The sequence below is a fragment of the Schistocerca gregaria genome, chromosome 2, assembly GCF_023897955.1.
Source record: "Schistocerca gregaria isolate iqSchGreg1 chromosome 2, iqSchGreg1.2, whole genome shotgun sequence".
NCBI lineage: Eukaryota > Metazoa > Arthropoda > Insecta > Orthoptera > Acrididae > Schistocerca > Schistocerca gregaria.
The window spans coordinates 294,505,513-294,577,601 of NC_064921.1; the positions used below are offsets into that span (position 1 = coordinate 294,505,513).

The window sequence follows — 72,089 nt, forward strand, 5'->3', positions numbered from 1 at the left end:
GAAGTAAGCTGAAATATTTTTATATATCAGGTTGTGAAAATCATGTACATGAATTTTATCATGAAAGATCAAACGGAGAAAAAAATCTCTCTTTAACGTAAAAAGTTTTCGTTTATCTTAGTGCACAAAACTAGTAACGAGTAGAAAACGAGGTCCCAGCAGGAAAGCAAGGAAACCTGTAACAGACATCTGAAGATGGATTTGTAGTAAATACGAAACCGGTAACAGTTCGCTTTAAATTACTTTTGTGGCTGATTTTACTCTTGACAAAATATCAGTTATGGTATACACGTAACGTATGGCGAGCGTGATGGGTATTTTTTTCGGAGGGGAAGTAGGTGTCTAATTCTTCAGACGTGTCCCTAAAGTTTACCTTCTTCATTGCATGAAAGATCACGAGGTTATTTTCGGCACTGTGCACCGTATGATTCTCTTGTAGAATATGAACTGCGAAGATCGATTTACTACCTGTATCTTTTCGTTTTAACTCCCGTGTGTTGTTGGGTATGTATTTCTTCCACTCTCCTATTAGTTTACCTCTTCCTTCCCCTCTGTCTCTGTCAATCTCCTCTTTGACCATGCCCCCTATGCCCTTCTCTCTGTCCAAATTCTCCGTCCACCACTCTCTGCCCATCTCCTTGTCCATCTGCTCCTTGCCCCTCTGCCCATTTCCTCCTACGCTATCAGATTCCTTTTTTCCCTTCCTCTCTCGTCGTCCATCTCTCCCCCTTCTTTCCATCTCCTCCTTCCGCACCTCTCTGCCTGACCGTTTCTCCCCCTTCTGTGTCCATATCCTCCTCTCCCCTGTCTGTGACCATGAACTGGCAAGATCTCCCTCTCTTTTACTCTTGCGTACTGCCTGAAATACAAATCAGATCAACTTTTTATTAATAAACACACTAAGTACACTTTACACACTTTATTTTAGATTTAAATTCAGTCGCTGTATCACTTCGACTACTCACATTCCACTGTTTGTTTTTACTCACTCGCTGCAACATTTCTTCGGTTCATCCCTTCGTCACTGATAAGAAACTGACTTTCGAACCCACGATGGGTCTGGCTTTATATAGCCCTACCAACGGGTAGCCCCGCCAGAAGCGAATTCCAGAACACAACAAAAAAGGCTTCAAATGATATACAATGTTCCAGAACATTCCACAAAATTCCAGGGCGTTCTGGAATGTTCCACAATGATCTTGGCCGTTCCAGGATGTTCCCGAACATTCTGAAACCTTCCTGAATGTTTCAGGCTATTCCCGAACTTTCCAGAACACCTACGAACATTGTGGGACATTCCAGAATGTTGTGAAATGCTCTGGAATAGCGTCGAATGTTCTGGAATGTTCTCGAGCACTTTACAATGTTCTAGAATGTGCCAGAGATTTCTAATATACACTTACTTTTATAACATACGTTATTTAATCCATAATACAGTTCACATCTCACTGCATATAAACATGAAAGTATTAAATGACTTCGTATATAATTATTCAGCAAATAATAATTATCATACAATATAAGTTACAAAAAAGGAAGGACCAAACTTACTAGCGTCCCTTCCATTAATTAACTCACGCATGACTCCTGGGCGGTGCTAAATAGTAACGAAGAAGGAAAATGTCTCATCGCAAAGACATGGAGTGCCTTCTTAGGACAATAAATGTAAACAATGTGAATTCAACAATAAACAAAAGTACCTGGATACTTTTGAAATGTGATTGAGGGGAGAAATGCTTAAAGTGAGATGAAGTGATAGAGTGAGCAACGTAAAAAAGAAAAGCATGGTAGGAAGGAAAGTTAGTGGAAATGATACGAAGGATTAAAACACCTTGACTAAGTCATGTACTGAGAGACAGATTCCTACTACGCGTAGTTATTAAAGAACAATAAAAGAAGGGAAAGAAAAGGAGTTTGGCATCAGTCGCGTAACTGAAGTTTAGGGGTCCCCCTGCAAATAAATTTTTGGAGTCTTGTTTACTAACAAACCTTCAAAGAGCATACATCAAAACATAAGACATTTACACACCATAGTTTAGATTAGAAGTTAAATAAACTCATCTATTCCTGCACTCCTTGCAGAAAAAACATCGTCTTCCGTTTTGTGAAAAGAGGCTGCCCATGCTAAAGCAAACACGTCTTTCCAGTTCTTAAGCTCGGCACTCAGAAGTTTTCGACGACGTCGCCCAAGTAAAGATGGTGACGTGTTTCATGTTCAGTGCTTAGAAATGGTAAAGCACTTAATCTGGACTCGAACAATGCGTTTCTAAGAACCGTTCCCATTAGTTTCGATTTGAAAAATGATATTTATGCCGTAGTAGAAGCAACTGGCAGAGTCAAGTACAGCTGAAAAGCTGTGCATACATCAGGGAGACTTACTTACTTGCAAGAAAAGTATTTTCGACAAACAAAAGTTTTGCAAAATACTTCATTAACAACACATTACCTTTCTTTCCAAATTCTTTCGTCATAAGTGTTTTGAGGCTAAAAAGTTCAAGTGAAAGACTTATAGTATAATCTGATATGTACTTTCTAACCAGCTTTGCTACTCTTTTTTTATTTGAAATAGCTTCATTTTCTGAAACAAAAATATGAACATGATCTAAGAAAGTAAAATAATCGTTAATATTCTGTAGACTGGTAATGTTTAATTATTGAACTAAAATAACAACAAAAGCAATAAAAACTGTGACTTGAAAAAACTTTAGTTCATCCACAATTTTATGATCTGCAGAAAGCTCATCGAAATTTTTTTTTCACGTTATTGGTACATTTGGATGTCAACTTTGGATCAATGTTCCGAAGTTTCACTAGTACTTTCCCTTCTTCTAATACAATTTCAGATTTGTTTTTTAAGTTGTTTCTTACAGTTTGAAGAAGCTGAGAGGCATTCCCTTCATCTGCATTAGGGGACTGCGGTAGTTTGGCAGCTAGTTTACTATTTTCTAAAAACTTGCTTTGAAACAAGAGACGTGGTCCAAAATCAAAAGTTTCCGTAGTTTTTATCAAATTAGAAGCTTCTTTCTGCTCTGTTGTCTTCTTACTCCTTCAAGTGATACTGGATAGGCACCGCAAAATTTGTACGAAACTCAGTTTTACTGATAACAAGAATCAAATCTCGAAGCCCATCTAGTTGGGAATAATTTCTTCATCTTTGTGACACGTCTGTCAGCTGCTTCATCGAACCACAGAAGCGCCAAACAACATAAATGCGTTGCAGTTTTTCTATTAAAAGTCTTGCAGTTTGTTTATATTCATAACCGGAATTATTCAGTATCAGATTTAAACTATGTTTTGAACAATGTATAAACACAGCATTTGGGGCCTTAGCTTTAATTCTTGACTGCAAACCTGAGTATTTCTCACTAATAAGTCCAGCACCATCGTATCCTTGACCTCTGCAGCTATCCAGTCGTATGTTAATCTTCTCTGCACAAGTTGTTATTTCTTTTTAAAAACTCTCAACTGCATGTACCTTTTGTCACAGAATCCTAGGAACGATTCCTTATTTCAAACTGCTTTCTGCCTGAATCTAAATGAAAATTTCTTACAACACTAATTTGGTCCTTTCTTAATGCATTGGCGATTGTGTCTACAGTAAGTAAATAGAATGGCTGCTGTTTAACTTCACCGACCCACTCTAAAACACAATCTTTTAGCAGGTTTATCATCTCATTTTTGACTTGTGGATTCAAATACTCTTAGTTTTTTCGTTTGAAAGATGCGCCCTCAGAAGAAGATCGTGTCTGGAGAGGAGGTCTGTTATAACTAAAAAAACTATCGTTTGTTCCCCTATTTCAGATTCACGATGGCCGCAGAAAGCAATCTGACATGGAACTAATGTCCTTGTAATATCCACGATAGTAGAAATTATAGCTTGCACATATCACACACTTCATCGAAAAGTGTGTCAATGGTTTTACGGTGTTACCACATGCCACTAATGACGCACCCATTTAAATGTGTAGCTCAAGTTTCGTTTACTCTCATTTTCCTGTTTAGACCACGCTAATTATTAATTTGTCAGTCACGCCATGCATTTTCTCGATCTCCGAATAACCAGCGCGCTACCCAATGTACAACATTTGCAGTAGGGGAACAGCATAGACAAAATCTTTCCGTTTTCTTACCTGTTTTAATATGTGTATAATAATAATCACTAATGAACGATCTTTTGCATTTAGTGTCTTTAGGGCAAGGACCTTGAGGCATGCACGGCATGCTACCCATAATTTTTAGTTTATGTTCTTCATTCGATTTACCTTGGAGTAATCCTCTACCGGTACCAAAAGGTGTAGTTTTTCGAGTCAGAATCTTTCGCCCTTTCGTTTTTGCTACTGTCCTGACTTCCACTTTCAAGTTTTAAATTGTCACACTGATTTGCGATATCACTTCCGTTACTAATTTTAGTACATGTATGTTCTGCGCTTGTAGGTGACCGTTGGAAGAATTTATCTAATTTCGTTGGTTTCTTTACTTCTTCGACTCGGCAGGCTTTTAATTTTCTCCTTCAAACTCCACTTAAATATCACATGTTTCTAGACATTGTGGTTTTAACTTAATGCAAATTGTTAAGGGCAGCCCATATGAGAAAAAAACGTGTAATACACGCAAGCACATCTTAAATGAAGAGGAAATAAATTGCATTCTGAGGATTCCTGATGCACTGTATTATAATCAAGTCAATTTCTATTAACAGATTACTTGCAGTGTAATGCTGCGTACGTCACAAACATACAAAAAAATTACGGGATTGTTTGTAGGAGAGCCTGTTGGTGTCAACACCAATTGAAGGAAATACACAAAGATGAAGGGAGCGCATTCCAGAGCGCTAGCTGGTGTACTAGGCACTGCTAATGTAGAAAAACTGCACAAGTGGAATCGCGCGCTGGTCTCTGTAGCATTCTTGTTCAGAGTAATAACAAACGGTACGAAATGCTTACTGGTCCACTTGTGTTCGTTTCTCCTTAATGAATTTCCGTGAGTCAATTGAATGTAAGATTAAATAATTAAGGTCAGTTTTGGGCCCTCGAAAGTACGGGAATCCCCTCATTACGGGCTTCCCCCGCACAAAGAGGTCTGCAGACCCGTTGTTTGCGCAGTTGTCTGGATGACATTACGCCGATGTTTAAGAAAACACTACAGTACGGGGTAAAGCAGATAAGAGTCCATTTGATAGCTTTCTTAGGAAACATCTACTAGAGGGCAAGAAACTTTCAAACTTTGTTGGTGAATGGTGTGATTGGTCATTTAATAAGGTCAAGGATGATTGCGGACCCCATTGTGTGTTGTTACACGGGCCCTGATGATGTGTTCGTCGACTAAACAGTAGACTTCAACCTTCACTTATGAAAGGAGAGATTAAGAGATTGGTGTCCGAAAACCTTATTATATAGACGCCTTAGAGCATTGAAAACTGGGGACCAAGGCCTATGTACACCACATCCTCTACATTTTTTCTGTGGAGTTCCCTTTCCGGCTGGTGAAGGAGCAGTAGTGACGGGCTCTCTCGCTGAGTGCCTTTTCTTCACTTTATTTCCAACCAGTCAGTCAATCATCAGCTTGCAAGTCTATAAGGTCTGAGTTCATGCTTCTGCAAGCGATGTTTCACTAATATATCACTGCACATATTGTCTTGCTATAAATGAAGAAATGCCACGAGTACTTCCCAGTTTTCCTTCTTTATCCCTCCTGCAGATAGGTTAAAATAAAAAGTATTGTGTGTATTATTCTAGTCAGTCGCTGTCGATGGCGTTGTCTGTAATCGTCATGGGGCTAGGTACTCTGAATATGCCGCCAAAGGCCTCGGCTTTGATCTCTGCATACGTAGACAAGTGCACTTATATATACACTAGTGTTTCATATTTTTGGTTAGTACGTATTGTATTAGAAGTGAAAACTGTTTCCATCTCTCGATTCTGACAAAGATTTCCCGGAGATATTCCTTGGTTGTAAGACAAAAGCGCAAAATACCGCGTCAAAGATTGTAAATTGTATCTCCTACGTGCCTCTACCAGTTCGCGAAGTATGTGATTTAAAATATCCTACCCCTGCAGTTTTCCAGAACTGTGGAACACATATTGGTCTTCTCAGAGTTTCAGTTTTACCATACTGTGTCTTTTTCGGTAGTATGGGGACGAATCTCCTCTGGAAATACGATGAACATCTGCTATTTAATAGATCCTGGGCTCAGGTCAAATAAGTTGGTTCACATACCTCTCACTGACTTATGTTACATTCTTAAGACTCCAGGGACTTGCTTGTGATCAAAAGATTCCTTTTTTCGTACTACTGAATGCCAGTGAGATATTATAATTAGAGCAGTTCGCTCCCATTCTAAAACGCAAATGTCTAACAACACCCAACAAAGATATAATTCAAGTAGCGGAAAGATGATTACCAGGGATGTTATTTTTTAACAGAGGGGAAGGTTGGATAACAATAGACAAAAATGGAATCATTTTCTTTTTATTTCTGTCATTACATTACTCTTTGGCACTAAATAACATCAAACAATTATTGAGCAAAAACTTCATCCACAGTACGTAAAACAAAATAAAAGGTGAACTGTCCTTAAAATCGACCATTACAGTGGAAAATGAGTATAAATATTTCGTATTACATCAGTCTTTATCCTTACAACACATGAAACATACAAACACACAATCAGGTTCCAGACACACACTCTCTTTCAAAACAATGATGCGTCTCTTGATACGTCTCACACAACATTATGACATGAGAATAATGATAATGATTGAACAGAGGAGAGATAACGATATTTAAAATTTTCGTTTCACTGAGCATAAGCTAGTTACGCACTAAACTGAGTGGCCAAAAGTCAAGTCCAAATGCAGCAGCTAGATGCAGCTTATGGCCTGAGTGTAGACACGATAACTAAGAAGTCTGTTACACACAGATTTGTGGTGAATATGACAGCGCGTCGCTAGTTAACCGACTTCGAACGTGGTACGACACCCGGTGCAAGACGTACGCTTCATGCTATGTCTGATAGTAATCAAGAATACGGCTTTCCGAGGTTTACAATGTCTAGGATAGAACTTCAACATGCAAGAGACGCCGGCCGCTGTGGCCGAGTGGTTCTAGGCGCTTCAGTCCGGAACCGCGCTGCTGCTACGGTCGCAGGTTTGAATCCTGCCTCGGGCACGGATGTGTGTGATGTCCTCAGGTAAGTTAGGTTTAAGTAGTTTTAAGTCTAGGGGACTGATGACCTCAGTGTCAAGCCCCATAGTGTTTAGAGCCATTTGAACCATGGAAGAGACAGTGTTCTTACATGAGTAAACTACTGCACCCGGCGACAGCAAGCGTTTGATGAACATACATCACTGTCGATCTACTGTGCGTCACATGGTCACCTATTTGAATGTGGGGAGTCAGGAAGCCATTATTACCAGCACTGTACGGAGAGACTGGTGCAGAAGATGAGCTTCAGCTATCGACATCACATCCAGTACCTTCCCGTGACTTTTGGCCCTCAGTACACACATTATTTCATAAATATGTTCTCATGTTAATACGTTTATCGAAAGTAATTTTCAGATTTATTATACTTCGAAGGTAGTAATGTTACCTTCACTGTATTCTCATTTACACTGTGCGACAACAAAGACAGCAACCTATACTGTCACAGGTAAATACACATATCAAAAGGTGCGCCGATGCAGTGTATCAGGTACGAAAAAAAAATCTCTGCGGGTTTGAGAGGCTGCGCACCCAGCCAAGGAACTTGCGTTAGCCGCGTCCCCGACACGGTTCTTGCCGGCCGATGCCCCCTGCGGAGGTCCAGGTAGGGCACGGTGACTCACTCGGCGTACGTCCGGAAGAGGCGCTTCTTCTTCAGCGTGAAGTCGTTGCTCAGCAGGAGGGCGCCGCTGCTCGTCAGGTTCCTGCGGAAACCACACCACAGACTGTTAGCTACGCTTTCCCTCGCAGTGACTCACTCGCTGGCGGCTTTCGTCTTCGCAAGTTTTCCAGACGCTGCACGCAGCCGAGGGACTTAATGACTTCTCCTCGCAATCACTGGCAGCAACAGCAACGCCAGGCAGCGGATGGAGGAGAAATTTTCCAGTGCTTTGCCGGGGAAAGTCATTCGTAAGCGACCTCAATTGCGACATGTAGATAGTGCTATGAGACATGTTTAGCTAAAAACCGTTCTATAACTACGAGGGTGAGTCAAATGAAAACCTTAAATTTGTAATAACAAATCGAAATTTCGTGCCGTTATCCTGTAAGTTGGTAAGCGTGCTAGAAACAGCGTGCAGAATGTGTAAGTAGGCTATTTACGTTCTTATATTGGTAACGCCACCGCCACGTAGCGCTCTGTATGAAAATCACTGGCTGTGCTGTGTGCAGTCTGTGGCTGGTTTGCATTGTTGTTTGCTATTGTAGTGTTGGGCAGTTGGCTGTCAACAGCGCGTAGCGTTGCGCAGTTGGAGGTGAACCGCCTGCAGTGGTGGATGTGGGGAGAGAGATGGCGGAGTTTTGAGAGCGGATGATCTGGACGTGTATCCATCAGATACAGTAAATTTGTAAGACTGGATGTCAGCTGGCAGTAGTGGCGCTCGCTGTATTGCAGTAGTTCGAGTAACAAAGTTTTTGTGCGGTAAGTGATTCATGAAAGGTATAGGTTATTGTTAGTCAGGGCCATTCTTCTGTAGGGATTATTAAAAGTCAGATTGCGTTGCGCTAAAAATATTGTGTGTCACTTTAGTGTTAATCAGAATAGGTAAAGAGCGAAATGTCTGAGTACGTTCAGTTCTGCTCAGCTGTTTGAAAATCAAATAATGTAAGAGGTTTATCAGCACAGTAATTCATTAAGTTTTCTAAGGGGACGTTTCAAATGGCCTGTAGGTGGCAGCATAGTGCAGATGCACACATACCGTCTCAGTATCAGTATAAAGATGGCCGCACCTCTTGCGACTTGACCAGGGAAGAACAGCGTTCTGTTAATCGGTTTTTGCTTAGTGATGGTGTGAAACCTATTGAAATTCATCGACGAATGAAGGTTCAGTACGGTGATGCATGTTTGTCACAGCAGCAAGTCTACGAGTGGAGTAGGAAGTTCGCAAATGGTGTGACTTCAGTGGAAGATGCTCCTCGCCCAGGTCAGGCACAACGAGTTGTGACTCCACAGACCACTGCAGGAGTTGAAGCCGTAGTGAAGGAAAACCGCCGAGTTACACTGAATGACATTGCAGAATGTTTACAGATTTGTCGTGGATCAGCATACCACACTGTGCATGATGTGCTCCAGTTTCACAAAGTGTCTGCAAGATGGGTGCCACGACAGCTGACTCCTGAAATGAGAGAAGGACGTGTTGATGCTTGTGAAGAACTTCTTCGGCGCTTTGAACGAGAAGGTGATGGCTTCCTTGCAAGACCGTTACTGGAGACGAAACCTGGTTTCACTTCCAACAACTGGAAACGAAGAGAGCGAGCAAGAATTGGCGCCATTCCTCATCACCAAAACCAAAAACTTACGAACAGAACCGTTAGCAGGGAAGGTTATGCTGACTCTCTTTTGGGAAGAAAAAGGCGTCATTTTGGAGCATTACATGCCTAAAGGGGCCACTGTCACCAATGCATCATACACAGATCTCCTAAAAAATCATCCGAGGGCTGCAATCAAATCAAAGCGACGTGGAGTGCTGTCAGCATGTGTCCTTTTGCATCATGTCAATGTAAGGCCCCCACACTGCCCGTACAGCAGTTGCAAAAATCCCAGACCTGCATTCTGTGTGTCTTTCGCATCCACCATACTCACCAGACCTTGCTCCAAGTGATTTCCATATGTTTGGACCACTCAAGGACGCAATGGGAAAAAGAAGTTCCATTCTGATAAAGTCATACGCCACGGCGTGCATGAGTGGTCGCGTGGACTACAAAAAGAATTTTTTTCTAAAGGAATTTATGCACTTTGTAAGCGCTTGATGACTTGCATTGAGCGTGGGGGAGATTATGTTGAAAAGTGATACAGCTTTGTACCACTTCTGCACAATAAATAATATTTAAAAACATATTTAAGGTTTTCATTTGACTCTCCCTCGTATTCCGTAGTAAAACTGACTCAGCCTGTTTCGACAGCATTCTGTCGTCATCAGGTATCATTTACTTGCAATTTTCTGTATCAGTGTACCGACAGCCTGGAACACCATTCAGGTTAATTTGAGGACAGACTTATAATAGGTCTATGAACTTTTAGGTCACGTATGGTCCGTAAATGACGCTGATACTTATAGGAAGTGATACTGTCTTTATACTGTACAGATACTCCTATAGGAACTCATAGCGTCATATATGCACGATGTAAGCGCCGGAGTGTGGTGAAAACTGTTGCTGCAATGTAATGGGTTAATGAATGACGAAAATAAAGAATCTAACAGTTCTGTGTATTACCGAAATGTAGCTTGTTAACTAGTCAATGGGCATCGGAACAGAAAACTAATTTTTCGCAAGTTGTTAGTCACAGGGAAGGATTTCTCCGGAGTGAGAAGAATTACGATCAAGCTTCCTATTGCAGGAAATCGCACACTGTTCCAAACGCGGAAAGGTACCGATAACATTAGTTCACGATTATCCTTTTTACAAAAGTTGGTATGACACTGGAACATTTCAAAGTTCTTTCTTCTTTTTTTTTTAAATGCACTTTTATTTCTACGTTTGGGTCGAGTTTATGGAAATTATACAGACACACATAAACATGTGCCATCAGACAAAGACAACCACTTGCAGACAGTTATAGTCCAAAGAGAAAAAGTGTTCTATGAAGTGTAATACACTGTGAAAGGTCAACAGTAGGACTAAAAAGTTCTTTCAGAAATCTACTAGAGTGAAACGCTCAGCTAGGACTATAGTAATAGATCCTGGAGCTTTGCGCTTTGAGCAGCAGCTACAGCAAAGATAGGAATTGTAATTAACGTTGATAACAAAGTAATAAATACAGAGTTTACACAGAGGAAGTGAGACAATAAGTGTACTGAATGTCTTATTTTAGCGAAAGTACATGTGCTTCGCTTTTCATCATTGGTAAACCGAAAAACAAACAGTCATATTTGCATATCAGGTTAACGAGTAGAACAGGTAGTTTTCTGTCACAAGCTAGTTGTTTCTATATTATTATTTTTATTATTATTAATTTCATGGAGGTGTGATACATCTACGCAACTAAACAGAAGAATGTTTTATGCCACGCACGTTTCGTTGCCTTTTATTTACAGAGCATCATCGGTGGCCTGTGATATACTCAGAGGAACATTTTAATCCATAATCGCGAATAGCTTGGGATGGAGATGACATACACCAAAATGTTTTAGATACAAGTTGTAGGTGGGTCGCACATTGCTACTAATGATCGTGAACTTGAACGTGATTTTCAAGATGATTTGGAGTTTAAAAATATTTTTTAAAATGAGAACCTTAATATTTGATTCAAGATTTGAAAATTTACATGTAATACATTATGAAAGGCATTACTTTCATAAATTTGCTTAAAAGACGACGAAGTACGCTTCTTTTTAAACATGTTCTAGTACGATAAAGCAAGAGTGGTCTCGTCAGAAAGCACACACAAAATCAGCTTGGCATCGTCGAACGTAATTAAAATACGGTGCGAACTACGCAATGGCGGCTGCTGAATCGTCATGTGAACGGCGCTGGTATTCGTTACAAATTGGGATACAGCTGCTATAAAAATAGTGTTGTGGTTTTAGTTCGTTAGATGTCTCTAACATAAACGTATTTGACCAGTACAAAATGTTTGTTTGCATGGCCATCTGCAGGAGCTGTTAAAATCAGTTATTAATGGTTTCTCCGTCTTAAGCTTGCTACAATTTAATTAAACAGAACTTTATACTAAAAGTGTTTCGCTTTTATTTACAAAGCATCTTCTGTCGTTATCCTGTAAATTGGATATGTAACGTTTGTATATCTTTGGTTGTTTTAGCCAAAATGCTGTTTTTAATCTAAAGCAACCAAAAATGTACATACATATGTATCCAATTTGCAGAATACCACGGAAGATGCTTTGTAAATAAAAGTGAAATTAATTAAACTGCATTAAGAGTAAGACAGAGAAAGCAATAATAACTAATATACAGAATATAATTACGTGAAAACGTACAACTGGGTATGTGTTCTGGGATTGTAATGAGATTACTCACTTCAGTCATATGTTTTGCACGTTTGATTTATTTTCACTAGTTATTGCGTAATTTTGTTAGCTCGTTAAGCTTGTTCTTGAACGTGTTATTACTGGTTATCTAAATTACCGCAATAGTGTTTCAGAATAACATATTGTCACTTATACACTTCTATTTAACAATTTTAATATTTATTTTTTTTCGTTTTACTGTGTTTCGTTTTATTACACGTTACAATCGCTGAATAGTTTTCACTCAATTGTACGTCTTGAGCTCATTGTACTCTGTATAGTTCTAAATCGGCCAAATATAGACAGAAACATGTTTGGACATTGTACTTCAGTTTCTTAGGAACAGTAGCGCCGTTCACGATGTCAAGCTGTTTTTTTTTCGTCATCTTTTTTCGTCATATTTGGTTTCCGCCTTTTTCTGCAGATCTGAAGATGCTCACCATTGATCGAATCAGTAGTCTGAAAAAAAAAATGATGTCACAGTCTGGAATAAAGGCAATATGTCTGTAATGCAAACTGCATACGCGGTGTTGGTGCTACCAATTCCAGAGAAATGTTCCAGCGTTTGGAATCGTTGTCAAGTAGGCATAAAAGCAAAACGTCTGCTGCTACGATTGTAACAGATCCCCAAAGACATACGAAACTGGAAGACAAATGGAGAATTTAATTGGGAACCTTTGGAAAGAAGGCGACGTTGTTCCCTCAGAGATCAGAAGACTTTGTGCCGACTACGAATATTTTTCGCGTGGATGTCATGAGATTAAGAAAAGAAAGGTTAAAACGCTGGTAGAGAGTCCTATAGCTATTTATCACTCCCTCAGTACCTGAGTGGAATAATATAGAAAATTGCTAATGAAGTATTCTCCAATATGCTCTGTACGTTGGGTTCTGGAATACATGTGTAGATATATAAAAATAAGTAGGGAACGTTAGATTCATAATTACTAGTGTATGGACGATTAAGGTTTTGATAATTGGTTTTACCGTAATATACTGGTCCTTTTATGTGTTATCACTTACCGAAAGCCTTATGTCGACACCTTGTATCGACATTTTTAATGGCTATATAATTTTTACATGTGTAGGATGACATAAAAGTCAGTCAAAAAAAGAAGAGAGAGAGAGAGATGTACTTACTTGAGGAACTGCGGTAAGGCAGCCTTCCAGGAGGTTTCCTGGCGCAGAGTAAGGAAGAGTTCGAAGGTGGTGAGCGTGTCCGGCGCACATTTCACGGTCGCGAGTCGTATCCTCTCTGCCGGCTGCTTACCCGTCTCCAGGTCCACGTACAGCGTGCAACCCCTGTGAACAGGTGGAAGACTCACATTAGCAACTTGTTTCCTAATGGACGCGAAAAATCTTCTAGACCACAGCTGGGCTCGCGTCCTGGCAAGTGAGCTGGTAAGCAGACACGCTAATAATCCTATTGCTGGTGGAGATATAAAGGGCTTCCGCACAAATTTCTCAACGTTCGACCAGTCAAAGCCAATAAATCTGTTACATTTTCCACATATATAGAATTCCAACCAAAAATATTGCAGTAAACAGAACCAATTACCATATCTTCTAGTCCACTACAGGTACACTTCAACTCTTTGAATCTACAATTTTGTTTATACTGTAAGTTTATAATTCAGTATACCAAAGCCACATTCATAGCCCTATAACCCGCCATTGAGACATTAAAAAGGTTCCTTCCATCTTCACCTAATCCATTTAATCTTCTTGTGCCAGCAGTGCCGGTCCAAAATCAAGTCTTTGGACACACGAGTAACAATTATTGGTCGAACGTCTCGTGCTCACATTGGGAGACTAACTTAACTCGGGATGATCTTCCATGATTCATTGACATTCTGCCTGTGGACATGCATATCGTTTAGTATGTATATTATGACTGAAAATTTTTCTGTAAGTTCATTATTCGATGATATAGCATTACAGTTTTGACTAGTTTGAAGGACCTCTCCACGCTGGACAGTTCTGTTGCAGTCTTCATCTCTGCTGCAACCTACATCCATTCGAACATGTTTGCTGTAGTCAAAACTAGATCTTTGACTACAGTGTTTACCTCCCACACATCTATTAGCAAACTAACAATTTGTTGTTGCTTCAGGACGTGGCCCATCAACCCGTCCCTTTCTTTGGTCAACACGTGCGTTGAAATTCATTTGTTTTCTACCCGATTCGAATCGATACCTCTTCATTAGTTTCCATATCTAGATGTTAGATTATGAGTTCAATATTTGCAGTTGATAAAAAAAATGGTTCAAATTGCTTTGAGTACTATGGGACTTAATATCTGAAGCCATAAGTCCCCTAGAACATAGAACTATTTAAACCTAACTAACCTAAGGACATCACACACATCCATGCCCGAGGCAGGATTCGAACCTGCGACCGTAGCGGTCGCGCGGTTGCAGACCTAAGCGCCTAGAACCCCTGGGCAACAATGGCCGGCTGCAGTTGATAATTTGCACCGTAAATGTATCATTTCCCCAAATTTATTACAAGAAATCAAATAAAAAGAGTGTATTCTGGACATAGCTTTACAGCTGCAGCCATATCTACACTTTTAAGCCAACGTGCGGCGCATGGCGGAGGGTATAATGTACCACCACTAGTCATTTCCTTTCCTGTTCTACTTGCAAACAGAGTGAAGGGGAAAGGACTGTCTATAAGCCTCCGTAGGAGCCCTAATTTCTCTCACCCTATCTCAGAGGTCCTTAACGAGAAATGTACTTTGGCAGCAGTAGAATCGATCTGTAGTTGGCCTAAAATTGCAGTTCTTTGCATTTCCAGTAGTGCTTAACGAAAAGAGCTTCGTTTTCCCTCCAGAGATCCCATTTCAGTTCACGAAGCGTTTCCGTATCACCCGCTTCCTGATCGAACGTACCCATAACAAATCCAGCAGCACGCCTTCGACGTTTACGTTTAAATCGATATGGTGGAGTCCAAAACACTCAAGCAGTACTCAAGAATGGGTCGCACTAGCGTTCTATATGCCGTCTGCTTTATAGATGAGCTAGATTTTTGAAAAACTCTCCCCACAAGACGGAGTACAGTAGTCATCTTCCCGACTATCAACCTATTGTGCTTATTCCATATCACATCACTTCGCAGCGCTACGTCTAGATATTTAACTGATACTACTGTGTCAAGTAGCCCATTACTAATGCTGTATTCGAACGTTACAGGACTGTTTCCCCTGTTCATCCGCGTTAAAGCACTCCCTCTTCAGGCCACGAGTGGCCTACCGGGACCATCCGACCGCCGTGTCATCCTCAGGGGAGGATGCTGATAGGAGGGGCGTGGGGTCACCACACCACTCTCCCGGCCGTTATGATGGTCTTCTTGACCGAAGCCGCTACTATTCGGTCGAGTAGTTCCTCAATTGGCATCCAATTGCCGGCCACGTCCAACAGCGCTTAACTTCGGTGATCTCACGGGAACTGGTGTATCCACCGCGACAAGGCCGTTGCCTTCATCCGCATTGACTTGCCTTTTATTTCCGTAGCGTGTGGGTTATCATAAGAAAATGAGTAAATGAAGCACGCTAGCTTTGGAATGAGTAATGAAAAACGGTGTCAAAAGATCCGCGTCAAGAACTAGCTTTGTAACATCGAGAGAAACAAAACAAGCGTTCGAGCACTGAGAACATTTCAGGCAGTTAAGACTGTTCCTGGCAACAAACAGCAGAGATCAGCGCCAGAAGAAATGTTTCAAATGGCTCTAAGCACTATGGGACTTAACATATGAGGTCATCAGTCCCCTAGATTTAGAACTACTTAAACCTAGCTAACCTAAGGACATCACACACATCCATGCCCGAGGCAGGATTCGTACCTGTGATCGTAGCAGCAGCGCGGTTCCGGACTGAAGCGCCTAGAACCGCCCGGCCACAGCGACCGGCGCTCCGGAACATTCTCTCATTGTCTAACAGTGGTATAGATAGCCCACAAAGGGGCGGCGCCAGGAAGGACATCCGTCCACCCCTTAAACTAATCACCCCTTATACTAACAGTGGAAACACCTTCACTAATCATGCTGACCCTTCGCCGATGTAGTACAAGAAAAAGAAGAAGAAGAAAACAAGAGTCCATGACTATCGTACCCCTCATAGACAGGTCCGCAGAGGACGACAGTAGACCTACCTAAGACCGTAGGGCTCTGTGGTGGCCATCTGCAGGACGTGTTCGGCGGCGGTGAGCAGCAGCGCCGGGGGCAGCGCGATGCCGCCCCCAGTGCCGCCCCCGCGCGCCGCCCGCAGCTCCGCCTCCAGACGCCGCGACAATGCGTCCCTCGCCTCCGCGCTCTCCGCCTCATCAGGCCCCACCGCCTGCCCACAACCTGAGCACAAGACCACAGTCACTTGTCGTCTCCAGGTCTAATGGTACGACACGAAAATCTGTTGCAACAATTTGTGGATGAACTAAAAGAAAGATGATGTTGTTGTTGTGGTCTTCAGTCCTGAGACTGGTTTGATGCAGCTCTCCATGCTAATCTATCCTGTGCAAGATCCTTTATCTCCCAGTACCTGCTGCAACCTACATCCTTCTGAATCAGCTTAGTGTATTCATCTCTTGGTCTCCCTCTATGATTTTTATCTTCCATGCTGCCCTCCAATGCTAAATTTGTGATCCCTTGATGCCTCAGGACATGTCCTACCAACCGATCCTTTCTTCTAGTCAAGTTGTGCCACAAACTTCTCTTCTCCCCAATCCTACTCAATACCTCCTCATTAGTTACGTGATGTACCCACCTAATCTTCAACATTCTTCTGTAGCACCGCATTTCTAAAACTTCTCTTCTTGTCCAAACTATTTATTGTCCATGTTTCACTTCCATACATGGCTACACTCCATACAAATACTTTCAGAAATGACTTCATGACACTTAAATCTATACTCTATGTTAACAAATTTTTCTTCTTGAGAAACGCTTTCCTTGCCATTGCCAGTCTACATTTTCTATCCTCTCTACTTCGACCATCATCAGTTATTTTGCTCCCCAAATTGCAAAACTCCTTTACTACTTTAAGTGTCTCATTTCCTAATCTAATTCCCTCAGCATCACCCGACTTAATTCGACTAATTCCATTATCATCGTTTTGCTTTTGTTCATGTTCATGGAAAAATGATACCGGAGTTAATTCTGTTCATGACATCGAAGTCCTTAGGGCCCATATCAAAGTCTGGGGAGATGAATGTGGTTAAACAAGTGTTTTATAAAATTGTAGAATAAAGGAATAAACATTTTGCTAAAACATGTCTTACGAAACACACATTCACAAACACATAAACAATGACACAATAAAGTTCTCAAGTGTCACTTCTTAAAAGATGAGCGAAAGAAAAGGGGAGAGTACAAGGAAACGTTATTAAAATACTGTATCGGTACATGTGGCTCGCTCATCACTAAACAAGCAAGGAGGAAATGTAGAAACTTTCTAGAACAGTGAAACTGTGTGCCGCAAGGGAACTCGAATGGAAATTTTGCGACACGTTTCATGGTACCTTATTATTTCTAGTCAACTCCTGTACAGAAGTCAACAAACATTCACAAAACCAAGACCATAGTGAAACCCAGGTCGCCCTGTTCGTGAACGAGACCCAGGAGGCAACAGAAACCGACGTCCAGTTGATGGCATATTCTTTCACTTCCGGAATGCTTTCTATACATTTCCGCACTGCCACCTAAGGAGCAAAATATGAGCGTATGGACTATCGTACCAGCTTCACGAATGGATTGCGGGATTCCAGTAAATAGTGCACAGCATCTTCTGTAGATGAGATGTCGGCGTATCTGAATGCCATGGAGGGATCTGGATTTAATTCCTAGAGCTACCAAAGATTTTTTCTTGGTGGGAGGACAGGAATAGGTTTCTCTCAACCTCATGATGTCAGTGCTAGAGCTACACCAAGGCCTCGAATGCCGTCAATGGCAGAGAGCGTTATCCTTACCATGTCCCACCATACGGCAGCCGAATGATACGGCTGCCAGTCTACATCGCTCTGTTCCCTGGGCCTGATAGCCGATTTAGTTTAGTACGTTTAGAAGACAGCGTGCCATTGTTAACGTAGTGATACAGAAGTCCGTCAAAAATTTGGAAACATGGCGAGAAAGGCATGCTTTGAAATATAAATGCAGATGCTGGTCCCTGCCTGCAAGGTACGCTGTTGTATTTCAAGAAGAAGAGGACCTGGGAAAGGTCCTCAATACTTTACAAGGGTCTGTTGAGGTCAGAATAGTTTTATGTGTAGTTTGAAGTGCGTTGTGTTGGAGGTAATTGAATTCGAACGGGGACATGTTGTTGGCGCTCGTATGCTGAGTGTTTCCGTAACGAAGGCACCGTATCGAAGATTTATACCACTGACAGGGAGAGATAAATCACAACTCGGACGAAAGTCTGTTTTCAGTCATCGTGGTCGACGAATATTGAAGAGGATTTTGACTAAAGAGGACGACAGCTGCAAAAGTCACTGCAGAACTGAATGTAGCAAAACGGTACCAAGGGAGATGCAGAAGCAGGGAATTCGCAGGGCGAGCTGGAATCACAAAACCATATATCAATGATGAAAATGCCCGTAGCAGGAAAATGTGGTGCCGAAGCCACAAAATCTAGACCATGAAGCTAAGGAAGAATGTCATGTGGTCTGATGAGCCTTGTTTCACATTGTTTTCAGCTTATGGCCGAGATTACGTCCCGGAAGAGAAACAAGGCGGGGGCAATCATATCGTGGTATCCCATCCGCTCCTTAATTACTCTAAGGCCGCATTACTGCCAAGGATTATGTGACCGATTGTGGTTGATCAGGGTCGTCCTGGGCTAAAATGTTTGTTCCATGATAACAGAGATGATATTGTCCCTGTTGACGTAACTCACGTCATTCATGCCTGGTTTTGTGAGCACGAGAACGAATCGTCGTAGTCACCATAGTCACCATAGTCACCAGATATCACTGTTATTGGGCCTTTGTAGACTACTTTGGAGAGAGGGGTGCGTGATCGCTGTCGACCTCTATTATCTTTTCCGGAACTTGCCACTATTTTTCAGGAACAGGTGTATAGATTACCTTGAAAACCATACAGAACCTGCATTTATCCATTCCGAGACGGCTGGAAACTGTTTCGAATGTCAACTGTTTTCCTACTCCTCTTTAGGAATGGTAATGAGTTGTTTTTGAGGTATTTGTGGTTGTCCATCCTCTGTGTCTTAGATGCAAAAGCTACCAGCCGCTGTGGCCCACGGTTCTAGGCGCTTCAGTCTGGAACCGCGCGACCGCTACTGTCGCTGGTTGGAATCAGGCCTCGGTCATGGATGTGTGTAATGTCCTTAGGTCAGTTAGGTTTAAGTAGTTCTGAGTTCTAGGGGACTGATGTCCTCAGATGTTAAGTCCCATAGTGCTCAGAGCCATTTGAAACATTAACTTCGGGCGTGCACCGTGGGAATGTTATAGGACCATTACTATTCATAATACATATGTAAGCTGGCGCTTAGCGTCAGAAGATCCATGAGGCTATTCGCGAATGATGATGTTGAAATAGTCGCAACGCTAGAAAACTATGACGATGTGCACTAAGATCTCCAGCTGATCGATGCTTGTTGCAAGAGTTCGCAGTTGACCTTCAGTATAAAAAAAAAATATAACGGTTGCGTTATTATATGACCTACGCGACTGAAGAACTCTCTCTGGAAGGAGTCACATCTCTTAAATATCCGAGAGTATGCGCACGGAACGTCCACGAGAACTAATCGTCGGAATGGCAGAGATACGGTGAGGGATTGCTAACGTACTGTAGTGAAACCACGGAGGAGGTAACTTACACAATTCACATTCAACGGAAACTGAATTTTGCTCTTCAGGGTGCGACAATTACTAAATAGCGCCGATAAAGGAAACAGAGGCGATCCAAAGAAGAGCGCCGCGTTTCGCCACAGGTTACTTTAGTAAGTGTAAAAGCGTCAAGAATACACGCATCCAACATGGGGCAAACAATACAGGAGGGGTTTCATGCGTGACACTGTGGCTGTTAAAATGCTGAGAGTGAACGTTACTGGAAGATACAATCAATGTATTGCTTCATTCTGCTTTTATCTCGTGAAAAGATGATAAAGGTAAAAATCTAAGCGTTTCTAGCTCACATGGATGCCTACCTAGAATTCTGCTTCCGTCTCGCGACTGGAACAAGAATGGGGGAGGGCGACAGTGCTACACAAAATATCCTCCTCCACTCGTAATAAGAGGTACATATGGATCAGCTGTAGAATTCAGTTGACAAGCATGTTGCTAGCGAAAGCAAATGGTACGAGTTCGATGGGCGATCCATCACACAGTTTTTAATTAGCCAGAAAAATCCACCACTGTGAAAGAAGGGGAAAGGCACACATTTTCATATCGGGTCGACAGCAGAGTTGATAAGCCTAAGATAGGAGAAGAAATTGGCCTTGGTCGTGGAGGAACTGTCCCGGCAAGATGTATGAAAACCACGAGTGCATATCAGTAGATTTTGTTCCTTTGGAAATTTGCACTCTGCTTCTCCAGGATATCGACACCGTTTTTTTTTTTTTTTTTTTTTTTTTTTTTTTTTTTTTTTTTTTTTTTTTTTGGTAGATGCAACTCAGCTGTACAGAATTAAGGGGATTTTGTATTTCATGTAACCCTATTCGTCACACCCCTAGAAGAGCGCATTGTGAAATTAATGAGCTCTTGGATGTATACGAAATACGGTGACTGTAGATTATTATCGGGGAAAAAAGTAAAGAATAGTAAAAATACACTACTTTTCTCCCAAATGACGTTGCTACATAATCGTCTGGTTATATAAATGATTCCTTAATGCAAAAATACAACAATACCTAGGCTTGGCCAGGCGGTAAAGTCACAGATTTTGAATACAATCAATTAGAATTCGATCCCTGACCGGTTTCATGAGTTTTATCTGTCACGTGACACTTCTTTCACCTTAGGCAATGCCGCATTGCAGCGTGATTCAGAGAGCACAGTAAACTGCAGTCCGAAACTTCCTGGCAGATTAAAACTGTGTGCCCGACCGAGACTCGAACTCGGGACCTTTGCCTTTCGCGGGCAAGTGCTCTACCAACTGAGCTACCGAAGCACGACTCCCGCCCGGTACTCACAGCTTTACTTCTGCCAGTATCCGTCTCCTACCTTCCAAACTTTACAGAAGCTCTTCTGCGAACCTTGCAGAACTAGCACTCCTGAAAGAAAGGATACTGCGGAGACATGGCTTAGCCACAGCCTGGGGGATGTTTCCAGAATGAGATTTTCACTCTGCAGCGGAGTGTGCGCTGATATGAAACTTCCTGTCGGTAGCTCAGTTGGTAGAGCACTTGCCCGCGAAAGGCAAAGGTCCCGAGTTCGAGTCTCGGTCGGGCACACAGTTTTAATCTGCCAGGAAGTTTCATATCAGCGCACACTCCGCTGCAGAGTGAAAATCTCATTCTGGAAACATCCCCCAGGCTGTGGCTAAGCCATGTCTCCGCAGTATCCTTTCTTTCAGGAGTGCTAGTTCTGCAAGGTTCGCAGAAGAGCTTCTGTAAAGTTTGGAAGGTAGGAGACGGATACTGGCAGAAGTAAAGCTGTGAGTACCGGACGTGAGTCGTGCTTCGGTAGCTCAGATGGTACAGCACTATCCCGCGAAAGGCAAAGGTCCCGAGTTCGAGTCTCGGTCGGGCACACAGTTTTAATCTGCCAGGAAGTTTCATATCAGCGCACACTCCGCTGCAGAGTGAAAATCTCATTCTGGAAACATCCCCCAGGCTGTGGCTAAGCCATGTCTCCGCAGTATCCTTTCTTTCAGGAGTGCTAGTTCTGCAAGGTTCGCAGAAGAGCTTCTGTAAAGTTTGGAAGGTAGGAGACGGATACTGGCAGAAGTAAAGCTGTGAGTACCGGACGTGAGTCGTGCTTCGGTAGCTCAGATGGTACAGCACTATCCCGCGAAAGGCAAAGGTCCCGAGTTCGAGTCTCGGTCGGGCACACAGTTTTAATCTGCCAGGAAGTTTCATATCAGCGCACACTCCGCTGCAGAGTGAAAATCTCATTCTGAAAACTGCAGTCCGTTCCTTCCCCCCTCCCGCTGCCCCCTCCCTGTACTGGCTAAGTCAGCTTAAATGTCTATGGAAGACAACGGCATCACTGCAAATGACGTTCAGAGGAGTTGATAATATCACTTTTAAGGCTGTCGCTGTTGCCATGCGTTCCATGATGTGATACAGTAGCTCTCCATGCAAACTGACACACATTTGTATTAAAAACTGTATGATGATTCTGTGAACTGTTACACCTTATGATGTGAAGATAGTAGTGGTAATAGTTCCAAATTGGTGTTTCAGCTTGTTTAGTCTCTTGCCCAATGTGACTCGCTGATCACAATACACACAAAAACACACACACACACACACACACACACACACACACACACACACACACACACACACACGAGAAGAAAACATGATTTAAAACATTTTCTCATGCTGACTCGTACGAAAAAGTTGGGTTCTCTCTAACGCATTCCCTGTGTAGGTGATTGGGAATTATATCCTCCTCATTTAGTTGCGTGGCTTTCACCCTATGACCTTTCCATTACGTTCTATGCCATCACTTTATCTTTGTGGATGTGGTCATATGCACTGTGTTGTTTGTGCGGAGGTCCACGTACTCACTTCACTGGTATCAAGAAGTTTAGCAACGTTCTGTGCTGCTGTAGCTCAACCACCTTGATTCAGAAGCTGAATGTTGTTCTCTCTGTGTACTGTGTCGCAGTACTGAGACGCGATAGCAGACTTAACTAATCAGATACCATCACGAACTCTTTCTGTCGTAGCCAGAATAGTGCTGGAGAACTTTCGTGATGCCCAAGACTCTGCAGTAAACACTAACGTGATCTGAAGGAAAGGAATACGAGCGTTGCGCTTTTGGATTGTAGCAATGCTGGTCACATTCGTATCTGACACATGTCGATTGCTTGGATATGTATGTATTGAGAATCAAGACTCGTGTGGTTGCGCTGAGTTTCAAATTTTGATCCAGTCTCGTTTAGAAAGCAAACAAAGGTCTGAATTTATCTCTTCAAACTAAGAATCATTGGAGCCATAGTTCGACTGGACAAGGACCCGCAATCAGCTGTGGCCGTGATGTGTCCATGCAAACATTCGACTGTAGTTATCTAGGAACATGTGTAGGCGCTTATTGCTCCCCCTCCTCGCTCGGAGTTTCTGTTAGATATTCCTTGACTCTGATGAAATCTCGGACCAGGCAGTTTTTCAGCCCGTTCTTCGAAGTCGACGATGAAATAGGGATGAAATAAAAAAAAACTTAATGGTGAATTTTTGCAGATATTGCAGTCATTTACATTGAAGAAATATCTGGGAAAACCTTCACAAATATTCAGTCAGATTTTGAAGTGTTACGCAGACATTGGCAAGTTTCTTTAAAGGTACCGAAATATAAAATTTTGTACTCGACAAAAGACAGAAAAGTGATACCCTATCACTACAACAGCAATCAGTCACAGTTGAAATCAGCTAGTCATGCAAATACCTGAGTGTAACATAATGAATGGACCTGAAATGGAGTTCCACACAGCCAAAATTTTAGGTAAAGAAAGGTATGTTTCGGTTCTTGCAGACCTGCTGTCTGGAGACGGGTAATGTTTTCTTTTTTTACAAAAAAATTATTCTTCGGCACAACCATACTAGGCCGAAAATGAAACTCCAATGACAATGTGGTTTCCTCGGCGTGTTCTGCAGAGGTGAGAGGGATCCACGATATCTGTTTTAAGACCTGAGGATGATAATTGATGACCGAAACAGGTAGTTTCATTGGATAGTTTGTCTCATTAGTAGGTACCGAGCGAGACGGTGGAGTGGTTAGCGCACTAGACTGGCATTCGGGAGGATAACGGTTCAAATCCGCTTGTGGCCATCCAGATTTAGGTTTCCGCAATTTTCTGACATCGCTCCAGGCAAATGTCGGTAAAAGGCATGGCCGATTTCATTTCCCGATTCTTGAAACATTTCGAGCTTCATTCCTTTCACTGGCACGTTATCGGGAAAATGCTGTCAGTCAGTGAGACTGCATAAGGAACACTCCATCGAATCATCCTAGAATATTACTCAAGTGTGTGGAAGCGATAACGAATAGGATGAACAGGGATTGTTTAACATATCGAAAGAAGGGATTTGTTTTCTTTTGGGAGAGCGTCGTGGAAGTGCTGAAAAACCTGATCTAGCAGGCGATTGAAGATATACGCCAGTTATCTCGCGAAAACCTACTTACAATGTGTGAAGAACCAGTATTAAGTGAAACATCCAGAAATCAACCCTCTACGTGTCGCTCGCTTTCTTAGAGACAGCGCACACAGATTACGGAGCACACGGATGCATTTAAGCAGTGACTCTTCCCTCACTTCACACATGTTTGGAACGGGAAGAATGATAATATTTTGTAAATATTAATCCCACACATCTTAGAATGGTTCGTGGAATATATATATGGATGTAGAAAGAAGACGTTCTGCAGATACTGTGACGTACTCAAGTTGAATGCACATTAGGAACCATTGGATACCGGTGGATATCGAACATTTCATTTGTGAAACAGTAACCTCATATAAAACAATTTATTTCTGCCGTGATTTATGCATTGTTGCTTACATACTACGTGAAAAGTAACATAACTATGTTAATTTTATAAAATTATTTGCAGTATTCCACTAAATTTTGTTAGTTTTATGTGAAGTATATATAAAAAAGTCCATATAAATACGTTCGTTGCCAGCAATGTGAATGATTAGATTCCTTGGCTACATATGTACAAGGCATGTTTTTTAAGTAAGGTCCGTTTTGTTATAGACACTAGTAATTCGCAAGCATGCCACAACGAGCGCGTGCATAGTGTACCGGCATGACTCGGGAAAACTGTGCTCAGTTTCAACTCTGTAGCTAACTTGTGCGGTTGTGTTCTGTGCTTTCAAAACGTTTAACAGCATCAACTCGCCCGCCGCGTGTGAGGTTTGCTCAGTGATACGGTTTTTGTCCGCTAGGAATCTGTCTGCTGCAGAAGTTCATCGACAGATTTTCGAAATGTACGGTGATACTGTCATGAGTGAAGGCCAAGTGCGTAAGTGGGTACGAGAATTCAAAGATGGCCGTGATAACGTCCCTGATGAGGACCGCTCCGGTCGCCCTGCTTGGATTACAGATGATTCGGTGGCTTTGGTGGCTTCAGTTGAAGCGAGGATTCGTGAGAACAGGTGCTTCACAATAACAGGTCTCTCAAACGAATTTTCTGACGTGTCGATATCAGTTCTTTACAACATTGTTTCTGGACACCTAAAGTTTAGGAAACTGTACTCCTGTTGGGTCCGAAAACTCCTAACAGAGGATCACAAAAACCAATGATTTGAGTGTGCGATGAAGTTCTTGACTCGTTATCACAAAGAAGGTGACAGCTTCTAGAGTCAGATCATAACTGAAGACGAAACATAGGTTTCGCATATCTCGCCCAAATCGAAGCAACAGGGCATGGAATGGAGACACACACACAGTTGCCTGCAAACAGACTCTGTTCCAGTGCAAAATCATTACGTCGATGTTTTGGGATGGGCAAGGTGTTTTGTTGGTCGGTTTCATGCAACGAGGAACCTCTACCAGTGCAGAAGCATACTGCCAAAACCTGAGAAAGTTACGCAGAGTGATTCAAAACAAAAGACGCAGCATGTTGACAAACGGAATTGTCCTTCTCCATGACAATGCAAGACCTCACACTGCAGATCAGGCCCGCGATTTATTGGACCGTGGTAGAGGATATTTCTTGTACCAGTAACTGAGCCTCTCTCCCCCCTCCCACTCTATTCTGTTCCACCCGCGAAAGGTGCGTGGGAAGAATGATTATCGATAAGCTCTAATACCTCAAATTTCCTCGTCGCGGTCATTACGTAACATGTATGAGGGAAGAAGTAATATGCTGTCCTAATCTTCCCGCAAAGTGATCCCTCGACATTTCAGGAGTAAACCTCTCCTTGATGCACAGCCCCTCTCTTGGAAGGTCTGCCAATGAAGTTTTTTGAGCATATCGGTAATGCTCTCTAGCCGGCTGAACGATCCGTGACGAAACGCGCCGCTCGTTGGATCTTCTGTATATCTCCTATTAGTCCTACCTGGTAAGGATCCCATATTGATCAATAACTCAGGTATCGGTCAGACAAGCGCCCTAAGAGCCACTACGTTCGTGGATGAGTTGCATTAAGATTTTTCCTATGAATCTCTGCCTGGCAGTTGCTTTTTCTACTATCTGTTTTATGTGCTAATTCCATTTAAGGTCGCTCTGGATAGTTCCTCCTAGATGTCTTACGATAGATACTGTTTCCAGCAGTTTTTTTTTTCAATAATGTAGTTCTATAGTAGTGACTTTCTTTCCATGTGTATACGCAGTACGCTCAGGGTAAAGTGCCAGGGATTGTAGCATTCATCAACCCTCTGCAGGTCATTCTGCCAATCGATGCTATCTTCTGGCGTTGCTACTTTTAGTATAGACAATCGCCAAGAGTCTTGAAGAGCATCCTACGCTTTGTATTATGATAGAAATTTCATTGTGAATCACCTATTGGGTGTGCAATAACGCAGAAGCTAAACTGGATGAACTTTAATTATTTCACAGTTAAAGTCGCAACCGAACTATTAAAATCCTGGGAAGTTCCAGATTTTTCCATACAGGAAAAACTTGAGACAAGACAAATACTCCGAAGAAGAAGCGAACATAAAAACAGCTAAGTACCAGAATTAAAAATTTATTAATATGGAAATACCTACTTGTAAAATTATGACAATTCAGTGATATCAGTGCTTTGATGTGTCGGTAGAGGTTTGACATTATTGGAAGTGGCATGATACAACACACCGCTCAGCCCAAACCGCTGAGGATAGAAACTTGAAATTTGGAGAGTTTGTTGGTCTTATACTGTAAGTGTCGCTTAAGACGAGATTGTTCAAAATTCCACTCCTAAGGGGGCGAAACAAAGAATGAATCTCTTTTCTGAAAATATGTCACTATTAAGACAATTTTTAAGCTAGAACTACGAAAACTGCTGTTTGATTTTTCTATCAAAAATAAAAAAAATCGTGTGTAACATTTATCGAAATTCAGCCACTAGCGGAGTAAAGTAGCGAATCAAACTCTTTTTGAAATTAAGTCATTGTTAAAGAACTGCTAAAGTATTTTTTAAGTTACATCTATCAAAACTGTTATTTGACTTTTCGCTTGGAAATAAAAAAAAATATTTATTTAAGTGCTTTCGGAAATTCAGACTTCTAAGGGAGTGAAATAGGGGCGCGGGGAGGGGGATTTTAATGAAATTATTTCATTATGGAAGCATTTTCAAAGTTGAACCTGTGAACATTTTTATTTGGCTTCTCTGTTAGAAAAAAATACTTGTTTTACTATTTTTGGAAATTCAACCCATAATGGTGTGAAATAGGGGACGAAAATTTTCAAGAAAATATTTTGTTATATTAAAAACAAATTTGGAGTTAAATGTATGGAAATTGGTATTTCATTGGTACATTAGATATAAGGAAATACGTGTTAGGGGATGAAAGTTCCTATGGAAATATCATCACAAGAACGCAAAAGGAACAATTAACAAAAGCCTTGGACTCCAGGTACCAGAATCGTTTTTTGAACAACAGTACATTCGTAAAATACCTCCTAATTACGGTGTTGCAATTTGTGAAGAATATGAAAATTCGATTAATGAAAACAAAAAGAAAGTCAGTGCAAATCATACAATGTACGCGAGCGAAGCAGCGGAAGATAAACCTAGTATGCGATAAAAGGAAAGAGCGTCAGAAAGTAAGGCTTACCTCCAAGACTGGAGAAATCCACGTAAACGGGACACGGTAGAACTTCCATGGCGTGCAGCACACTCTGCCGGCTCCAGCAACCACTCGGTCCGCGTCGGCTATAGCCAAGCGTCGAGCCGCCAAGCGGTCTGACAGCATCCGCCGCCTCGCCGGCTATATCAAGCTCGGCGCCTCTTCCCACCACCGCCAGGCGCCGCTCGGTTCAACTCGGACGCCTTCGTCCTCACGCCGCTAATAGTGAGCCGACGACGTGCCGCGCCCAACGTTAACGTCCGACGCGTTATCTGCTTACGTCGGCGTCAGGGGTCCTTGCCAAATGAGCAGTTCATGACATCCGGTGTTATTTAATTTATCGTTCGAAACAAGCTGCACTATTATTTCCTTTCTGGGAACTGCACGTTGAGAACGACGTGATGTGGTGCTCGTGCGATTAGCCAAAAAGCTAAGGTGCGTATAATGTAGTTCTCCTACCGGAATCTGTCTTATAAGTCCAGTGTATCAAGTAGTTTATCATTGTAGGACTATACGATAACAAACTCAACCAAATGAAATACACTTGTTACAGTAAAGGCTGCCCAAACAAAGGCGTGTCTGGAGGCCGTGGTTGTTATGTAAAAGAACATATCACCAGCAGATTATACAGATTAATCTTGGCCTCACGAATCGTCTGTCATTGTTCAAGTTCCCTCGACTCGATTTCCTCAAGCATTCCCGTCGAACCTAAAGCTTCCTAAAAGTGGGCAACAGAAACTTATCGCCTCTCTCGCTCACCAACCCCGTGCCAGTACGGTGCTTGCACCCGGGAGAGTCGGGGACAGATCCCACATTTGCACCGACGTGCAAAAGCGATACGCACATATACAGATGGCGGTAGGATAGTATAAAAGAACAGTGCATTGGCGGGGCTGTCACTTGTAATCAGGTGATTCGTGTGAAAAGGCTTCCGACTTGATTTGGCCACGCGACGGGAATTAAGCTGACTTTGAACACAGAATGGTTCAAATGTCTCTTAGCACTATGGGACTTAACTTCTGAGGTCATCAGTCCCCTAGAACTTAGAACTACTTAAATCTAACTAACCTAAGGACATCACACACATCTGAGCCCAAGGCAGGATTCGAACCTGCGACCGTAGCAGTCACGCAGTACCAGACTGAAGCGCCTAGTAACCGCACCGCCACACCGGACGGCGAACACAGAATGGTAGTGAGATGTATACTCATAGGACATCCATTTCGGTAATCGTACGGAATTCAATTTTTTCGATATCCACAGTGTCCAAAGTATGCCGAGAATACAAAATTTCTGGTATTACCTCTCACGACGGACAACATAGTGGCCGACTGCCTTCACTTGACGACCGAGAGCAGCGGCATCTTCATAGAGTTGTCAGTGCTAAGAGACAAGCAACAATACGTGAAATAACAGCAGAAATCAATGCAGAGCGTACGACGAAAGTGTCCGTTAGAACAGTGCGGCGATATTTGTCGATAATCGGCTATGGCAGCAGACGATTGATGCGAGTGCCTTTGCTAACAGCACGACATCTCCTGCAGCGCTCTCCTGACCTCGCGACTATATCGGTTGGAGCCAAGACTACTGGAAAACCTTGGAATGGTCAAATGTCTTCAGACTTCAATTGGTAAGACCTGATGACAGAGGTCGAGTATGCCGCAGGCCCTGCGAAGCCATGGACCCAAGATCTCAAAATGGCTTTGTGAGCTGGTGGTGGGTGCATAATGGTGTGTTCTGTGATTACATGCAATGGACTGGGTACTTTGGTGCAAATGAACCGATCATTGCCTGGAAATGCTTACGTTCCGGTACTTGGAGACAATTTTTGACCATTGTATCTACTTTATGTTATCAAACAACGGTGGAATTGTTATGGATGAGAATGCGCCATGTCACCAGGCTACAACTGTTCACGATTGTTTTGAACTATATTCTGGACAGTTGGAGCGAACGATTTGGCCAACCACATTGCACGACATGAATCCAATCGAACATTTACGGGACGTAATCGGGAGGTCAGTTCGTGCACGAAATCCAGCACCGGTAACGCTTTCGGAATTATGGACGGCCTTAAAAAAGAGGCAGCATGGCTCAACATTTTGCAGGGAACTTCCTTCGACTTGTAGAGTCCACCCCACCTCGAGTTGCTGCACTACGCCGAGCAAAAGTAGGTCGGAGTGATGTTAGAAGCCATTCCATGACTTTTGTCCTTCAGTAGTTTCCCTACGTCGAGCGAAGCGAGTGTCACGATGGTTTCATTGGCAACGGTACTGCTGAATTTCTTCAACATCTCTGTCCTAGGCGAGTTTGTGTTGTAAAGGCGCAGTTCCGCCTAGATAACATAAGGGCAACATGTGCTATGCGACTAGGAACCATACCACACGGAACAGCCCGTCCATGATGACACAAATCAAAACGGCGCATGCACGATGTAGCTAGCACAGTTTTGCTATCCATATGCTGTTGCTAAAAACCGGTGTTTACATTTTGTCGCTAGCTATATGTGAGTCAGTGGATCCTTGTGGCTTGTTGCAAGTGACGTGGAAAGGACTTCATTTGTTGAAAATTATCATAAGTCATATGAAATGTGACACTTTTAAAGTGGGGGCTACAATGATAACAGACTAAGAAACGATACTCATGGGGTGCTCTCCAGTCAAAAAAGGTCGTAGTGTTCTGGAACCACAGGACTTAGGGACAGAATTCCTTCGTCAACTAAAAGAACTCCTAAGAAATTGGGAGAATGTCATCAGTAACTATATCGAACCCATTCTAACGACACAACTTTCCTATTTCCCTGTACAAAATCATAGAGAAGACGTATTGAAGTTCTGCATAACTGTAGCAGAAATACTTGGTTCGGAATTCCGGAACACAAACGTCAATGAAGGATAGCTGCCAACTGTAGCCATATACCTCGAAGTCTCTAACAGTCCGACAACAGCCGGTTTTGCATCACGATGGTTGGAATCTGTTTTTATTGTAACCGGCATGGTCTTATGAATCAAGTATCAAAAATTTTATAAATTCACATTCATTATCAACTTCCAGTTTCCTAAAGTGTCATTGAGAGATTCCACCAAATAATTATCTTCTCCACCATCTTGGTTTTCTCCTTTTTCTTTTCGTTCCTTAACTCAAAGTTATGACCAACACCGGAACGGCTGCTACCGTATTACAAAGACATGACGTACTTTTTTTCAGTGCAACTAACTGAGACGTATGCTACAAATACATTTTTCTGGGTAACAGAATTTTTGTATCATAATCTCATGTCACGCACCCCAGCTTGGCGACACTAGACAACATGTAGCATTGGACTTCAGGCAACATGTCTCCTAGTTTCGTTTCAGTGGAATTCTGCCCTAATTACCTCATCTTCAAATAGAACTTACAGCCAAGGTTTTTTTGGTTTGGTCCCTTTTTTTCCGTAGCCACTACTGCGCCTTTAATAAAATATATTCCCCTCTTCCTTCTCACTCTCCCAATCTTTGCCTATACATACTTCAAATCACTTCTAGAGGTAACAGCAACGTTCTGTCTCTCCGTTATCATCTAAATATAACCCTACCACCCTTCCACCCTTACCGCCTGTGCTTCTTTCACACCCCATCTCTTGTACGAATGAATGCTCCATAACCTCTTAAACTCCATCCTATAGGCACATCAGTCATTCGTAAAACTCATATACCACTATTCATGTACTTCTACGACACCAGTCTTCATCCTCCTGCACCGCGCTGCTTCTATACCCATCTCTGAGTTGCTTCCCCACATTCACTCAGCTCCACGGTGTTGCGCAAGAACAATCTATAAAGCGAGTCATCTAAATTACGGCTCCACAATCATTGTCAATAACTACATCAACAGTATCTTCAAAATTAGCATGACCAAATCACTTACGTTTTGTTACAAACAATTCATTGCATCATCAAATTTTCTTTGATGAATTCGAAGAATACATGTACCCGTACTTTGCTGAATCTGCGCAAGTAGCGTGAGATGCTTCATGCTAGCTTGTGAGCAAAAATGATTAACATATACGTCAAATATACCAGTCGGATTAACGAATATTGGCGAGGAACGCCAGCTAGTCTGATTTCTACTCCTTACGCTTAAGCGAGGCCGGCCGGTGTGGCCGAGCCGTTCTAGGAGCTTCAGTCTGGAACCATGCGACCGCTACGGTCGCAGATTCGAATCCTGCCTGGGGCATGAATGTATGTGATGTCCTTAGGTTAGTTAGGTTTAAGTAGTTCTAAGTTGTGGGGGACTGATGACCTCCGATGTTAAGTCCCATAGCACTCAGAGCCATTTACGCTTAAGCGAATGCCTCATCTGTATCAAATATCTGACTCAGAAGTACAACTATGCTGTTATTAAAGCACACGGATTATATTTTACAGACAGATGGTGTAAACAACATTGGCACACTTTAGCTTAAGATGGCGTTTGGTGTCAGAAAGGACAGTCGGTCACAAAAACCGGTCCCAGACCGAACGACTCAACACGTATGACACGACCAAGAAACTTCGCAAAGTGTTTTGCTTCTTTTTTACCATTTTTAATTATTCTAAACTACAAACAAGAACTGTAAGGCTGAAGAGAAAAAATCTGGAATAAAATGGATCCTTTTTTCCCCTGAACGCAAGGAAAAAAGCAGACAATTGCGTTAGAGCCTTAAAATCTCACAGCATTACAAGGAGTAAGCATAAGGTAACAACCGACGTAGTACTGAGGAGTAGCAGTACTGAGACTCGCGATAAAAGTGAGGACGAAATTGGAGATAATGTAACAGACTAAATGAAGGGATTGTGCTGCCTTGGAAGTAAAATAGTTGCTTACTGTCTCAGCTCGTTCCATGAACTAAAGCTTAAGTGCTTAATTTAGAATTTCGTCAAATATTGAGAAACATAGGCCAAGCCTGTAAAATAATGAATTTTAAAATTTGCAATAGTAATAATAATCTTTGGCGGATCCAATTTATATTTTAGAAAGTAGATAACGTAGAGAGGGTAAACCCAATGTCTATCTTTGATCTATTCAAAAAAATAAGTTGTTTAATTCTTCTGAAACAAATCAAAACTCAGGCAATCTAAATAAATTTTAACTCACGCACATTAATGGTAAATGTTATCGGTAGATAGTTTTTGAAATAGTAAAGTAGTCTTATTTATAGCAATGCTCACCTTTATTATAATTTTCCTACATTATGTACTATGTTTTGTCTCCTACAAGATATATCTTTATATCTAAAAAACTCAGTACAAAAGAACAAATTATAAAAGCCATCACCTACAATCTCATCAAGAGCCAGCGAGTAAAGGTGCGAAGGATTCAGCAATTTAATTTGATATTTACGTCTCTGCCCCAATAAACGTACGCGACCTTGTCAGAGGTGTACACTTTCTCTATATAGGAGTCGTACACTGCCGGAAAAAGAATGAAACACCCTCAAGAACAATGTCATTTTATTGACCAGTGAGGTGACAGGTAATTCATTGTAGAAAAATACGATAGCAAAATCAGACCAAATGAAACGCACATGTCATAGCAAACGCTGCCGAAATAGTGGCATCAATACACAGTGTACCGTAGCCTCCTCCGGATGCAATGTAGGCGCCAAGTCTTGCATGTAAACAATCACAAAGGTGCCGACCGTCATCCTGCGATTCACCGTCCAAGCATCTTGCGCCTTTCTTTGCAACTCGACAATAGTTCTTGGAAGCGCTGGAGAATGAGTAGGTTCCTTCTTCACCATGTCCCATACCTATTCAGCTGGCGAGATATCTGGTGATATGGCTGGCGAGGGCAGTTGTGCACCGCGATGAGCATGTTGCGCCACAACAGCTGCATGGGAACGTGCATTGTCCTGCTGAAAAAGCACTCACATTCCTGTCGAATAAACGGCAGTGACACGGGGATAACAGATAACAGCCTTTGCAATGTAGCACGTACCGGTTACCGTAACCTGGAGAAACACGAAACGTGATCGCTAGTTGTAACTGAAGGCCCCACTCACCACGAAGTCTGCGATGGCACCTGTGTATCGTGGGCATATGCACTCAGTATTAGGCAGCTCATCGGGTCTACACCATACATGAGAACGTCCATCGCTCGCATAGAGACAGAAATTACTCTTATCACAAAAGAAAGACAACAGCGCGCCATTCCACTCTCCAGTCAACATTTTTACGACACTAAAGTATCTATGCTTGGTGGTGTCAGGTGCCAGTGGTAGTCTGGAGACGGTTCCCAATGGTCCCTGATAACACAGCAGGTGCGACATGTGCGCGGATTTCGTCCCTGGATGATGTTCGACTAGCCACCATTGCTCGCACAATGCCTTGATCCTGACGGGCCTCTGCACTAAGCGGTGATCCAGAATCTGATCTACGGATGTGGGAATAATCCACAGGCCACTGCTGAAAGCAACGACAAAGCAGCGATAGATTGTGACCAACATGTACAGCAATCCATCGAAACGTACTTCCAGGTTCCCACAGACCCGCAGAACGACATCGTTCAAAGAGCTTAAGTTGTTCAACAGCTGCTCAACAAGCTGTTCACAGTGCCTGAAGGGGGGCTATGATTATAACCCAGAACGAATGCTGCAAACAAACTGTTATCATGCTCGAAGGGGGGTTAAGGTTATAACCTAGGATGAGTGTTGCAAACAAGCTGTTCACCGTGCTCGAGGGGGTGTTATGGTTATAACCTAGAATGAATGTTGCAAACAGGTCTCAGAACTGAACTCAAGCACAGTTTGCCTGCAGAGTCAAAACAGAAGGTGTACCCGAGCGCTATCTGATTGCCGGCGACCGTGACAAACGAAACACTAACACTATAGCAGCTCAGAGGGCACGTAGGCCTATTATACACTGACACACTGGTGACACCGAACACAGTCGTTGAGGATGTTGCACATTTTTTCCCGCAGTGTGTACTAACATTTTTCTTACATTTTTCAGAAGTACGAAACACTATGAAAGCGTTATCAATAGAAAAATGCAGTATAATTAACTAATGTAGTACATAATCTTCGTCACTTCTTCAGGTTCTATCCTCTTTTGTGGGGTACACTCTACAGAAACTTGCTATTCTTCTGTGAAAGGTTAGGGTCAGTATTTAACATCCATGATTTATTAAACTTATTATTTGGTAATATTCGCGCCTGTGGGCATATACCTTTTGTCGGAATTTGAATTATTACATTCTTCTTGAAGTCTGACGATACTTTACCTCGTATATAGTGTGTATCCTAAAAGTAGTCAGGTGCATTTTCTTTGGTGTTCCGGGAGATATTTGCAATTTCGTTTTTACATTGTGCAGATGGAATCGTCCCAAGCAAATATTGCTTATCGTATTTTTCATGTGGCACCCAGAGTCAACGGTAAGCGTTAGTTTGTTTCCCATTACAAACAAAACGATGTCTGAAGTGGAATTTTGTGTACCCAGTCGACAGAGCGGTCCCAGATTGGTCTAGTGCGATATCGGTTTAGCGTTATTTATTAACAGCGGCAGTCTCCAGCAGCGACTGAGTAGCGCTGCCGTACTTATGTAGCAGCCAGCGCGGGGCCGGGTGGCACACGATACAGGATACTTGGGAAAGGGCTACTGCTAGTATACGGTTTATTCTTCGTGTTTTACAGTCCCTTTTACGAAAAACGGTAAAATGTATATTTCACTAGACTAATTTAGGACCGCTTTAAAAAGCGGTGTAGCGTAGGATTCGAGTTGAGTGGGATTCAGACTGTGGGTTGTACAGAGTATGGGTTGCACTGACGGTTGTACAGACGTGGACTCAGTTTTAAACAGAATTTATTCAACATAAAATATCTTTGACAATTGACAATGAGTAGTACAACTGAACTAAACGTGAAGTCCAGTTCCAGTTGTTGAAGGCAAGACCTGAAATGAGAGAGTAACAACGTAAAATACCTTTAAATTTAAATTAGACTTCGGCCCAGTAAGAAAAACTGGCCAACAACAACTGTAGTTCACAATTTATGGCCAAGGGACACGGGCACTAAAATGGCAAACGACAACAGCTTCCACAAACAAAAACTTAGAACAAGAAAAAAATAAGAAAACAACTCTTTGGCTTAATTAAAGCTTACTTACATTATGACTCAATTAGATCTAGGTCTACGAGCCCTGTCATCACAAACTCCTCACCAAAACGACACTAGAATTAACTCACTGCAATACTACCTATGCAAATTTTGCACTTACAATTTTCTTTGCACATGCAACTACAAAATCAATAACGCTCACATCGCAACAATAATAAAATAATTTTTCGTATAGCACATAATGCTTCTTTCGCAAAGCATTATGGGTCGCCGCGAAAGTGCATCAGAGCCTCAGTATGGTGAAAGTTACGGTGATTCACGTGTACGACTGTGATGGTGTTATCCTAACGCATTACGTTCCTCCATGACAGACCGTCAATGCACAGTATTACTGTTCGTTTATGGAGCAACACCTGCGATCAACTTTGCGAAAGAAGCGGCGACACTTTCTGCGCAACCCACCCATCATTTTGCACGACAATGCGCGAGCGCATACAGCGCAAGCTGTGTCTACCTTGTTCGGTCTATGGGACTATGAAGTACTGTACCATCCACCATACTCCCCGGACTTAAGTCATTGTAACTTTGATTTGATTCCGAAGATGAAGGAACCTCTTCGTGGCATTCACTTTAGAACTGTTCCAGAGACTCGACAGGCAGTAGACCGCTCCATTCGCACCATCAACAGAACAGACTCCACTAACGGTATACTAAGCCTTCCACACCGCTGGCAACGGGTTCTATACAACGCTGGTGACTACTTTGAAGGACAGTAAAAGGTGCAAACACGTAACTCATTTGTACCGGTTGTGCATAAATAGTTGGCCCTATTTAAGTTCCAACCCTCGTATCTTATTAGCTCCAGCAAACATAACGCAGAACTCATAGGCAATGTTTATTATCTCGTGTTCGCTTCCGTTGCCTCTAGCGTGAACTCTTGTTCACAGCTACAAGCGAATGGTAGTGAACACAGGCGAACTGTGTCCGTACACGCACTCGCTTGTGTTCGCTTCCATTCGCTGTCGGGTAAAAGGTGCCTTTGGGTTTCTACCCGTTTAATTCGAGTATGGATAGCGAGAAGAACGACTGCTGAAATGCCTGTGTGAAGGTTGCAATTACTCTAACTTTTGGAATACTGCAAGTAGTCTTTCGCGAAATGGCTAGCGTCTTTCTTCAGCTGCCTGACAATTCAGATAGATCGGCATTTCCCTCATGCCCTTCACTGAGTCAGGTTAACGTTTTGGGAAAGACTGGAATAAATCTAACAAATAACTGAATTAGTGTGCTATTATAAGACGAAAAGATTGTCACAGCAAATAAAACGAAATCATTGCGGCTTGTATCAAACCAGTCTTCTGGTTAACCACAAAAAGAGGTTTCTCTCTATCTCCCTCCTCCTCGTATCTCTCTCTCTCTCTCTCTCTCTCTCTCTCTCTCTCTCTCCCTCTCCCTCCCTCCTTTTAAACCTGTTTACTATATTCGTCTCATGGTTTCCCTCTACAGTTTTACCCCCATAGTTTCCTCCAGTGTTACACTGGTGATCCCTCGATGTCTATGAATGTTTTTATGCTTTCAACATTGCAGCACAGTCAGCAATCGTGATAATCTAATATCCTTGGAGACGAGGCACACGCCAGAGCTTAAGTCTTGGTGTTGACTTAGTACTTATGTACCGAATTTTTAAAATGTGACTACGTCTATTCAGGCTGTTTTAGTTTTATTTCTACACTCAATTAATTGGGTTGAAGCCTAGGTAAAGGTAGGTTTCATTACCGCAATCGAGGCTGATAGTTTCTTATATATTCTTATATATGTCTGTGAATTTGTCCTATCAACTGATCCCTTCCACTACTCAAGCTATACCACAAATTTATTTTCTTCGTAATAATATTCAGTACCTCCTCATTGGTTACGCTATCTACCCAATCTAGTCTTCAGCATTCCTCTGTTGTAGCACAATTGAAAAGTTTCTGCTCTCTTTTTCACTGAAATGTTTATCGTCCACGTTTCACTTCCGTACAAAGCTAAACCCATGACCTTAAGACTTGTTAAAATTTAAATCTATATTCGATGTTAACAAATTTCTCTTCTTCAGAAAAGCTTCTTTTTGCCATTGCAGCGTGCATTTTATATTCTTTCTATTGCGGCCATCAACAGTTATTCTACTGCCCAAATAGCAAAACTCTTCTGCTACTCCCAGTGTCTCGTTTCCTAATCTAATTCCCTCGGCATCGCCTGGGTTTAATTCGATTACATTCTATTACACTTGCTTACAATTTGTACAGAAACCAGATGGCAGTCATAAGAGTCGAGGAGCATGAAAGGGAAGCAGTGGTTGGGAAAGGAGTGAGACAGGGTTGTAGCCTCTCCCCGATGTTATTCAATCTGTATATTGAGCAAGCAGTAAAGGAAACAAAAGAAAAATTTGGAGTAGGTATTAAAATTCATGGAGAAGAAGTAAAAACTTTGAGGTTCGCCGATGACATTGTAATTCTGTCAGAGACGGCAAAGGACTTGGAAGAGCAGTTGAGCGGAATGGACAGTGTCTTGAAAGGAGGATGTAAGATGAACATCAACAAAAGCAAAACGAGAATGTAGTCAAATTAAATCGGGTGATGCTGAGGGAATTAGATTAGGAAATGAGACACTTAATGTAGTAAAGGAGTTTTGCTATTTAGGGAGTAAAATAACTGATGATGGTCGAAGTAGAGAGGATATAAAATGTAGACTGGCAATGGCAAGGAAAGCGTTTCTGAAGAAGAGAAATTTGTTAACATCGCATATAGATTTAAGTGTGAGGAAGTCTTTTCTGAAAGTATTTGTATGGAGTGTAGCCATGTATGGAAGTGAAACATGGACGATAACTAGTTTGGACAAGAAGAGAATAGAAGCTTTCGAAATGTGGTGCTACAGAAGAATGCTGAAGATAAGGTGGATAGATCACGTAACTAATGAGGAGGTATTGAATAGGATTGGGGAGAAGAGAAGTTTGTGGCACAACTTGACTAGAAGAAGGGATCGGTTGGTAGGACATGTTTTGAGGCATCAAGGGATCACAAATTTAGCATTGGAGGGCAGTGTGGAAGGTAAAAATCGTAGAGGGAGACCAAGAGATGAATACACTAAGCAGATTCAGAAGGATGTAGGTTGCAGTAGGTACTGGGAGATGAAGAAGCTTGCACAGGCTAGAGTAGCATGGAGAGCTGCATCAAACCAGTCTCAGGACTGAAGACAACAACAACAACAACAGCTTCTGTTTACGGTAAATCCTTCTTTAACACAGTGTTTATTCAGTTTAACTGCCTTGCAAGTCTTTATTGTCTCTGACACAATTACAATGTCGTCGGCAAATCTCAAAGTTTTATTTCTTCTCCTTGAACTTTAATAACTTCTCCAATTTTTTCTTTGAATTTTCTTGTTACTTGTTCAATGTTCGGAGTGAACAACGTCGTGGTAGGCTACAACGCTATTTCACTCAGTTCTCAACCACTACTTCACTTCTACTCCCTGAAACCTTACAGCATCCTCTTCCACGTATACAACCTTCTTTCATGACTTTAAACAAGACATAGGCGATGATTCAATTACGCCGTCTGCAAACTCCTACTAGGTACCATTCTCTCTCATTGTTTCCTCTCGTTCATGTTCTCATACTCTTTTTTTCTCTTCCATTCCCTGATACTGAATTCCAGTTCCCCATGAAAATTAAATTTCTTCTACCTTTAACTATATGAATAATTTCTTTTATCACATCAAATAGTTATCATCTGCGAAGCTAGTTGGCGTACTATTCTTGTGAGTTTCGGTTTCGCGTCTATCTTGCCTACGATAATGCGTAATAGCTTGCCCGAATTCCTATTTTCTTATTCATTGTTAGACCTAACCCCCCCCCCCCTTGATTTTGTAATTATAACCCATTACTCATCTGACCAGAAGTCCTGTTCAGCCTGCCACCCAACGTTACTAATTGCCACTACATCCTACTTAAACCTGTCTTTTCCCCGTTAAAAATTTTCTGAACTATCTGCGCGATTAAGGGATCTAACACTCCATGCTCCGACACCTAGACTGACAGTTTTGTTTTTCTTGATGGAACGTACTCCTGAGTAGCCCCGTCCGGAGAGCCCATTGAGGTCTCACCTCAAGAATATTTTACCGTATGCCACCATCATTTAACCACACAGCACGCCCTCGGGGAAAATAACGACTGTAGTTTCCCTTGCTTTCAGCCGTTCATAGACCCAGCACAGCAAGGTCACGTTGGTTGAATTTACACGGCCAGATCATTCAATCAAGCAGACTGTTGCCCCTGTAACTACTGAAAAGGCTGCTGCTCTCTGTCTCTCCTCTCAATAGGTATGGCTATCAGTATCTTTAGGGAAGGGGCTTGGTTCGAAATTGAAAAACGAGATCATTTCATCCGCGAAGCTAAAATGGTTTTATAAAAACGTCTTGTAGATTGTAGTGTTTAAAAAGGGACAAAGACAAGAGATTATTTTCTTCAAGAAACAGTATAAACATGTCATTACGAGGTTATAGGGAATTTACAGTTTCAAAAATACCGAGCCTTATACTACATAAACATGTTACAGTCTACGTATTCACCAGTTGTTATTCATCCAGCAATTTTTCCCATCATAAATTTGCCAATGGTAAAAAATACCTCTGAGCTATTTCTGTTATGGATGACATAAGGGCCAACGGCCGAGCCGCAGTGGTAACACCGGTTCACATCAGAGCTGTCGGGCTGGGCTCGCACTTGGATGGGTGGCCACCCGGTCTGCCGAGAGCTGTTGGCAAGCGAGGTGCAATCAGCCTCTGCGAGGCAAACTGAGGAGCTACTTGATCGAGAAGTAGCGGCTCCGGTCTCGGAAACTGACATACGGCCGGGAGAGCGGTGTGCTGAACACATGCTCCTCCATATCCGTATCCAGTAACGCCTATGGGTTGAGGATGACACGGCGGCCGGTCGGTGCCGTTGGGCCTCCATGACCTGTTCGGGAGGAGTATAGTATAGTATAGTATCGACGCCTTAAGAACCCTACAGTTCAATTGTTATCTCCCACTCTCTATTTCCGTTTCCTTTATTTGAATTCGAGGGAACGAATTATAGCAAGATGGACTTCCATTATATGTATGCAATTGGAGCGAAAGCTTCAGGAAAGTCAATTTAGCAACCTAGTAACGTTAATGGCCATTTAAAGCTCCTTGTTGCCTCGAATCTTCTTATCCTTGCCCTCTTCTGCATTCATTTACTTCGTGAGTACATCGTTCGATAATTATAATATAGACATTCGGCGACATAAATAGTACGCTTCCGAGTACAAATTACGGGTGAGAAAACATGTTGACTAACAGCTGTCAAAGTGCCGGTTTTTCCCGCGCCTCGTCTGCTGATGAGCGGTGTAATGCCAGGATAAGCCGTAGAACACGGATGTCAAACATGAGTTACGCATCTGACGACAGCTTCGTCGCAGAGGGTCAGTTAAACTGATACCGATGTTCTGCGAAATTCAGAACAGGATCAACCGGTAACCTTGTTAACTCAAATTTCACTCTCTGTCACGATGGAAGTGTCTCCTACTTGGCAACGTTGGACGATAAACATATACGTCTATTAACAAAGTCGAGCAGTCAAGAAAAACACAGACACGACCTTGGGAAAAAAGAGAGTTTCAAAAATATTTAACCTAGTGGAACCATTTCCCTCCATCTTGTATGAAACTAAGAAAATCATAGTCTGTAAAACTTAAGAGATCACAATCTTCTCAGAACTCCCAATTACTCAGTAGTTGTTTTCATGTACCACTGCATGCGTGCGAATTTAAAATGAATACAGAATTGCAGCCTTCTTTCAACATCACATCCAAATTACCAGAATCAAATAATTAATTTACAAATACTTGGAAACTATAAAGAATAATAGTGCGGCAGATTTTGTCACTGTGTACACTTCTGGGGGGGGGGGGGGGCTTTCGTACATTTGAGGGACCTTGTGCACAGTCTCTGACCTCGACATCGATGACACATGAATGCAAATTCTTCTCATTTTGTGTTATTGAGCCTCTGCTGCGCTTTTTTTTCTAATACGCACAGTGGGCAAAAATTCAGTCGACTTCAACAAACGTTAAGCTGATACCGTGTAAACGTCCTGTAGCCTTGATAATAGTCTTGTTTTGGCAGGAAGAGAGTCCACAAGTATCTTCACGAATGCCGTACCAAGCTGAGGTCGCTCAAATATGATTGGATCACTACCAAACTGCGAGAATGTTGATTGCTGTGTTTCAAGTGCTACTGCAATTAGTGTCAGACATTTTTTTCTTTGCATCACAATTGGAAATGACTTAAATTGAAAGAATAAGTACCAGTGGTAGCTGAGGAGTTTATACCAAAATAATTAATGATGGTACTGATCCCCAGATGTCAGAACACTGTTGCAGTAACAACGAAAGAAGCATGCCGAATTTAAAGGAATACAAAATCTCCATCATTGGTGATGTTTTACTGAAGCTTGAAATTCAGCGCGGACTTCAGTGCGAGATGCATTTAATAGTTTACCCAACAAAACTCCGCCTCGAAATCTGGCAGAAAATCCAAAGAGATTCAGGTCATATATAAAGTACACCAACAAGAAAACACAATCACTACCTTCACAGCCCGATACCAATTGCAATATTACCGTTGACAGTGCGACTAACGCGGAGCTATTAAACACAGTATTCCGTAATTCCTTCACCAAAGAGGATGAAGTAAATATTCAATAATTGGAATCACGAACAACTGCCAGTCTGAGTAATTTAGAATCAGGCATTTTCCGTATAGCGAAGCAGTTTATATCACTTAATAAAGACAAGTCTTCTGCACCAGATTGTATAGCAATCAGGTTTCATTCAGAGTATGCTAACACAATATCTCCATACTTTATGATCTTATACAACCGCTCGGCCGACGAAAGATTCGAACCTAAAGACTTGGAAATTGCATTGGTCACTCTAATACTCAAGAAAGGAAATAGGGGAAATCCGGTGAATCACAGAGCCATACTATTGACTACAATTTGCACTAGGTTTTTGGAAACATGTTGTGTCCGAACATTAGTAATTACATCAAGGAAAAGGGTCTGTTGACACACAGCACAGGTTCAGAAAACATTGTTTTTGTGAAACACAACTTTATTCGCACAAAGTAATGAGTGATTCCAATTACTAGATTATCAGAAGGCTTTTTACACGGTTCCTCATACGAGACGTCTAATCAAATTGCGTACCAATGGAGTATCGTCACAGTTATGTTAGTTGATTCGTGATTTCCTGTAAGAGAGGTGACAGTTCATAGTAACTGATGGAAAGTCGTCAAGTAAAACAGAAGTGACAGCTGGCGTTCCCCAAAAAAGGGATGCAGGCCATTGCTGTTTCTAGACTATAAAACAACTTAGGAGACAATCTGAGGAACCCTCTTACATTGTCTGCAGATGATGCTGTCATTTATCGTCTAGTAAAGTCACCAGAAGATCAAAACCAATTGCAAAATGACTTAGACGCGATATTTGTATGGTTCAAAAAAGGTCAGTTGACTCCAAATAAGAAAAATTCGAGGCCGTTCATATGATTACTAAAAAAAATTCCATCACGCCGGGTGATACTACAGTATGGCAATGACGAATACACGCTTCCAATGTGCGTTCACCGCGATGTCGCCAAACACGGATGCAACCATCATGATGCTATAAACAGAACCTGGATTCATCGAAAATATGACGTTTTGCCATTCGTGCACCCAGGTTAGTCGTTGAGTACACCATCGCAGGAGCTGCTGACTGATGCAGCGTCAGGGTAACGGCAGCTGATAGGCCATGCTGCTGCAAACGTCGTCGAACTGTTCGTGCAGATGGTTGTTGTCTTGCATCTGTTGACCCGGCGATCGAGACGTCGCTGTACGATCCGTTACAGCCATGCGGATAAGATGCCTGTCATCTCGACTGCTAGTGATACGAGGCCGTTGGGATCCAGCACAGCGTTCCGTATTACCTTCCTGAACCCACCGATTCCATATTCTGCCAACAGTCATTGGATCTCGACCAACGCGAGCAACAATATCGCGATACGATAAATCGCAATCGCGATAGGCTACAATCCGACCGTTATCAATGTCGGAAACGTGATGGTACGCATTTATTCTCCTTACACGAGACATCACAACAACGTTTCACCAGGCAACGCCGGTCAATTGCTGTTTGCGTATGAGAAATCGATTGGAAACTTTCCTCATGTCAGCACGTAGTAGGTGTCGCCACCAGCGCCAACCTTGTTTGAATGCTCTGAAAAGCTTATCATTGGCATATCACAGCTTCTTCTTCCTGTCGGTTAAATTTCGCGTCTGTAGCATGTCATCTTCGTGGTGTAACAATTTTAATGACCAGTAGTGTAGCTACGAGACCAGGAGAGGTGCTGCAGTCGATGCCTTGCTGTTAGCAAAGAAACTCACGTCTGTCGTCTGCTGCCAAAGCCCATTAACGCCATATTTCGCATCTCTGTCCTAACGCGTATGTTCGTCGTAAATCCCATTTTGATTTCTGCGGTTATTGCACACAGTGTTTCTTGTTTATTAGCTCTGATAACCCCAGGCAAACGCCGCCGTTCTCGGTCATTAGGTGACGACCGACGACCACTGAGCTCTACGTGGCGAGACGTAACCACTGAAATTTGGCATCCTCCGCACACTCTTGACACGAAGGGACTCGGAATACTGAAATCCCCAGCGATTCCCGAAATCGAGTGTCTCATGCGTCTATGTCCATCTACCATTCCGCGTTCAAAGTCTATTAATTCCCATCGTGCTGCAATAACCATATCGAACACCTTTTCACATGAGTCACGTAAGCACAACTGACTGCTCCGCCAGTGCACTGTCCTATTATAGCTTGTGTACGCGATACTACCACCATGTACTTATGTGCATTTCGTTATCCCATGACTTTAGTCACCTCAGCGTATGTCCCACTGTGAGCTAGGGGCTTTTCAGAGGTACCCGATGCCTAACGTTCATTTCTAAGCAGTTCCCTGTGCAACGTTCGATCTGAAACTGGTTGACATGGACGTGCGTTCTCTGCCAACAGCAGCTGTCGGATTTGAAAGCCGTTGTCATTGACAAGGCGTGACACCATTCTCCAGTCCTTGCTGGTTAATAGCTTTTTACGATAACTGTTCTTATGTTATGAATGCACTATACCTCGTAGATAGTTGAACAGACCGTGTTAAGCAGGCCGTATACAGTACAAATCAAGTATTCGTGCGGCTTGTGGTTCGTCATCCGTATTTTCTAAGTACTAGCGAACCCTGCAATGCTTCGCAATTTCTTAATATGTATGGGAATTAGGTATACTTCCTTGTCTCCTTCTTCCTCCATCCCTTCCCTCATTCCACCTCTCTGTCGTCCTCCTCCCCCCCCCCCCCCCGCCCCCCCCCCCCCCGTATCTCCGTCCATCATCTCCTCCTCACCCTCCTCCCTATCTCTCTGTATCCGTTTTAGTAAAAATGAGTGGGTCACCCGGTTGGAATCATCAGCACACAGGGGTCTTTGACGTACAATGATCGATAGTTATATGTTATTCTTGACAAGGTTTATCTCTGCTATCACGAGAAATCCAGACCACGCCCACTTTCCACGGTGTTTAGGCTGTTCTTCGACGTCCGACTCGTCAGTTGGCAAGACTCAGCATAAACAGGAGCACCTCCGAAGATGTCCAACGTAGCTTTGGACGAAACGTCAGTGATAGAAGAGTTCCGTGGACCACGACCATACAGCCCGGAAGAATAATCGGCAGCTGAAACATCCGGTCGTGAAAGCCTTCATTGCCAAATTACATTGTGCGTAAGCTGCAACTGAACCAGTAGAACTCGACTGTACCCGTTGTCCCGGAAACATAATGGATCCCTCTTGTGAAATTCTTGTCGATTTGCACGCAAACGCTGTCAGTTAGCCTCATTGTCTCAATGGTCATGTAGCTGGCCTGCGCTGCGCATACGCTAGCCGATTTTTCGACGCGTCACTGGTGGCATATTTTCCACAGAAATAAACCAGGAACTGAAATCAATTGAATGTAGGCAACACAATAATTTACCGCGAACTGATATCAATTCAATCTTTGCAACACACGAAAGATATGAACACTATCGGTAATACACTGAAATACCACTTTCAACTATATTCTTTTTCGCGAAATGTCAATATTAAACGCAGAATTTGTCGTTGTTATGAAAACATGCGATTGCAGCACTGTCAGAACGGATGTCACTTTCTTATGGAAACATGTGACTACAGAACTGTGAAACCGACCGTCACATTTCTGTCATTGACATTTTCACACAATAATGCATCCAAATTTCCTACTTTCCTGGTATATTTTCCAAAAATTCTCTTTCATGCAAATCTTGTCCTGACAGTTACGAACACAGACACACACACACACACACACACACGGACAAATAGAAAACATCTCATCTGATGATCTTTTATACATGCAGCAATTATTTTATTTATATTGATCCGTTTAGTACCTAACCACCGAATCCAAGAATGTCAACTAATGTTAACAACTGCTTAAGAGTACTGTTCCTGCTCAGTAACAAACAAAAATACAGAGACCATAATATTTTAAGACATGCTTAATTTTAACTGACACTGCTGAATTTAACGGTGAGCGGAGTAAATCTGTTCTCTTACGTCAGGGGCAGAGCGTCCACTACGAGGTTAGAGGATGTGAGGGGTGGGAATATTTTAGTGTTTGCCTTCCAGTACTGACAAATTACGGGCGTGGATGAATCGTACCTATGCTGCTACGGTATAAGTTTTGGCACAGAAGAAACATAGATTTGTGATTGCGCATTATATAGGCGGTCACCTCAAATGCGGTAAATATTTTAAACGAGCAATATGAAATTAAATTAAGGGTGTTGTAAAACAACGCAATTAGCAGAAGAAAAATTACATTCACAATATCTATTGGGTACTAGAATCCTGTTTCTTGGACGAAAATACATGTTTATTTGAATAGAATGGCCTAAAATAATTGGACATAAATATATGTTTATTGAACAGAATGGCATAAAATAATTTACTGAAAGTAGTGTCGTCAGCAGCAGCAAAATTTTCGGACTTCTCTGGTAACATATGGATTCAGGGATGAAAGAAATTCAAGTCCATTTGAGGTGATCCAATCATGGAGCCGTTTTACAGGTCGTTAAAAGATGTGAAGTGTTGCTCGGAAAGCCCATGCAACATGGATCGGAAGAGTTGGCAATCGGATGGAACGATGGCGGGTGGGGTAAAAAAAAACATCGAAGTCCCTTCAAGGTTTCCATCACTCTGCCATGAAGCAGAATGACTTTGTCCTGTATTTGAACATGTTCCGGGCGTTTGTTTATAAGTGCGCGATTGTGACTGAGTAATAATTGTGCATCGTACCGCCCGGCCGGGCTGCAGCAGCTCCAGCCACGCCATATCGGCCAGGACGCATTGTCACCGACCTTGTAACGGACCTCTACTTTCGGATAACTCAAATAACTGATGACACGTTTTCCTAATATCCCTGTTGTCTGGGAAAACGCATCGGTTCCGAAGAAGAAATTAAATAAAAAAAAGAATGTAGAATCAATTTTAACCGAAACGTTATTGCGCGACTACTTATAGGCAATAACGCTCGAAAGAATTTTGGTAAATGATAAAAAACTACAAAGTATTTAGTGAATTTTCAGATAATTTAAATACTTTTTTAATTTAGGTTGTAATGGCTATAAAAATTACAGCTAGTTCACGGATAGCTCTTAATCAATTTGGAAAAGTTCTTACAAAATAGTTAACGCAAGACATTCAGGTAGGAATGGACCCACCAACGCTGTCTCGAGCTCAGATTCAAAGAAACAGATAGCAACATTAAATAAATCTAATCGTGAAATCAGTAAAGCAAACAGCGCTAAGCATATGCACCTGACTGCTAATTGTTTGACACTCAGTTTGCGTAATAAATAGCTTCGCGCAGCCTGTCATATTAATTACTGTTAATATGGTATTTTTACTGTTGTAATTGTTCTTAAATAAATATTTTCTGTTAAGCGAAATATGTCTTATTAGCGCGTCACTTTCATTAAATAACCAGTGATTGACTTTTGCATAACACTGTTACGTATTTTGGAAATGAGAGGAGAAACATTGATCACAGAAAGAAATTAAACATTCTTATCTACAACAAACTCTAAATAAATCACTGAAATTACTTTTTCATAATAACTGAATGTTAATACTGGTTTTTTAGGTGAAGATTTTGCTGAGCAACTAAGTGCATTGTGAAATTAATGCCCCCTAGCTGCATACAGGCGTTGATAATGTGTGCCCCGACCAGGACTCGAACCCGGGATCTCCTACTTACATGGCAGACGCTCTATCTATTTATTTATTTATCTTTATTTTATTTTATTTTACTTTTTTCATTTTGTTCGTTGTGTTTGGTCGTTGCACGTGACATCCGTTCAAGTTCGGGGTGTTGATCCTTCCACTTAGCTTTTTATTACAGAGGCCAACCAGCTCTCTGACCGAACACGCTGAGCTACCGTGCCTGCGTCCGAGCCGCCGAGGACACAGAGGATAGTGCGACTGCACGGGGTTATCTCTGACACGTCTCCCGTGAGACCAACATTCGCAACTCATTGTCCCGCACTATATTCATAATGCCCCTGCCCATTATACTCATTACTCGCGGCTTTACTGCCAACTCCCGTTAGAGTCCGGGCACTGTTGTGCATCCGCACAGAAGAAGATTGTCAAATGGCCGGTGATTGGTTCAAATGGCTCTGAACACTTTGGGACTTAAAATCTGAGGTCATTAGTCCCCTAGAACTTATAACTACTTAAACCTAACTAACCTAAGGCCATCACATACATCCATGCCCGAGGCAGGATTTGAACCTGCGGTCGTGCGGTTCCAGACTGAAACGCCTAGAACCGCTCGGTCACACAGGCCGGCAAATGGGCGGTGAGTCTTAACTATATATGTACGATGCTGGCATCTGTTCTTTCGGACATATGCGAAAGAACAGATACCATCTTCATACATATAAAGTGCATTATCTTTAAGTATCACTCTCAATTATTTTTAAGTTTCGATAACTTTCAATTTTTTAAACAAAGTATCAAAATTAAATTAGCCCAGAAATTTTAGCCTTTTTATCATCAGCAGTGATGCTCGGTTTTAATTAATAATGACAGACAGAACCCCACTGGTAATTGTACAGTTTTAAACAGTAGTAAACAGCATTAACGCTAAGTTGGTACTTATTCACAAAATGAAACCGGCTAACGTTGAAACACTTCAAAATATTAAACTTGGTGTGATCATACTTCAGTGAGTGGCTGCTGGTGCTGCTTAAGGTAATAGTGGCCGACAGCGCGTGGCAACAGGGTTTTATGAGTGTCGCTGTACAATAAACGATTATGGACCCCAGTGCTCTTCTTTTATATTAATTCGTCTTGATGCTTTTATCACTGCACCCAACTAACACTGCATTTATGTATGGCCATGACACACAATTCTTCTAGTTTGATGCCTTACATTCTGCCGCACTAAATACCGCTAGCAAACACTACGCCTAAGCGCTTCTATCAGACTCTACTGCACAAGAGCTCGCGCCAGACTCAAATGCTTTGTGCGTGTCCGCACTCAGCTCTGTGTTCCCTGCTTGAAATATACCTTTTCACTTTTGACAACAGCAGATCACCCTTATTAAGCCAGCGTGTTTACCGCACGGCATTACGTAAGTCTTTTTTAGATATTGTATTTAAATTACATAATCATGTTCATTCAAAAGAAAATATTTGCAAAACAGATAACAGGAAACATTAGTCCACTGCTGGAAATTACAACATTAATACTGAGAAAATTTCTTATGTTAGACACTGTGCTGTTGCGTTGCAACGTCAAAATCGTTATCTTTGAATCATCCAAGCGATCCGTGCACGTTGTTTCCGAAAGAGTCTGTTCTCCATACGCTTCTAACTGGTAAACGATAACTTTCCATAGCAGATTTATTGAGACGAAATCAGAAGAATAACACTTCTATCAGATGCTATTAATAGATACAAACTCCGACATCTTCAAGCCACTAAATACGTACGTCCTTCTCAATCTACTCGAAAGTCACAAACAGATGTAAGAGCCTAATACTTGTACAGCTAAACAGATCTCGTGTCGATGTCCGCTATACTACACTAGTACAACCACAGCCCTCGTCAGTAGCGAGAAGTAATTCACGCTCCCAATAGTAAATATATGTGACAACGTCTCATATAGTATGATGCATTTAAATATAAGTACAGTTATCGTTATTAATCAATTATTCATCAGCTCATGTACACAAAACACATCGTCAGCAATTACAGTACCTCAACTCTGGGCTTCCTGAGGGTGGCACAAATTTGCAACACAGAGGAATCGCAGCGTAGTGTTCTGAATGGTACCGGCTGTTAACGATCACCATTAACGGACCGGCCGCCAACTTATCGCACCCGTACTTTGTCTAGTCTATTGGGAGCTCATAACACGATAATTTACGTAGGTTACCAATCAATAATGAGATCGGTACGTATACTTCCCGAGATGCCGCCTTACAATGTCAATATTCGCTCTTGAGCAAAGCAAGTTGACGACCACTGCAGTAGCTCCTTTTTGCTATTCTGTGACGTCTCTAAGTTGATCCGTACAACCTACAAGCACATACACATCTCTTCACTAGCATGACTTAAGTCCGCTGACGACCACCTATTTCTAGTTCTGCACCATCTGCTGCACTCCAAAGCGGCCAGTGTGCTTATTAATGGGCTGACTAAAATTTATTTCTTAGAGTTCATTATAGCCCGTACGAAACTCATACAGTCAACACCTTGTTGCCCAAACTGAGGCACCGAAAGTACTCTGTCAGTAACATCCGTAACATTATACAGAGGAACAGTAGTAGCAGCGGCAACAGTGTACACAGTACACGCATGTAATCGTCAGTAAACAATCCTTAAATACGTTTCAAGCAGGCTTCAGTCACTGGTACTAGTAGATCAGAATGAGATTTTCACTCTGCAGCGGAGTGTGCGCTAACATGAATCTTCCAGGCAGATTAAAACTGTGTGCCTGACAGAGACTCGAACTCGGGACCTTTGCCTTTCACGGGTAAGTGCTCTACCAACTGAGTTTTCGAAGCACGACTCACGATCCGTCCTCACAGCTTCCATTCTGCCAGTACCTTGTTTCCCACCTTCCAAACTTCACAGAAGCTCTTCTGCGAACCTTGCAGAACTAGCACTCCTGAAAGAAGGTTCGCAGAAGAGCTTCTGTGAAGTTTGGAAGGTAGGGGTCGAGGTAATGGCAGAAATGGAGCTGTGAGGACGGGTCTACATCTACATCTACACCTACACTCCGCAAGCCACCCAACGGTGCGTGGCGGAGGGCACTTTACGTGCCACTGTCATTACCTCCCTTTCCTGTTCCAGTCGCGTATGGTTCGCGGGAAGAACGACTGTCTGAAAGCCTCCGTGCGCCCTCTAATCTCTCTAATTTTACACTCGTGATCTCCTCGGGAGGTATACGTAGGGGGAAGCAATATATTCTATACCTCATCCAGAAACGCACCCTCTCGAAACCTGGCGAGCAAGCTACACCGTGATGCAGAGCGCCTCTCTTGCAGAGTCTGCCACTTGAGTTTGTTAAACATCTCCGTAACGCTATCACGGTTACCAATTAACCCAGTGACGAAACCCGCCGCTCTTCTTTGAATCTTCTCTATCTCCTCCGTCAACCCGATCTGGTACGGATCCCACACTGATGAGCAATACTCAAGTATAGGTCGAACGAGTGTTTTGTAAGTCGTGCTTGGGTAGCTCAGTTGGTAGAGCACTTGCCCGCGAAAGGTAAAGGTCCCGAGTTCGAGTCTCGGTCCTGCACACAGTTTTAATCTGCCAGGAAGTATGGTAGACTTTCTCGTAGAACACTCCACTCTGCGCAAAACCTCTACAGATTGGGTAACGAATCAACTAATTAAATTTCATCATTCTGCGCAATCTCGTTCTCTTGCCACAGCGATACAGGAAATGTGCACATGTGCACACGGGCGCAAGGTAAGTGTATTTCGTTCTTCTACAGTATACTCCAAAAGCCCCTTTCGGTGTGTGGCGGAGAGTATTTTCTATACTCTCGCCCCCTTCCTGCCCCGTTTCTGTTCCAGTCGACATTGTTGGGAGCAGGAATGTCTATTTTTATGCCTCCATATGTGCTTTAATGACCTTTTAATCTCGTGAGATGTGCGTAGGACGAAGCAATAAGTTAACTGGTATAGGAGGGTAAGCTCTCCAAAAGTTAACAGTAGATCACATCGCGACGAACAACGCCTCTTCTGTAGCGCCTGCTACTGGAATTGGATGAGCATCTCCGCAACGCTTTCGCTGTTGCTTTTGGTCTTCTATATCAGTATTGCCTATTAATGCCCGCAGATAGATAAGCAAGATTCGAGTATCGATCGAACAACGCTTTTGTAATCCACTTGTTTCTTTGGTGGACTACGTATTCCTCCAATAAGTCCGTCTGGCGTTAACGTTTCTATGTATTTAAATCGCCTTGCATGCACATTTACAAGTATTTAATGGATGCAAGTTCCCTCAGTAATCAAAACATTATGGGTCCTTACGTTGCCTGTCAACTACCAATCCTTGGACCAAATGCAGATCCTCTGAAGGTCTTCATGAATTTCGTCACTATTTTCTAGCGTTGCGGCGCCTCTGTATACAACAGAATCTTCCGAGAATAGCCTCAAGGTGTTTCCGATGCATATTCACTGGGAAATTTATAGGCTACTGTGAACAGTAATGATCGTATAATTCTCCGTATGAAGGTCTGTTTCTGCTAGAAACCTCATGGTATGTAAATGTTAGTCAAAGACCATACTTTTTTAGATAAAAGTGCACTTCTTTTCAACAGGTCGACGACTTTTTTCAGCTGTTTTCCAGTGTTTTGATAGCGCTTCTGAAGGTAGACAGTGAACTGTCTCCATAGTGCCAGTCTATGGGTGCCGGATTCTTTGCAGTTGAATAAACTGTTACCATAAACCTCTTCAGATGTCAGAACGTGTAGTACTTTGCAGGTTTGACATAAGTCTAACGGACCCCCAATTCATATTTCGAGAAACTCAGTTTTCCGATTGACAAACACTTTTTGGTCAGGCTGTACTTTGTCCTAATTAAACGTTTTAATTTAATTCTTCCGCTATCGAGCCTTCTACTACATTGTTTCCCGCACAGCTGGAACAGTTATTGTTTTACGGTTCGCACCATCAAGTGCCATTCGCCCTACACTACACCGTGCAGTTTGTCGATTCATTCCTCAGCGGTTGCAGTCTGCCAACGATCCTTACCTGAATCATTTTTAAGAGAAGTCTGACACATTTTGATTCAGTCAATGATATCTCAACTGTCAAGACTGAACATAAAAAATGCTTTAAAAATCCCTATAAACAAAATCATTTCGCAGATCAAGTTACCAGGTGACTTACGTTCTTATGCAATTCTTGCCGACATAGAATAAAGACAAGCTCTCTGATATAAACGCTGTCCCTGCGTCAGCCGTAGAATTTTTTTTTTACATGCTCTGAGTTGTGTTGTTACTTCTAGGTAACGGCTGACACAAATTGCTTAGGTCAAATTGATATGTTTTCGTCGTGAGGAAAACATTGGTTTAATGATCCCGATCAACAGATCGAGGGAGTGTTGCAAGTGAAGAAGAAATTTATGGATGTGAACGTTCGAACAGCAGTGTTGTATAAAAGTGAACTGCGAACCGTCAGAAAAACCAGGAAATCAAGATAAAAGGAAGTTAATGGATAACTGGAGAGAGTTTTCCAAATGACGAGTTATTTTAAAAACAATTGAAAGCACCTATGATATATCTACTAAGGGTAGTCAGCACATAGTAAATTGCAGGTGGCGCCGGACGCTTATTCCCACGCGTAGCCTTCTCTTAACTTCCAGTAGCGCCTTGCGCATAGGCAACTCGCAAGCTAAGTTGTGATGAGGGCTGCCGAAGCAAGGTGCGTACTCTGCAGAGTTAGCACTCCTAACATCTATCTACATTAAACATGGAAGGCACAAGAGTCTATGTGGCGCTTCTCGTGTACTCCACTTCCTGTTCGACTTTGGAGATGCAGGAGAACAGACTGTCGCTAGCCCTATATTTGAGCTCGAATTTCTCTAATTTTGGAGTTGTGGTCTTTTCGCGAGAAGTATGTGGGAGTAAAAGAGTGTTCCCAGAGTCATGTTCTGATGTGGACTCTCGTAATTTTGTAAGCGAAGCGCTCCGCGTTGCAAACGTCCCTTTTTTAGCGTCTTAGACTGCTGTTTGTTTAGTAACTCTTTCACACTCTTAAAGGTAGATTTGAGTGTGTCACAAACCAAGTGAAGCCATGACAAGTCCTGCTGCTCTGCTTAGAATCTGGTCTACCTCGTCCATTAATACAAATTATTAAGAGCCCTATATCTACGATTAAGACTCAGGAATTGGACGAATAAGTCTTTTGTACGTCATTTCCTTTGTGTGTTACTTACACTTCCTTAGCATTCTGACAATAATTAAGAGTTTATTCAGCAGTTTCACATGAGTTGATCTAGAGGGTGATTCAGTTAAGCTGTCTACCTCATATATACTGACGGAAAAATTCGAAACACCAAAAAATAATTGATTTATAATGATGAAATTTCGGGAATACGTTTATCTAGGTAACATATTTAAGTCATTAGCATTGCAAGATCACAAGTTAATGTAAGCGCAAAAAAGGCCACTGTAAATGTGAAATGCTGTTCCGTTAATAATTGGTGTAACCGCCATAATATTGACTGCAAGCACGCAAACGCGCATGCATTGTGTTGTACAGGTGCTGCATGTCACATCTATGCCCGTTGCACTTTGTCGGTCAGTACATTGAAGGTTAATGTTCTTTGATGATGACGCTGGAGTTGTCGCACGAATATGTCCAAATGAGCTCGATTGAAATCAGATCTGCAGTGCATGCTGGGTTACAACAGCGGCATGTGGGCTGGTATTACCCTGTTGGAAAGCATCACTGGGAAGCTGTTCTTGAATGACAACAACAGGACGAGTCACCAGATTGACGTACTAATTTGCAGTCAGGAGGCGTGGGATAACTATTAGAGTGCTCCTCTTGCCATAGGAAATTGTACCCCAGACCATAACTCCAGGTGCAGGTCTACCAGAAAACACAACAAACTTCCTCCCTATACTGCAATGAACTCGCGCTTGACGCCGTTCAAGTCGCAACTGGCGGTGGTTTGGAATGAGTGGAATGCACGCTACAGGGCGTCTGACTCAGAGCTGTCTTTGAAGTAACCGATTTCTAACAGGTCGTTGTGTCACTGTGGTGCCAACTGGTTCTCAAATTGCTGCTGCAGATGCAGCACGTTGCGCCAGAGCCATATGCCAAACACAAAGGTCTTCCCTCTCGGTAGTGCCAAGCGGGCTTCACGAGCCCAGTCTTCTTGCGACCGTACATTCTTGTGACCACCACTGCTAGACCGTGCGGTTCTAGGCGCTGCAGTCCGGATCGCGGGACTGGACTGCTACGGTCGCAGGTTCGAATCCTGCCTCGGGCATGGATGTGTGTGCTGTCCTTAGGTTAGTTAGGTTTAAGTTGTTCTAAGTCCCATAGTGCTCAGAGCCAATTTGAACCGCTGCTAGAAATACTGTACAGTGGCTATATTCATGCCAAGTCTTTGTGCAGTGTCGCTGAAGGAACATCCAGTTTCTCGTAGTCCTATCACAACACCTCGGTCAAACTCAGTGAGTTGTTGGTAATGGCATCTTTGTCGCCTTAAAGTAATTCTTGACGAATGTCAGCTCACCACGTCCAATCTCAAAGGTCACAAACGCTCACGGCCGTTACAGCGTTTATTTAAAGCAAACCTGATATCCATCTTCATAGTGGCGCCACTAGCTCCACGCTTATACGGTTGATGTGAAACGTGAATAGACATCATTTTTCAGATACAGAAACATACTTACCAAGTTTCGTTTACGTCGTGCAACTTCTTCATGGCGGTGCAATTTTTTTACCGTCAGTATATTTCCATACTCGGTTGAGCTATCACGAACTCCCGCTTAATACAGCAGTCGTTTTGATGTTCGAAACAGATAAATCTTTTCTAAATAAGTTATACCTCCGAATATACTTATCGACTTTCGGAGAAGGGATTCGAACCTTCGAGCACTTTCTCACAAAAGGCGAAGGTTCCAGGTTCGAATCACGGTCCCGCATATAACTTTAATCTGCCAGATTGTTTCAAATCAGAGCACAAACCGCTGCAAAGCGACATTTCGTTCTGTACACACTCCCCTATGCTGCGGATAAGCCACTCCCCTGCAGTATACCTTCTTACAGGAATGCTAGTCTCGTAAAGTATGCAGGAGAACGTCTTAGAAGTTCGGAAGAAAAAATAAACGGTGACTAACGGAAGTTCAGTCGCTAGACCGATTGCCTGCGAAAGAAAACTACTCAGCCCGTCTCTTTGACATCCACGCAGCAGCATAAACTACTGTGCCTCTATTGGAAAGGGGAGTTGTCACTCATACTTACGACAAGAAGCTTTTTGTAAATTAGTACTTCCATTCAGTTCACGTGGGAGAAAACAATGTTACGTTATCCGAAACGTTCCTGAAATATTTGAGGCGAAAAGATCAGATGTATCATCCAATATATCTGATGGATTCCGCATTATGCGGTTTGTCCGATTTATTGTTGAACCTGATCCTTTCCGCTGAACCTGAGGGACTGTATACCAGAGGGGTTCATTGTTATCTTGCCCGTTTCACAGACTTCTACCACCATATCGACCGTCAGACAAATGCTAATTTGTTCGAAGAGATATTATTACGTCACTGATCCTGATTTCCGTTGTCCATTTTCTTCGCAATGTTGGAGAGTTTACAGTGCAGTTCTCAGTGGACGCCTAAAGATCAGATTCATCGCGTGCACACAATCGTGTACAGGTAGGATCAATACAGTGCTTCCAGTTGCCACCAAATATGTACAGCAGAAATCTGTTCCTTTTTCCCGAATTCTGACGCAGTCTCCTCGGAATATCTACTAGCCGCGATTCATCAGCTAAAGTTGTTGCCGTCAGGCAATTAAAACGAGAAATATTTTCAATTTTTTTATGCCCAATGATATTGGTTGAAAGTTCGAATTACGTCGTTATAGTGTTCGTCAATTCGGCGGGTGCCTGCCACTGCTAGGAATCTTGTTGCCAATATGTGCGTGATTTAACCTTGAGATGACCTTTGCAGACATACTGAAAAACTGAAATGTGTACACAAGGCTCTCTGACACGTCTACGTTTAAAGAAGAGATGGGCTCAACTTTACTGAAAAAGTAGATTTATTTTTACCTCAATTCCTTAGACTGTTGAGCGTATCAGTTTCCTGGGTAGGACACAGAGTACGTTCTGGCACAATGGGCCCACTGTTCTCCTATGTAAACCACCCGGTCACTTGGTCTTGACCACTTTGTAGCGCTTCTGACTTGGTGAGTAAATAATCCTGCCAAAGTAAACAACATGTAACGTTTCTGTTATAGGCTAATAAATGATCCAGGATGGGTAACCTCTGTTTAACTTTATATTAATGCAGAATAAATAACTTTGTCAGGCTAAATTGTATGTAAGGTTATATTAAACTATCCTGACAGGGCTTATTATGTTCAAACTTTACCATTTACTGAATTAGAAGGAGCGACACCGACCCTGTGTTTGCATATAAAAACAATTCCAATATGTTGGCACAGTTAAACTCGTGTAAGTGATGTGGTGGGGAAAAATAGTATCTACAGAAAGGAAATCATCAATTCATATTAATTCCGGTCATTTAATATTTCTCCAATGATTTCAACCGACAAAACAGGTTACGTAGCCATGACATACAGATAAATCAAAATCAAATGGCCGGCCGCTATGGCCGAGCGGTTCTGTCCGAAACAGAGCTGCTACTACGGTCGCAGGTTCGAATCCTGCCTCGGGCATGGATGTCTGTGATGTCCTTAGGTTAGTTAGGTTTAAGTAGTTCTAAGTTCTAGGGGACTGATGACCTCAGATGTTAAGTCCCATAGTGCTTAGAGCCCAAATCAAATGATTATTAATCTCTGTAAGGGCTCACTAATAGATATCTATGGGCCACAGGAGAAGTCGGTGAAGAAAGGAAATTGGAAGTGCATCCTGTCTAATATTGATGACTGTCGACTCTCATAATCAGGTAAATTCAGAAAAAATTGCATAGATCTTTGCATTATAGTTACGAGAAGGTTTATCATGCATCTAGAGGGAACGAAAGTCAAGCACCACTTGGCACTTGTATAAGCAGTTCTTGAAAAGTACCATATACGAGTAGCTAATCTGCAGTCCATTCGTGAACTACGGTTCAGAAATTTTATAAGATTACCGAAATTGATCTAAGAGCTTCCGTATCTGAATGAACAAGGCATAATCAAAAGTAACACGCAACTTGCAGAGGTGCATTTACCATCAAGAAATAAGCGCTGTCTCTGAAGTCAGCACGGTCACCAGTCAGGTTCTAATTTTGTCCAACACCGGTAGTCACAATGGTACTCATATCTTGCGTCAGCTTTCTTCAGAGTCCAACAACAGAATACTACTATAGAAGCTAAAATCCGAATGAATCAAGTACTTCCTTTCTGAGCCTCGTTTAAGTCCTAGACAAGAACCTGCCTAATTTGGTTCCCTGGCCAATCACGTACTAACAGTATTAATCCACCAGTCAGGCGAGAGACGGTTTTCAGTTAATATCCCCTCTACATAAAGTCAGAGACTAGCCAACGGGTCAACGTGATCGATTGGAAAATTTGAACAGATCTTTGCTGGCGAGACAGAACAAGTAGCAAGTGAGGTAGTGCGTGTTTTCACAACCCATTGCCTTAAGATCAGCATACTTTCATAATATTTTCTTGCGTCGTAACTACAAAAAATGGTTCCTTTTCCAGTATAAAGCCTGAGACGTGTCCTAGCGCCTACCGAGAGGACAAATTCGCTGAGCCCCGCCACTTGTGCCGCCACCGGTTCGGAAGGTCTCGAAGACCCATCACTAAGCAAGCCAAAGGGCTATACTGAAATTTACCTCTAGTCTTGGCATCACCGTATTGCCCTGTGACTGCAATCACCTCACACTATTGGAGGAAGAAGTAACTACCTCCTATTGTCAGGGAGAAACCCCCTAACGTGTGGGCCACTGCTGGAGCAACGAAGTCACCAACATAAAGGGCGTTTCGGTGGGCACACAAAATCCACTCTCTCTTCACAAGGACTCTAATCAGCCGTAGCCAAGCACAGGGCTGAAGCCACAAGTGCCGGCTGGGTGGCCGAGCGGTTCTAGGCGCTATAGTCTGGAACCGCGCACCGCTACGGTCGCAGGTTCGAATCCTGCCTAGGGCATAGATTTGTGTGATGTCCTTAGGTTAGTTAGGTTTAAGTAGCTCTAAGTCCTACGGGACTGATGACCTCAGAAGTTAAGTCTCTTAGTGCTCAGAGCCATTTGAACCATTTATGAAGACATAAGTCAAAAACAAGTTACGAATTCATTCCCCGTTACGGAGATATAAAAGCTAGACAATGAAATCTATCTACGTAAAACTGAGAAGACTGGTCGGGAGTAAAGCTCATGCATTGATATTCCACAGTTGCATCCAGTAATTATCATTGTCTTGCCTACTCTATTCCTGTTAATGAATGCTGACCAGGGTAAGCAGAGTTAACTGTCATTGCAGTAACCCAGCTGGCAATTAGACAGACCATTTCAGTAGCTCTCCATTGGATAAAAAACGTGCCCTCATTTGTCTAATCAAGAACTGATATAGCACTAAGAGGTGATATAGTGCAACATATAAATGGTTTTTTTTTGTAGTTGTGTCACTAGTCTACAGTTAACAGTTGTCATTGTGCAATTTCCATCTTATCGGGTTTCAGGTTGGGGTAAAGAGTGTGGTCCAATATTACTGTTCATTTATGAATACCTAATACTATTTTGACTCAGTCACTAAATCAGGCAAAATTCAGTAAAGTACATAAGATTACGTTACAAATATCAGTTCCACCAGTATATTACAGTCGTTCATTGGTTCTGATTTACAATTTCCATTACTTTATTCACTTTTCCACTCTCTCTTATGCCTATATACAACGTTCACATCGATACGTTCTTTCACATGTCTTTAAAATAAATGTTGCAGTGATGACATTACATAGTACGTCACCCATACAGAAAGCCAAACTTATATATTCTACGATTTTAAGACGTTACAACTTGAAGGCATTCATACAACCATTCAGCTGGAGCTCCACAACGTTAGCTTTAGGATCTTCATCATGGATGAGTTACGTAGGACAACACATAGCAACAATTAAAATGACATTACATACATGGAGGGAAGTATTATGAAACCCATGAGCACAAATCAGTACATGTAAACATTAACAAAAATAGTATTATGAAGGAAAGAAAATAACATAGTCCAAAGCATCGAGATTTACAAAAGAATGTGTTTGCAATACGTGTTAGTAATAATGATTTTAAAATAATGAAACTGAATACACAAGGAAAATAAATCATGAATCGCAGAGACACAATCAGTACCAATAATTAGGAACATTGTCAGAAAAAGATTGTTGCGAACAGAGAATGACAATTTACAAAATAACGTGCCTGCAAAATGTGTATGTATAATCACATAATGACACTATATCGTGAATCTTAGAGATAAATCAGCACAAAAATAATAACACTGTCGAAAATAATAAAATTTTAGGCACCGTATTGCCAAAAATACAATAGTCAATACTGAACTACGGCAATGTTTATTTTAAACTAACAATTATTCAGCAGGATACGTTTTCTTTCTTGTTAGAAATAAGTTTGCGTGCATGTTAGAGATGGGTCGTTCGCGAACTAACAGGTCCAAAGAACCGAGCGAGGAATGAATTCTAAGGAACGGTCTTTCATAGTTCACTTCGGACGCGGCTTTCTACTTATAGTTCCTGTCTTTCTCGTTCCCGAACAGCACGTCGGCCGGTCTCGTTCCAGCCTCCGTCCCGTTCCCGTCTGTCTCTGTCTCGGTCTCGCTCGGCCGGACTCGTCCTTCTTCGCGTGACCACTCGTCGCAGTTCCACTGTGGACTGCTCATAATTAGTTCAGTATCGAGTTGTTGTTCGTTTCGTTCGATTCGCACACCCATTCTAGATCTGTTTCAAACCTTTTCTGAACTCTGAACTTCTGGTTTTTTTTCGTACTCTATTCAGCGCCCACGTCCGGTAATTAAAATGTATTTTATAATTACGTAAATTACATAAAAATTACGTGGTATGTAATACATACATCTTTTCAGGTAGAAAGTGCGTATCAGCTTACTTCACTATTTAGATAAGCAGCAGAAGAAATATTTGTAAAAAGGCTAGATTTTTTTCTTATTGCACATGCCACGGCACACACTAGTGGCCATTTTCGGCCTTTTTTTTATCTAAGGTAAAAGAACATGTTCATTGTTATGCAAGGCAGACCGGCTTACAACCGAATGAGTGTATGGTGTCACATTTTCTAAAGAGAATATGATAACTTATACAATATTATTTCAATGGTACAGAGTGGCGCATGAAAAATCGGCCCCGGGTACTAGACTGCTCATTGTCGCTTACCGATCGTCATCTGTTGTTTCGAAGTTTGTTTGCATTAGCTTATTTGTTATTTATTCACTGCCTAATTATTACATGTTTATTTATTCTGCACATAGCGGTCAACAAATCGTGCGCAATTGGCGAGCATTCTGTATTCGGGGTCGGTTTTTCGTGCGTCACCTTATATTATTTCACTTCGATCAGCCACATAACGCTACAGTTGGCTAAACGAGATTTTTACGCAGAATCACGAAAATTACAAGTGTGTGAGAATTCTGTTAAGAATACAAACTCTGTACTGCAGGGGGGAGGCAAGTGCCCCCTCTTGGCGCCTTCCATCGTCAGTCACCTATGCTACTAATTTTCAATTTTTCATAAGAACCATATACCAAGCACAGTGAATGGTGAACGAGTAAAAATGAACGGTTCCCAAAAAAGAGCGATCACCAGTGAACTAGTTCCCAAGGACGAACGACTTTGCCCATCTCTAGTATATTTGCAACATAAGCACATCTGACTCAGTAACCATTCTTTCGACTGGTTACACTTTAAAACCGTAACTACATTTTTACACATCAAACACGAGACGTGTTCGTCCATACATTCTGTTCGAGCGGCACTTAAGGCAGCACATAATTCACAGAAATAGGCACAAGCTAACGGGAATTATGGCATACTGTTCACGGAGATAGACTCATCCTTGCTCCTTACTTCTTTACGTTGCCTCAACAACAAAGATCGAGTGAGGTCGTTCCTTCGTTGAAAGGAAGGAAACCACCATGGGCCCTGGCACCTTTTTGCAATAACCAGTGAGTAAGTGTCGGGACCAAGATGGAGAGAGGAATGCTTCTTTAATTGACTTGGCAAACTTCATGATGCAGATAGCAGCTTTCATATTCCAGAATGCTACACAGAAATATATAAGTGATTAATTAAGGTCATAAACACAGAAATAGGAGTCACCTGCCTGGTGGGTACAGTATATTTCGTGTATCAACACTAAGGCCAGCAGACAGGAAGAAAACTGCATTATCGATCGAAAGAGGTTTTTGTATGCTACCTCCTTCGTGGGTGGACTGTTCTTCGTACGCATGTCTCCGATAAATCTCAGTTTGGCGCCCACGTTTCCTAAGATTAGTTTTATGTAGTCGATCCACATGTATCGCTCTGTATGCATATTTTCAGATATTTATTGGGCGTGATCCTTGTAATCAAAACATTAACGGTACATTCGCCTTTGCTACATGTATTTGTGTTGAGTGTCACTCGCCAATCCTTGCACCAAATGTCAATTCTCTGCAGATGTTCTGAATTTCGTAACATTTTCCTATCGTTGCGACTTTCCTGTGTACAACAGCATCTTCCGCGAATAGTTTCCTGGAGTTTCCGACGCTGTCTACCAGGTCACTTATAGATACTTGAACGGTAATGCTCTTATAACACTCCGTTTGAGTATGTTCGAAGCTACTTTTACGTTGAAGTTTTCTTCTGCTACAAACGTCATGGTATGTTCTACATGTTAGTCAAAGAACGCATGTTTGTAGATAAAGCTGTATTCATTTTCTACATGCTTTTTCTTTTCTTTTTCAGGTCTACGAACTTTGCTTAACTGTTTTCCAGTGTGTTGATTCAACTTCTCAATGGAGATTTTGAATGATCCCGGCAGTACCCGTATTTGAGAACCATATTCTGTTCAACTGAATCAAGTGTACATATGACTCTCTTTGCCTGTCAGAATAAGTGGAAGATTGCTGCTTTGAAATATGGCAAGTGGCGCACCAATTTATAATTCAAGAAATTCAGTTTACCAATGGACAAATACTTTTTTGTCAGACATTACTTCGTCCTAATTAAATGCTTTTATTTTATTTCTTCCGCTATTGAGTCTTCTATTACACTATTCTCCACACAGCTGGACCAGAAGACGTGCGTAGCGTTTCTTCAGTTATTGCTTTATCCTTTGCAAGCAAACAATGAGACGACAAGGCTGCCAGAAAAACTTTCGGCAGTTGATATAGAAATCACATTTGTGTATTCAGAGTCCTCTGGACTTCGCCTATTGCATTGCTTCCTGGTTTTTCTTCCGATGTGAAACAGTAACCCCTGTCTCAGCCACAGTTATAACTTGGACTACGAAATCAGTTGGATTGTTTTTACAATGATCCAAATCCTACCGAAAATTCGGGTTGTCTTGTCAGCACTGTGTGTCTGTGTTTTGTGTGTGTGTGTGTGTGTGTGTGTGTGTGTGTGTGCGTGTGTGTGTGTGTGTGTGTCTTCTGACTTATATGTAGCTAATCTAATTATTCGCGTAAATTTTGCTGTATCCTTTCTTCTGATAAACGTATGACGTCAATTATTACACACACTTTCAAACGCCGCTCGTCCTATATCACATTGCGCAATTTCTTGATTCGCTCCCCTTTCCAGCCGCGGTGGCGGAGCGGTTCTAGGTGATTCAGTCCGGAACCGCGCTGTTGCTACGGTTGCAGGTTCGAATCCTGCATCGGGCAGGGATGTGTGTGATGCCTTAGGTTAGTTAGGTTTAAGTAGTTCTAAGTCTAGGGGACTGATGACTGCAGATGGTAAGTCCATAGTGGTTAGAGCCATTTGAACCATTCGTTCCTCTTTCGTTTCAGTCTGACGACGATCTTCAACTCAATCATTTTGAAAAGAAGCCTGACACACTTTGATTCACTCAGCAATTTCTCAAATATTAAGAATGAACACAAACCACGAATGCCATAAAAGCCATACAAACAGAATCATTTCACAGATCAGGTTAGCACCTGACTTACGCTATTGTGACGTATATACCAACATAGCAAAAAGAAAAGTCACTGATTTAAATGTTACCTCTGTATCAGTCCAGGGAATTTTTTTACATGCACTCATACGTGATGCGCATTTTTAGGTACCGGCCGGCCCAAATCGCATTGGTCAACATGTCATGTTACCACAATGACGAAAACATTGGTTTAATTACCCCGTGTAACAGACCGAGGCGATGTTGCAACTGAAGAAGAAATTTATTGGAGCGAACGTTGTGTGAAACTGAACTGCGAAATGCCAGAAAACCAGGGTATAAGGATCGAGGGAAGCTATCGAATAATTGGAGACAACTTCCGAAATGACATGCAACTTGAAAAAAAAATAGAAGTACTCATGAAATATCTACTAAGAGTGGTCAGCACATCGTCTATTGCAGGTACGTAAAAATCGTTAAAGCTATGTAGCACCGATTGCGTTCTCAGGTCGTGCCTTATCTTAACGCGTAGAGGCGCCTTGGGCATAGACAACTGGCAAGCAAAGCTGTATTGAGGGTTGCCGAAGCAAGGTGCGTACCGTGTAGAGCAGAGGTCGCGTTCCAACTACTACACTTTTACCTGCACGTCCCAAGACTCTACGTTGCATGCAGTCTACCAATGTCGTTTACTTTGGTTCCTGTTCGATATGCGATGAGGATGCAGTCCTCCATTTGAGAGTAAATTTCTCTAATTTTAGCGTCGTGAGGTTTTTGCGAAATGTATATGGGAGGAAAAAACACATTTCCGGATTCCTTTTGCAGTGTGGACGCTTGTAATTTTGCGCTCCTCATGATATACAGGGGGCTGTTGTGGCATCTTCGACTGCTTTTTGTTTAGTAACTCTGTCACACTCTCTAAGGAAGGAAGATTAGAGTTTAACATTCCTTCTACAAGAAGTCCATCACATATGGAGCACAAGCACAGATTACCAAAGGAGCGGGAAGGAAATTGGCCATGCCGTTTTCAAAGTAACCTTGCGGGCACTAGGCTGGAGCGACGTAGCGAAATCACGGAAAACCTAAGTCTGGATGGCTTGATGGGGGTTTGAACCATCGTCCTCTCTAATACGAGTCCATTGTGCTGATCATGGCCCGAGCTCGTTCGATGTCACGCTGTGAGGCTAAGTGAAGCCATGACTGTTCTCCTTACAAGATGACTTACCTCCTGCATCAATACAAATTATTAAGTGCACCATACCTGCGAATAATACTGAGAAATTTTTTCTAAGAAGTTCCTTTTTGCATTAATTACACCTCGTTATGAGCCTGGCAATAAATCAGAGTTTATTCGGTGGTTCCACCTGAGCTGATGTAGAAGGTGATTCAGGTAAGCTGTCCATCTCAGTATTTCTGGAACCGGTTAAGACATCACGAAATCGCGCTTACGTCAGAAATCGGGCTGATGTTCAGAACAGATAAAACATTTCTAAAAAAAAGTCATATCTCCGAATATACTTTTCGTATTTCGGAGAACAAGGATTCGTATCTTTGAACACTTCCCCACAAAACCGAAAGGTTGCAGATTCGAATCCTGCCAGAATGTTTCAGTTCAGAGCACACTCCGCTGCTGGACGGAAATTCATTCTGTAAACATTATCTAGTCTGCGGCTAAGACAGTTCCCTGCGATATGCCATCTTACAGGAGTGCTAGTTCTTTAAAATATGTAGGAGAACTGACAATTTTGGAAGGTGAAAGAAGAGAAACTGACGTAAGTGAAGCTGTGGGGGAGGTTCATGACTCATGTTTGGGTAGTTCAGTTGCAAGAGCACTCGCCCGTGAAAGACAACTGTTGGTTTATCTCTTAGAGCGTTCCTGAAATATGTGAGGTGATTGGATTAGATGTGTCATCCAGTATACCTGATGGAATACGCAGCAATCCGGTTTGTCCCAGTTATTATTGATTCCTACCTTCTCTCCTGAACCTGAAGAACTGTGTACCTGAGGGGTGCACTGTTAGCTTGCCCGTTTCTCAGGCATCTACGACGATATCGGAGGTCAGAAAAATTCCAAGCTATTCGAGAAGAGAATGTGCGTTACTGATCGTGATTCCATTGTAGGTGTTTCCTTCTTCATTCTCTTCGCTGTAAGAGGGTGTCTTCAATGTAGTACGCATTAGGTATATAAAGATTAAATTCATCTTATAGAGACAGTCGTTTACAAGTCGGATCGATAAAGCGTTTCCAGTTACCTCCAAAAGGGAACAGAGGAACAACAGGCTTCTGTGGCTTTCTCCAGAGTTATGATACATTATCCTCAGAGGACATGAGAGCCGCAGTTTGCATGTAACTGTAATCAGCTAAACTTTGAATCATACCTGTCGTCTTTTGCTAATGCAAGGTACCGCTATGTTCAGCTTCGCGAAATACCTCTTTCCTCATACGTAAATCTAAGAATGACTATGCAAGTACAGCCTACGTTCTCTTGCGTCGAACAAGTACCTGACACAAAATTTCTGATAAATGGGACGAATTTATTTAATATTAATTAATTAAAATGAACGTCTCAAAAATGAGATCGACAGGAAGTGCAAAATGGCTAAACAGGGATGGCTAGAGGACAAATGTAAGGATGTAGAAGCTTATCTCACTAGGGGTAAGATAGATACTGCCTACAGGAAAATTAAAGAGACCTTTGGAGAGAAGAGAACCACGTGTATGAATAACAAGAGCTCAGATGGCAGCCCAGTTCTAAGTAAAGAAGGGAAGGCAGAAAGGTGGAAGGAGTATATAGAAGGTTTATACAAGGGCGATGTACTTGAGGACAATATTATGGAAATAGAAGAGGATGTAGATGAAGACGAAATGGGAGATACGATACTGCGTGAAGAGTTTGACAGACCACTGAAAGACCTGAGTCGAAACAAGGCCCCCGGAGTAGACAACATTCCATTAGAACTACTGACGGCCTTGGGAGAGCCAGTCATGACAAAACTCTACCAGCTGGTGAGCAAGATGTATGAGACAGGCGAAATACCCTCAGACTTCAAGAAGAATATAATAATTCCAATCCCAAAGAAAGCAGGTGCTGACAGATGTGAAAATTACCGAACTATCAGTTTAGTAAGCCACGGCTGCAAAATACTAACGCGAATTCTTTACAGACGAATGGAAAAACTGGTAGATGCAGACCTCGGGGAGGATCAGTTTGGATTCCGTCGAAATGTTGGAACACGTGAGGCAATACTGACCTTACGACTTATCTTAGAAGAAAGATTAAGAAAAGGCAAACCTACGTTTCTAGCATTTGTAGACTTAGAGAAAGCTTTTGACAATGTTGACTGGAATACTCTTTTTCAAATTCTAAAGGTGGCAGGGGTAAAATACAGGGAGCGAAAGGCTATTTATAATTTGTACAGAAACCAGATGGCAGTAATAAGAGTCGAGGGGCATGAAAGGGAAGCAGTGGTTGGGAAAGGAGTGAGACAGGGTTGTAGCCTCTCCCCGATGTTATTCAATCTGTATATTGAGCAAGCAGTAAAGGAAACAAAACAAAAATTTGGAGTAGGTATTAAAATTCATGGAGACGAAGTAAAAACTTTGAGATTCGCCGATGACATTGTAATTCTGTCAGAGACGGCAAAGGACTTGGAAGAGCAGTTGAACGGAATGGACAGTGTCTTGAAAGGAGGATATAAGATGAACATTAACAAAAGCAAAACGAGGATAATGGAATGTAGTCAAATTAAATCGGGTGATGCTGAGGGAATTAGATTAGGAAATGAGACACTTAAAGTAGTAAAGGAGTTTTGCTATTTAGGAAGTAAAAGAACTGATGATGGTCGAAGTAGAGAGGATATAAAATGTAGACTGGCAATGGCAAGGAAAGCATTTCTGAAGAAGAGAAATTTGTTAACATCGAATATAGATTTACGTATCAGGAAGTCGTTTCTGAAAGTATTTGTTTGGAGTGTAGCCATGTATGGAAGTGAAACATGGACGATAACTAGTTTGGACAAGAAGAGAATAGAAGCTTTCGAAATGTGGTGCTGCAGAAGAATACTGAAGATAAGGTGGATAGATCACGTAACTAATGAGGAGGTATTGAATAGGATTGGGGAGAAGAGAAGTTTGTGCCCCAACTTGACTAGAAGAAGGGATCGGTTGGTAGGACATGTTTTGAGGCATCAAGGGATCACAAATTTAGCATTGGAGGGCAGCGTGGAGGGTAAAAATCGTAGAGGGAGACCGAGAGATGAGTACACTAAGCAGATTCAGAAGGATGTAGGTTGCAGTAGGTACTGGGAGATGAAGCAGCTTGCACAGGATAGAGTAGCATGGAGAGCTGCATCAAACCAATCTCAGGACTGAAGACAACAACAACAATTAAAATGATAAAGAGGCACCACCGCACAGATAATTTGATGATTTAATCGAATAACAATCCTCATTTTGTTATACAATAATCAATGAAGATTTCATTTAAACTTTAGTAAGGGGAGGTGCAAACTGACTGACTTTTTGAGGAGCCTTACTAAGGAGCGGAATGACGCTGTGAGATGTAATAGCAAAGAATTTAGCAATAATTAACATTTATTTCCTCATTGAAAGTAACACACAGACAGGTGATAACTTGAAACACAGTTACTTTGAATACTGGAGCATGAATCGCTACATATGGTACATTATACAACGCAACAATCGAACCGACACGTGTGGGGGCACGTCTGCTAATTGATGGTTACAATTTATCACCAGGCTCATACTAAGCACTCACACAATAGAAGATAGACGTTAGAAGGAAACTTTCCCACTCCATATGTAAGCTCTCGGTGTCAGAGCGCGACTGACTTTCACGGTCAGTTTCAGAGGACGAAGCCCAATTCCGAAATTCCGTACAACTCAGCAGTTTTGTAAATAAATTTATCAATCGTAAACACATCTACCCCACCCCCCCTCCCGCGATGAAACCGAGGATTCAATTCGAACACAAGTGGTTTTTACTTAGAACTGGGGCCTCATGGTTTAGAAAGAAACGCACGTGCTGCAGCAGAGTAGGGGTGCTAAGCCCATGGGAATGAAACACAAATTGGACGGTAAATAAAATAAAATTTAACACAAACATTACACAAAGCATACGACACGTTGATATATGATACACGAAACGACCTAAAACTGTAAATTACGTGGCGGCAACGCTTATCCACGCCGAGTTGCACTGGCGCAAAAGATCTCATCGAATAAACAGAATACTAACAAAATTAACACCGTTCCCTGACTGAAATAGTTGGTGCAACATGCTTATCAGTGACATACACTATAGTGACTACTGGAAACTCAAAAAAGCTAACTCTTGCACATTTCAGCTTAGCAACTAGAGATACTACACAGAGTGTCCTTACTCACCAGAGTCCTACGGAAAATTAACGGTCCCCGTCGCAGACGTCTACACAGAAACCCAGAAGAGCTCAGAGAGCGTGAGGATTCCTACCTGTGCCTATCTCACAATGGATGATGATCAGTGGCCACTAATGCCTCTCTGGCCCAACGTCGCTGTATTTAAAGTTCTACACACAGGTTGGCCTAACTACCCTTAACATTCAAGTACACCTCCTGGCAACTAACAGACCCCAACTAAGAGAACCAGAAAAACCACACATTCATATTGGCAGATGACAGTGGTTACAGGAAAGATATGACTTGAATAAATATTAATGGATTACATAGATACATAAAAAACACAATTATGAATTTGAAATTGTAAAAGACATTCTCCTTTGGCGTTGAAATGCCGCTGAGAAATGCCCCTGTAATACCACGCACTCTCCTGTCCATCTTCCTCTCCAGGCCTAGTCGTACAGAGCGTTTCATTCGTTAGGAACTGGAGTAAAACCGAAGGTTGCTTTCCTAGACCAACGGAACGCCTCTTATTGAGACGTTTCGAGTTGTTCGTACAATGAAGGCTTTCACGAGCGCATGTCATAGTTGCTAATGAGTCTTCCGGGCTGTATACCCCCGGTCGAAGAAACTTATCTGTTCCTGAAGTGTCGTCGAGAGCAGTGCTAAACATCTTTGGTGGTGCTACTGGCGACGATGAATCTCCCCGACTGAGTCGACGAGACAGTGTCGTCAGGAGAACCTCCCGATATGTCCAGCGCAGTTCTGGAAGACACGTTAGGAACCGAAATTTTTCTTCGGCCAAGGCCATATAGACCGGAAGATACTCCACCTGCTAAAGTTTTGCCGTTAGGCAACTGAAACAAGAAAGAGTTTCGTTTTTTTGCTCATTAATAGTGGCTGGAATTTCGAATTAAGTCATTACAGCTTTCGCCAGTTCAGCGGGCACCTGCCTTTGTTGAGAAGTCTTAATGCTGTAAAGTGACGATACGTGCATAGTATAAACTTGAGATGGATTTTCCAGACATGTTGACAGACTGAAATGTCTACACAAGCCTCTTTGCCCCTTTTACGTTTAAAGAAAAAGTGGGCTCAGCTTGACGAAAAATCAGATTTGTCTTTGCCTCCATTACCTAGGTGGTTTAATGTAGCAATTTCTGAGAGAGGCACGTAGTACGTTCTGTCACAATGGGCCCATTGTTTTCCTTGTGTAATCTAACTGGCTACTTGATCTGGATCCCTTTGTAATACTTTTCTTATAGCGTATAAATAATCCTGGGTGGGTAAGGTTTCTTTAACGTTAGATTATTGTTGAACAAATAAGCCTGGCAGAGTAAGCTATTGTGCAGCGCTAGATTAAAATATCCTGAGTGCGTCAGTCAGGTTTAAATTATGCTAAATTCTTAGCTGGGAGGATTGAAATGGACCCTGTATTCAAGTGTTGGTTCAGTTACACTCAGTTAAATGATGAGAAAGAGAAACATGGTATCTACAAAAAGATAGCGGTTAATCCATAAATTTCGTAATTCTGCTATGATTTCAATTGACAAAGCAGTTATGTAGCCTTGATGTACGAATATAACAAAATCGAATGGTTAATAATCACCGTAAGGGACCGCTGTGGGCCTTAGGGAAAGCGGGCGAGGCAAGAGAAATGGAAGTGAATCCTGTCTAAAGACCAGAAGATAAGACTCGTATAATACGGTAGATACAGAAACAATTGCATGGATCTTCGTGTTATGGTTAAATAAAAGTTAACCATGCATCCAAAAGGAACCAAGGATACCCGCCACTTGGCACCTGTATAAGCAATTCTTGAAAAATAAGCACGGGATACGTGCAGCTAATCTGCAGTCTATTCGTGATCTATCATTCTTGAGATTACGGAAATTGATCTGACTAAAAACTTCCGTATCTGAATGAACAAAGCGAAATCGAATTCAACACACAACTTGCAGAGCTGCATTTACCACAAAGAAATCTGCAGTGCCTCTAAAGTCATCTAAAGTCAGCACTGTCATCCACCAGATTCCCGTTTTCCAAATACAA

The 72,089-nt window shown here is 42.1% G+C and overlaps 1 protein-coding gene across 1 annotated transcript; it reads right to left on the reverse strand.

The window, feature by feature from the left end:
• Nucleotides 1-6,452: 6,452 nt before the first annotated feature.
• On the reverse strand, nt 6,453-28,285 carry LOC126336910 (protein charybde-like). The gene is made up of 4 exons (XM_050001040.1): nt 28,050-28,285; nt 16,318-16,513; nt 13,307-13,468; nt 6,453-7,907 (listed from the first exon to the last, which is right to left on the reverse strand). Exons 1-4 carry the CDS (start codon nt 28,096-28,098, stop codon nt 7,823-7,825), a joined length of 492 nt encoding a protein of 163 aa, XP_049856997.1. The 5' UTR covers nt 28,099-28,285; the 3' UTR covers nt 6,453-7,822.
• Between the last annotated feature and the right edge of the window lie 43,804 nt (nt 28,286-72,089).

Bases quoted from the DNA above. Each gene is read 5' to 3' on its own strand.
- LOC126336910 (XM_050001040.1), bottom strand. From the start codon at position 28,098: ATGGAAGTTCTACCGTGTCCCGTTTACGTGGATTTCTCCAGTCTTGGA. The intron at 13,469-16,317 runs GTAGGTCTACTG...ACCTGTTCACAG, and splicing joins ACAGAGCCCTACGGTCTTAG to GGGTTGCACGCTGTACGTGG. The intron at 7,908-13,306 runs GTAAGTACATCT...TGGTTTCCGCAG, and splicing joins GCCTTACCGCAGTTCCTCAA to GAACCTGACGAGCAGCGGCG.